Source organism: Salvia miltiorrhiza, chromosome 1 (genome assembly GCF_028751815.1).
Source record: "Salvia miltiorrhiza cultivar Shanhuang (shh) chromosome 1, IMPLAD_Smil_shh, whole genome shotgun sequence".
NCBI classification, from domain to species: domain Eukaryota; kingdom Viridiplantae; phylum Streptophyta; class Magnoliopsida; order Lamiales; family Lamiaceae; genus Salvia; species Salvia miltiorrhiza.
Window position 1 is genome coordinate 14782521 of NC_080387.1, and position 58488 is coordinate 14841008.

The following is a 58488-nucleotide window of genomic DNA, read 5'->3' on the forward strand; positions in this document are numbered from 1 at the left end:
ATTTTCATATACTTTAATGTTAAGTAATTGTCCATTTCCATTTCTTATTGTTCACCCCAAGTCATAACCCCGGTTAACCCGTCATTGGGATAGTGGGATGTGACAGAGTGGTATCAGAGCGGTTCGTTCGCTCTGGCCCTAGAAACCTTATTCTAAAGAGTCGAGTTTAGTTTGATTCTTTATACTTACATGGGTTCATATGGCACCGCTCAACACTCCATTGCATCGTGCTCAATCAAGGAAAGAAGGTAACTGCAGTTTCAACGTTTTAAAGATGTTAATGTTCTAAAATGCTTCATGAATATGTTTATGTGAAGAGCATGTTATGATGAAATGTTGAATGTTTTGCCTTTCATGGCATATTTTCGCAGTCTATGATGTTATGATCAGATGAATGATAGAAAAGTGACATATGTTTTCCCAGAGAACATAGATTGCTATAAGTTGCATGATCACAATTTTTAAAAGAACATAGACTACTAGATTAGTAGGATATCTCTACAATCTAGATTCTTAAGGTAATGATTTAGAAGAATGAAAGAGAACTTAGAACGTCTCAGCTCCCTTAAGAAAATGATGGTTCTTTTGAACTACAAAGAGGAATGAAAAGATATGTATGAGGTAAAGGAAAAGCACAGAATGAAAATACGAGACGAATTCAAGGTAAACGTTGCATCAAAGGTTGAACCATAGTCTCTACGTTCGAATGTTCAAGTGCGACGGAACATCGAATCGACTTTTGCTACACGATAGATTTTAAGAATAGAGTGTTTTGCCTGTGTACGTATGTCTGTGTGTATATATCTTAAGAGAGGTTTGGGGTTTGAGATCAATAGGATAGGGAACCTTAAGATAAGTTTAATTGTCATAATGAACTTATGTTTTGTTATGTATAGTATGTTCATGGCCCTTCAAGTTCGGGACGATGTTTCTCGTGTGACTGGGAGGTGATGATGTTGGACCTGGCCAGTCCACATGATCCAAATCTCAGTAGACGTCTTTTGGGTTGAAAACCCATGTGTTTCAACTTTCGGTTGAAAAGCCAGATGGGTTCATACTCGAGGTCATTTTTGTTCGACCTAGTAGTTAATCATTTCATACCCTCTGGTCATTCTTTTGATTCTCTTGAACAATTTCTACAACACCTTGCTTTGATGTTGTGTTGAGTTTGAGCCTTGCAACTCGTGAGTTGTCATAATAGATCCCCTTGTTTGATAAGACCAAGAAATGTTAGTCTACCGATGTAGTATACTACCCAAATTATGGCTTCGTATAATTGTGTCTCATTGTAATTAGTTGAGATTAGTCTTTGTCCTATAAATGATATCGACCACTCATTACGATAAAAATTCAAAGTTTAAGCTAAGACCGTAATATAGTGTTTGAGTACGAGGACTTAAGTTAATTGGTCTATGATAGTTTTAAGATAAATTCATAGGAAAGTGTTATTCATGTGATAGGTAACAAGAAATGGGTTGATGACTATTTTAGTCTTTGGAAAAAAAGAATACCCCGTAGATGAGCCCTAGGAATGAGGTAGGAGCAAAATGAACCGCCGCAAAAGGACGAGGGAACTTATTCTCAAGTAAATCTCGTGTATATAAATTGGAATTAGGAATCCAATTGATATGAGGAGAGACCCGAATCTATTCTAGATCGGAAAGTTAAAGTACTAAGGAATAAGTCGATACCCTTAGTAATAGTTCTTTGGAAGCACTATGATCAAGAAAAGGCGATGTGGGAACTCGATTCTAGCATGAATGAGAAGTACCCAGAATTATTTTCTGTGGTACAAATTTCGTGACGAAATTTCTTTTAAAGTGGATAGTATGTCATACCCCGACTTTTAATCCCTGATTAAGGGCTTAATTATTAATAATTAGGATTCGGCATCCATTTATAATAAAAACTGGTTTGATTTATCTGATGTGATTTAATCATTATATATGTGTTTTAATGTGCTTAGTTAAAGGAAAATTTTATAAATGTGGTGCATAAGTTTTAATTGGTGAGTTAAGTGTATTTATATGAGCCACATGAATTTTAAATTATGCATGAAGTCATGAATTTTATCTAAATTTGATAGTACATGTAACACCCCGTACTTTTCCCTATGTTGTGAGATAGTGCCTTAACACTATTGAGAGTACTGAGATGTCAGAGAGATTGACTGTCCTATTAAGAAAATAGGAATAATGAGTTGGAAATAGAGTCGAGAAAGAAAGAGTGAAAAACCTTGATAAAAAAAAAATCGGTCGGAGAGACGTCTAGTTTGTCTGTGTTTGCCGACTGCTTTGACGTGATATTATGTGAAATTACGTGACTGATTGATTATGTGAGTTTTGTTACGTATGTCATTGTGAGCAAGTTATTATGATTTTTATTTGATGTCTTTAGCACTTGGAATTTTAATTAAGTTTTCAAAGCAAGTGCAGTTTATTTTTACCGAGAAATCAAAGAATGCCGGTTTATGAAAATTTTTCCAAACAAAATATTTTCAAATTATTTTTTTTCTATGATGAAGAATATTATAATTAAGTGAGTGCACTAATATTAGTGCCATATTTATTTTAAATATTGGTCACAAGAGTTTTGTGTTATAGCATTGCATTAATTAGTAATTAGTCTTTTATGATTTTATTAATGTAGCTTAACACATGATTTATTCTAGACTACACAACCTTACACACACATGATTATGTTAATCTAATAAGCATGTGATTAATTTCCTTAGCCTTACTTGAAGTGGACGTGTGGTATGAAGATGAAGGGAAGGGATTAGTGTATAGGGGGGACAAGTATTAAATGGTGAATAGTGTTTGGTCTCCAATCATCCTTCCTAAGCAAGACAAATTCACTTCATTTCCCTCATTTTCTTCGCCATTCGGCCACTCTCAATTTCTCTCCCTCTCTTCCGATTTTGCTCCAAAAGATCACCATAGATGAATCACCAAAGCTTCCAAGTTCACATCAAGATCAATTCCTCCACCAAATCAACATAAACACCTTTCAATTCTTGAAGATTTCAAGAGGACCGTGGGGTTTGGTTTGAAGAATGAGAAAGGAAAACTTTGATCTTTGTTTAATCTTGGGTAAGTGATTCTTATTTTTATAGATCTAGATTGTATGATGTTATATGTGAGTATATGATCATGATTGAGCAAGAAAAACACCCAACTTATTTCTATGAAATTTTCGAAAATTAGGGGCTTGAAACCTTACGAAATTTTGTTGTTTGTTTTCTTGAATTGGCTTGAGTTATATGATGATTGATGATTATTGAGTTAATATATATGAATATCTTGATGATTAGCCATGAGATATAGATTTTTCCTATTAGGTTAGTTTACCTAAAATTGGGATGTTGAGATCCTATGGATCAATTGATGTATTGATGATGGATTTGAGTTTATGAGATGATTTAGATGATTAATGATGGATGAGATTGAAGCTTGAGATTGAGAGGTGAAAAATGAAAAGTGTTAGTTTGAGGAAGAAGATGACATACATGTGTATCTATATGTGATCTTGTTTTATGATGTTGATTTGTGCTAATTGGTAACCTAGGATGTTAGATCTATGATTTGATCAATAGGTTATACATGATTAGTGATATTTTCAAAAGAGTTTAGTTTAATAAAAATTAGGACTTTTTGCCTATGTGTTATTAAAGTGATTTTGGCTTAAGATATATGTATTTGAGCATGATATTAGTGTATAATTATGTTTGAGTAAGTCTTTTGTTGGCTAAGAAAATTTTTGACTTAGTTTAGTTTGTATGAGTTTTTGAGTTTTCATATTTTGAGAAGTCGATGATTGATAAAATGAGGTCTAATTGCTTTATGACCATTATGTGAAAGTTTGTCATGTTTTATTAAGAGTTTTATGATGATACATGAAGTTTCATTAGAGTTTAGTACATGATAAAAGGGAATCTATATGTGTATAATGATCTATATGATGAATGAGATCGTGTTTGAGTATTTGAGTAATTTTGATCATGAAAATGAGAAGAGAATTTTAATGATGCGTTCATTGAAACGTTTTACTAGAGATTTGAGGTTATGATGTAAGAAGAGAGTCAAGATTTGAGTATGATGAGCATTATATTGTGCTTGAATGTTTGTGAGTGTTATATGTGTTTAAAATGAGCTTTAATGAGTTTACTTGAAGGAATGTTGAGTTGAGTATTTTAAGAGTTTGAGATGAGATTTTGGTGAATTTCGTAGGCCTACTGACCTACTGTGATCGACGGTTTTTTTTTTCAATGTCAAAAAGCTTTGAAATTTTAATACCAAGTCTCTACATGAGTCTTGAGAACATCGGTAAAATTTCAAGTCAATTGGACTTCGTCTATTATTTTTATAAAATACAAAACCGAAACTGCACATTACTACCGAGAGTTTCAGAGAGCAGGGGAAAGAGTCATTCATTTCAGTAGCTTCCTGTGTGATCTAGCTTTCCAAAATTTTATGGTATTAACCTTATTGTGTTAGCTAGATATCCAAAAAATTTGAGCCCAGTTTGACAACATTTACTATTTTTCAAAAATCCAAGTTTTCGATTGCTCAAAACTGCCGAATATGGTAGACTGTAGTAAAACAGTCATGTCTCCTACAATACTTGGAGTTTTTGACTCTACTTTTTTTTATATGAAAATAGACTCGAAGACCTTTCTTTTGGTATGAGTCTCGAGTCCAGGAAGTGTCGAAGTAAGAACAGTTTAGATTTTGAAGTTGAGTCAGTGTAAAAACAGAGCGTGTTTTGATAATGTTTGATTGTGTTTTCTTATATGCCTTATGTGATTGTGTTGTCTATGTGTTGAATGAGATTGGACGAGCCTTATATGAGAGATAAATCGAGACTTAGTACCATGATTTTCTTGAAACTTATCCTTGAACTTAAGGATTTGAGATGAGTGGAGAGTTTATATAGAGATGAGTAAAGAGATAGAATATGAGATAGAGCATGAGTTAAGGCTTTATAAGTATGGATTTTAAAAGGATTAAAATGTTTTAAATCAATTCCTTTTTAATGGAGTTTAAAATGCTTATTTAAGTCATTTATAAATGATTAATGAGAAATGCGTAAAGAAGTTCGTAAATGAATCGCGGCATGAGATTTTCAATTTCCCTAGTAAACTAAGGAGATATTATGAAGGAACAAGCAATGAACGAGACTCTCACCACCGAGTCACTACAACAAATTGGAGAAGGAAAAAGTTCACGCACAAACAAGATATGTACACCACCTCATGATGGAGGTAAAGAAAAAGGAAATGGAAGGAAAGCACTAGAACTAAACTTAAGGTATAACCCAACCCCAAGGCTAGTAGGCTCCAGTTAAGAGAGTGAATGCTTTGGCTAAAGTGCCAGAAGCTACAGCAAGAATAAAGTTGGAACGCCACCACAATGGAAACTTAGAAACCCCCATTAAATAATCATTTGGAAATGAGAAAATGAGTTTACATGGCAGAAGGAGTGCCATTAATCTTTAAGTGAAAGTTACCAAGATGATGAGAAAAGTTTGATATTAGAATTCCCTAGTCAAATCTGAGAAGGTGACTTAGGACGAAGGAAACAATTAAGGTAGTTCACCACTTTACTAAGATGAAGTGGGTGAAAGAATGTTGTTAGGTCCTGCACTGGTCCAACAGATGATTGAGAAAGTCGACCACATCAAGCAAAGAATCAAAAAAAAAAAAAAAAAAAAAAAAAACTCAAGATAGACAAAAGTCTTACGCCGATAAACGCCGATCGGAATTAGAATTTAATGTTGGGGATCGAGTTTTCCTCAAAGTTTCTCCCTCAAAGGGAGTTATACGTTTCAGAAAGAGGGGCAAGTTACGACCCCGTTATATAGGACTTTTTGAGATCCTAGATAAGATAGGCCCTGTAGCCTATAGGTTGGCATTGCCACCCAGTATTGGAGACGTGCACAATGTGTTTCATGTCTCTCAGTTAAGAAAGTATGTGTTTAATCCTAAGCATTTGATTAAGCCAGATAGAGTAGTCCTAGTCAGGACTTAAGTTATGAAGAAAAACCAGTCCAGATACTTGATCGCAAGGTTCAAGTTTTATGAGACAATAATTTTGTTCTCATCATGAAGTGGAACCATCACAGGATGGAAAAGGCCACAAAAGAAATAAATGAAATGAAAGTCAAGTATCCCAAGCTAGAATACCAGATATGTAATTTCGGGGACGAAATTGTTTTTAAGGAGGGAGGAATGTAATACCCCGTTTCCTCAAGCTAAGTCTAGAATAATTTTCGAATTTAAAAGTAAGATGATTCACGCAGGAATGAGAAAAATAATTTACTTTAATTCCAACAAAAGTGATTTACAAAATTATTTGTAAATTTAGTTATTTAAATTCTTATGCATTGCATATTTATTTAAATCAAGTATTGAGCATTGAGTAATTATCAAGATATTTATTTAGCGAACCTTGAGAAAATTCTTCAGTTCCAATGATCCAACCGTGAGAGTTTTTAATTGCCAAATCATTTCTTCAATTTATTCACACCAACGATTTATCTGCCATACCTTTTCTCAGTTGGCCATGCCTTCTCCACTTTACAACACTGAAAAATTAGTTAAATTCCCATCCGTTGGCCATACCTTCTCCACTTTACAACACTGAAAAATTAGTTAAATTCCCATCCACCACCTACTCCCACCCTGTACTTACTCTCTTTCCAGCTTTAAACCATGATGGAAAGTAAATATTTTAGTCATGTTTCCACTCTTCTCCTACGCCAATAATTCACAAGTCACCAACCTCAACATATACTCATTCAGAGTTCAAGTTTAGCCAAGAACAACAGAAAGCAATTCATTCTCCTCACAAATCAAGCAATCAAGCCAATTCAGATTTCAACGGCTCAACTCAAAACTTCTAAAGGTTCATCCATGTACTCCCTTGCCTATTCTACTCAACCAGTTTCGTTTTAGCAATTCGTCAAATTTTCATGAGCATTAAACTGCATAAGATTTCATTGTGTATAAGCATGTTATATGAAAGAAAAAAAAAATGTGAACTTTACTTGATATATGCATACAGTATAAATTTCATGTACTGCATTTACAATGGAACAATAAAAAGAGAAATAGAGAAATGTTATGTATGCTGTATGAATCGAACTTGAGTCTTGAGCTTTGTCGGGTGTGGGCTGTGTGGTTGTAAGTGTCGAGTCTGGCAGGGGAGTAATGGCGGTGGCAGATGCGGTCGGCGGCGGTGGTTCTCCTGCTGCTGTCGGCCGGAGTTTTGAGGGAGAGGCGGCCATGGCAGCCGCTGTGGTCACCGGATATTGAAGGGAAGGGTGTCGGTATGGGGGTCAGTCGGGGGAGGTTTAACCTAGAGCTTCAGGCGGCGACTTCACGCTGTTCTGAGAATTGGAGCGAAAGGAGACTGGATTTGGGAGCCTAGGGTTCGGCGGCGGCGGCTCCACCGTCGTTCTGTCCGGAGAAGGGGAGAGGAGAAACGAGAGGAGATGAGGGGATGGCTGCAACTAACTGCTGCTGTTCGCTGGTCTGTTTCGAGGGACGTCAGGCGGCGGCGGTAGGCCTTGTCGGCTGCTGCGGCCGTCGATTTTGAGAGGGAGGCGGCGGGAGTGACAGGAGTCGAGGGTGATGGTGAGGGTGACAGAGCGGCGCTCGTCGCCGGGATGGTGGCACGCGGCCGTGAAGTCCGAGAGAGAGAGAGGGACTAAGATCTGCAGTTGTGTGTGTGTGTGCGTGTGATTTGGGGGAGGCGAGGGGTGACCAGCCGGCGGCCTTTCGCCGGAGACGGAGCCGCCGCGGCGGAACTTATGGCTGAGAGAGAGAGGGGCGAATCGAGAGAAAGAGAGAGTTGAGAATGAAAAGGGGGGGGGGGGGGGCGTATGTGAAGAAGAAGGGTTTTGAGGCCTTTGGGCTTGAGCATATGGGCCGAAAATTTTAAAGGTTGGGCTTTGTTTTTCTTTGGGTTGGGCCGAGATTTTTGTTTATTTTTGTTTCAGTTGGGCCTTTACTTATTAAATCAGTTGGGCCTTTATTAATTTATTCAATTGGGCTGTGCAGCTTCTTTATTTAAAATGGACTACACTATTTTAATTAATTAGACTTATTAAGTTTGATTAATTATTTTAATTTGCATAATAATATTATATTATTATTATGTGCATATTTTAAGTAAATTACTTATTATATGCTAAGCATGACATGAAATTGCATTTATTTTTGCAATAAAAATATTCATGATTTAATTGGTTTTAATTACAATTCCAATTATTTAAGAAAGTCGAGTAAGAATATTGTTGGTGTTCTTAACTCAAGAGAATTGTTTTCAATTATTTATTCATTAAATTTTGAAAACCCGGCTAAGTGAATCATAGAATGTTAAGCACTACACCATGACTTAAGATTAGATTTAAGGAGACCTATTGAGAATAGATTTCTTGTAGGCTTTGAGCATCAGAAGGATTAGCACTGCTATTCCGATTCAGAGATAAGGTTAAACGACAGGCTTTGCCTATACAGGTGGGCATTACTTTTACTATACGTATATAGAGATCACCTGCGTGTCGTAGGCCTCTTATACGAATATATGCATGAGATGATTTTAACTGTTAATTTCAGTTTATTATTATGCCCAAATGATAAATGACTCTTATGAAATAAAAATGAAATGTTTATGAAATGAAATGAAATGTTTATGAAATGATTGACTGCCAAAAATGTTTATGTTTTTATATGTATCCTATCTGTGTTGGTTCGCCAACTTTAAAGGAAATCCAATTGGGATCCTATGCTAGACAAAGGTCGCTAGCTAGGGTTAACGTGTACACTCATGGAGACCGCGAGTCGCTTGCGACCGGTCTTGGCGTCCGTGGTAAGGAGGCCTCCTTCCCGGCGCGTGATAGAAAGGAACAGATATGGATCATATGAAGGAAAATGATCGACCGATCGACTTTATGAAAATGAAAGAAATGTTTTAGTAAGCGCAGGTCTTTCAAGAAAACCCCTGTGTGTTACTGTTATGGCAGTTCAATTTATATATGTATGCATGTTGTATTTTCGGCTATGCCCACTGAGTATTTTTATACTCAGCCCTGCATGTATTTCTAAATGTGCAGGTTGAGCAGTTGATGGAATGGAATGATGTTGAGCGGGTGTTCCTTTGACATTTCAAGAAATGTAACCTTGAGTATACATCTTCATATGTATATCTCACACGTTTTCCGCTGCAAAACACTTTGATTAGGATAACTTTATGTTATGAAATTGTGACACGTGTTATTGGGTAAACCACCTTAATCAGTTCTCATTTATGTGTATGTTTTATAAGTATCCAAATAATCATATATGATCCTAGCATTTTATCTATGAGTGACATTTTCATATACTTTAATGTTAAGTAATTGTCCATTTCCATTTCTTATTGTTCACCCCAAGTCATAACCCCGGTTAACCCGTCATTGGGATAGTGGGATGTGACATTCTCACAGGAAGGTATATGGACATACGAAAAGGATAAAAAGACTAAAACCCTAGGGTGAACAGACACACGTGAACTGAAAAACAAGGACGCATAAACCTTAGGAAACGTCTACCCTTGAATGAAGATAGACACGAAACTAGAAAACGTGGATGGAAAAACGAAGACACAGAAACCCTAGAAAACATCTACCTGGATAATTGATAATTTCGACCCTTACGAAACCTGGAAAACTGATACCAAATGATATGATGATCACCGGTAACCTCTTGAACTTCACCGGAATGAACAAATAAATACGCGCGGAAGACTTGAAATGAGAAATAAAGTAAAGATAAAGGGTGGAAGTTTGTCCCAAAACCCCTGACCTAATCTACGAAGTTTTCTAGAGAACGTATCTCTAAACCCCAACGATGTGATCGGTGCAGCAACTCGGAGACGTTGAATGACACACGATGAGGGATGATGAACTCGTCGATACGCCGATAAGTTGAATTTGCTTGGGCAAAATTCAGGAAGAACTCGTAGTTCTCAAGAGAGATTAACTCACAAATATCATATATCAAAATTAGTTAGGTTTTTCGTTCACATGTAGCCATATATATAGGCAAACTAAACCCTAATTTAAAGAAGGAAATAACGTAAAAACAAGGAAACTTAAAAACAAGGAAACAAAGAAACTTGATCAGCAAGCTTTGACAACTCGGACGAGAACGCCAGCACTGGAAAACGCCCATCTGGAAACGCCAGCTCTGTAAACGCCCGCTCTGGAAACGCCCGCTCCTCTACTTTGGGAATTCCGCTCTGCTCTGGCAATTCCGCTCCTCTGCTCTGGAAAGTCGGCTTCTCTGCTCTGGCAGCTTCGATTTTGCTGTTTGGGCAGACTTGACTTCTTTGCTCGGGCATAGTCGATTTCTCTGCTCTGGCAGTTCGACTTCTCTGCTCGGGCAGACTTGACTTCTCTGCTCGGGCATAGTCGATTTCTCTGCTCTGGCAGTTTGACTTCTCTGCTCTGGAAAGTCCACTCCTCTGCTCTGCTCTGGCATGTGTGCTCTAGTGAGTTAGCTCTGTTCTGGCGCGAGTTTGGCTTTGTTCGGGCTGCATCATTCTTCGTCGTAGCTCATCCTTCGATCTTTGTTTTTAATCGTTGTATATGTGTTTAGGAGCATGCTAGAATTGATATATGTTAAAATTGTATTTTACCAAGCATGATAAGTTGTATGTTTTGTTGAGCATGGCTGTACTGTGCGTGAAGTTGGAAGGATGCATGTTAAGGTTTTCCTTTGAGTTTTTTGTGTTCTAAGTTGGAAGTTGAGCATGTTAGATTTATTTTGAAGTCTTGAGAATGTTAGAAAATGTATAGGAAGAGATCTGTTGTGTTTTGCTGAGCATGGGTGGTGAGTTTGAACTTTTTGAGTTGCAGCGTGAATTCCAGCTCTGCCGAGCTAGTCAGCTCTGGCGGCGTGAATTCCAGCTCTATCGGGTTGGTCAGCTCTGCCTGGTTGGTTAGCTTTGACGTGTGGATTTCAGCTCTGCCGAGCTTGTCAGCTCTGGCAGTTGAAGTGCTATTGAGTTCAGCTCTGACTGTTGAAGTTCAGCTCTGCAGAGTTAGCTCTGACTGTTGAAGTTCAGCTCTGCAGAGTTAGCTCTGCGAGTGTTCAGCTCTGCCGAGTTAGCTCTGCGAGTGGTCAGCTCTGCGAGTGGTCAGCTCTGCAGAGTCAGCTCTGTGAGTGGTCAGCTCTGCCGAGTCAGCTCTGCAGTGGGAGTTTCAGCTCTGCCGAGTCAGCTCTGCAGAGTGAGTTTCAGTTCTACCGAGTCAGCTTTGCAGAGTGATTTTTCAGCCCTGCTGAGTGCAGCTCTGCCAAGTGGTCAGCTCTGGCTGCCAAGTCAGCGCTGGCAGGGCTACTTGAGTTTGAGTGTTAAGTTATAATTCGCTATGTGAGTTTAAGTTAGTGAGTTTTCTGTTATGATGACCCTTCTTCTCATCGATTCTTCATAACGATGAAGGTCCGTTTAGGAAGTGATGACTAGAGAGAGAGAGTGACATTACCTGTTTGCAGAGACGCAACGAGGTGGGCTTTTCTACGCTAAAATTAAGATGTTTATGCGTTTAAATTATTGATGCATGATGAACTGAAAACCTATTTTCAAGATGTTTACGCATTTTCATTATTGATGTATGATTAACTGAAAACCTATTTTGAAGTTATTGCATTGCCAAATATTTGAGATTTTAGTATGTTATCTATTGTATGATAAATGATATCGGTTCTACGCGAGGTAGAATTAGTGTACACAGTGATCGTGAGTCAGCTTTCAGGTTGGCCGATTGCAGTGCTGCAGAGGGAGGCCTCCCTCTCAGTACATGAGTTAACAGATATGGTACTTACTTGAGAACATAGACTGGCCTGTCAACTTTGAGAAACGAAAATGAGTTTAGCAAACATAAGGCTTTAGATAAATCCCTTATGCTCTGTTTAAAGTATGGCAATGACAATATTTATAGCTTTATAAAGCATGAGATGAGATGTTTGGCATGTGTTCAGTGAGTGCTTTTGTACTCAGCCCTACATATGTTTTTCAAAAATGTGCAGGTTGAGCCGGTGTGATGATGGTGCTGCATTGAGCGGAGTTACAGGGTTGTTAATAAATATGTAACCTGTCTAGAATATGTCTTCATACATATGTCTAGCTACATTTCCGCTGCAAAGTACTTTTGGTACTGTTATGTTGTACTTTAAGTTTAAGAGGATGGTTCCTGTTGATGTATTAACTTGATTAACGTTTTAATTAAGTTTTATGTCTTCTTTCTTAATGCTTTAATTGAGTTTTACGTTGTCTTTCATAGACAGTTTTATTAAGCATTAATGAGTAAATACGACGAGTTTTCTTAAAATGAGTAAGTTTTACGTTTATAAATGACGCCCATTTCTTCCCCTTCTTCTTTAATCCCCATCCCTAGTCGTGGATCACTAGGCCTAACTATCCCTAGTTAGGGCGGGCTGCGACAGAGTGGTATCAGAGCTTTGGCATGCAAGTTAAAGCTCTGAATTAGAAGTCTTGAGTTTAGTCTAGAATGAGTCACTAGGCTAATAGTTATTAACAACCGTGAGCTCAGCGCACCATCACACCAAGCTCAACGAGGTATGTATAATTTCAAAGTTTAGTTGTCATTAAATTTTGAAGAGCATGATGTTGAACCATATGATGAGTTATGATGTTATACTTTGAGCATGATGTTGAGATTATATGATGAGTTATGATGTTATACTTTGAGCATGATGTTGAGGTTGTAGGATGAGTTATGATGTTATACTTTGATGATGCATAGCTTGAGTTTGAGTTATTATGTTGCATGAGTTATGATGTGATGTACTTTAGATGTTTTGTGATGAGAATTATTTGAGCTGTTGTGATGAGTCATGATGATTTAGATGGAGGAATCTAATGTCATTGTTTAGAGAGTGATGAGGAGTAATATATGCGGAGTAGAGGAATGAACGCGAACAAGGAAATCACTAGAGTCAGAGGAACGGACCTCGTCAGAGGAACGGACATCACCAGAGGAATGGCTCTCGCCAGAAGAATGGCTCTCGCCAGAGGAATGATCCTCGCCAGAGGAATGGCTCTTGCCAGAAGAATGGCTCTTGCCAGAGGAATGGCTCTCGCCAGAGAAGTCACCAAAGAACAGAAGGGCGATTTGCCCATGCTCCAGAGCAGAGGAATTGCCCGCCTGTGGTCAAATTTACTATTCTGCCCTTGACCACGCGGGGAGCATTTTTTAGAGGTGAAATTACTATTTTACCCCTAGCATGTAATCTATAAATACCCATGCACCCACACTCTGTAACACACGCTCTCTCTCTTAATACTGCAGCAATTTTCTTCTCAAGCAATTCAACCTTTTCTTTCGCTTCTCACGATCAAACGCTAGGTAAAACTTGTGGTTTAGATTAGGTGTTGATAAAATACTTTATCAGCTAGCGCCGTCTGTGGGAATAATGAGTTAAGGCATGAGTTTTGACCACCTACGCATGCAGATCTACAATCGCGAGCAGATTTGCATGCGCAGGCCCTGATTGATACGTTGTTTCGAATACCCAATTGAATCTGGACCGATAAATCTATTTTTCACTCCGATTCGTCCGCGAATTCATAAGATTCGGGGTTATTTATGGTTATCCTCGCATGTGCATGTTGGGAAGGTGGTTGAGGTTGAAAATTTGGTGTTTATTTACGATTATCTTACATGTTGTCATGATAATTGTGTGCGATTATTGTGTTTTCTCGCATAATTTCTATTTTTATGACGAATCTAACATGTTTCACTAACGATCTTTTGATTGATGCTCTGTTTTTCGTGTTTTGGGTTTTCGTGGTTGATTTATCGGGTAATATTTTTTCTCTACCTGGTTTGAATCTGCATCTACGGGGAAATCTTCGTTGTTCCTGCTGTCTATGCTTAAATCCGTGTCCTGGGTGTATTTCCTAGTACACGGGGGTATTTCTAATAGGGATCTCATAATGGCCTTCGCGCCAGTGTTCGGGACGTCTTATATTACGGATTCCTCTGACAAAGGATGGTCCGATTTGTTTTTATTTGGGTTATTCTCACATTTTTCACATGTAGGTACTATGGATTCTTCTGAGGCTCGCCGCACTCTCGAGAAGGAGTTTGACAGCACTGGGCTCAGCTCTGGTGCCCGCACTGAGATACCAACCTCGCTGCTCAACGGTCTGCCAGCCAGCACTGTTTTCACTACACCGCCGGGTTTCCACAACACTTCCGCTACCCCACTGACGGGTCAGAACATCACTCCCCAGAGATTTGCTCTGGGGGCCCCTGGATCTGAACTGCAAAGTGATGGAGACGTATCCAGGCTGGCTAAGGACAAGATGGATCCTTTGATTATTCAAAGTGGGCCAATCACAAGAGCTAGAGCCAAAAGAATAAAGGAGTCCATGATGCTTTTAGTTGGTGAAATTAAAGCCCAAGTCCAAGACAATTCTACATTGGGCCAAATGGTGAATATTATTCAAGTTGGTGGGCTTGATGCTACTTGAAAGTTTGGGCTCATTAAGCTATCATATTTTGGAGGCCCAAATCAAAGAATAAACTCCACATTTTCGTCCAAATGGGTGCAGCCCACAAAAAGCTCATTTTAAGTTACTTTTGTTATGTTTAATAAGTGACTTTTGATGTCCAAGAGACATACCAAGTGTTTTGGAGTTACATTTTGATAGAGTAAAGGCGTATGAAGATGAAGAAATAAGAAAGAAAATAAAAATACAATATATAAAACTCCTCCTGCGAGGCCCTCAGAGAAAAATATCTCTGCCCTACAGCTATTGCTGTCCCTAAACAATGATCCCAAGATAATTAACCCTAAATCGTAAAGAACTATATATAGACCTAATGACTTGAGGCCCAATTAATAACTTGGAGCCCATGAGTCTTGACCTAAAAACTTAACCCTAAATAATTGAACTACTGCGAAAAAATAAAAGATAACTATGAACTAACAAAAACTAATATAATAAAGATAATCCTAAATCTGCAGACTGCAGCTGATCTAACGCTATCAATTGCCCGCCTGTCGAAACAGCCTTGTCCTCAAGGCGGTTGCTGATTCATATGGTCCCATGGGACTTCCTCCTTCAGCCCGGTATCCTCATAATTCTCTAGGTCCCTGCCCGGGTCATCTTCCATGTCACCGATTAAAACCTGTAGTGTTTTAGGTGGGCAGCGATGCAATGGCCCATATTTCAGGCCGCAGCGAAAACAAGTGCCAGCTGCACGGTGTTTCATGTACTCCTCATTGGAGATGTTGCGAAAATTACGGGGAGGGGCAGACGAAGTGAGGGAGGCAGCCGGGGAAGCGGACGACGTGTGGGAGACAACCGACGATGTGTTCGTCGCTGGTGGGGCTGGCGATGTTGCATGGTCTATCTTTCGAGCAGCCTGTAAAGCGGCTGAATAGCTGAAAATTACACTATCTTGAATCTGGGCTCGCAGATGCTTCTTCAACCCACCCAAGAAAAATCCCAAGTAATGCGCATCCGAGAAATCAGGAATTTGTGAAACCCTATTCTCAAAAGCGGCGATATATTCCTCGAGAGAACCTGTTTGCTTGACTGCAAGCAATGCTTCATAGCCGTTAATTGCGGACTCATCGCCATATCGAATCAGCAACTCCTGACGAAAAGTTACCCAATCGGGATTAGGTATTCTCCTGATCAGCAATTGATACCAAGACATCGATGACCCTGACAAGGCTATCACGGCGAACTCCACCTTCTTCGCCGCAGGTGTCTGGTGCACCAAGAAATACTGCTCTGCACGTGCAAGCCATGCACGAGCATCAGATCCGTCGAAACTGGGCATCTCCATCTTCTGCAACATCGGAGTGGGGGAACTTTCTGACTCCGACAGCGAGGGATCGGGGCCCCGATCAAAGTGATCAATGGATTTCAACTGGGCGAGAATGGCGTCAAGTTTAGAATCTGACGCTGCTTGCTTCGCCGCCGCTGCAGACTGGGCAGCGCGAAGTTCCTCCAGTGCCTTCTCTATCTGCTCCATGCGTTGTTGGTCTCTCGTCATCGTCATCTTTCGATCCGGCAGGTCGGACCAATTTGATAGAGTAAAGGCGTATGAAGATGAAGAAATAAGAAAGAAAATAAAAATACAATATATAAAACTCCTCCTGCGAGGCCCTCAGAGAAAAATATCTCTGCCCTACAGCTATTGCTGTCCCTAAACAATGATCCCAAGATAATTAACCCTAAATCGTAAAGAACTATATATAGACCTAATGACTTGAGGCCCAATTAATAACTTGGAGCCCATGAGTCTTGACCTAAAAACTTAACCCTAAATAATTGAACTACTGCGAAAAAATAAAAGATAACTATGAACTAACAAAAACTAATATAATAAAGATAATCCTAAATCTGCAGACTGCAGCTGATCTAACGCTATCACATTTGTGATTTTATGTGCCTTTTTAATGGTTTTAAGTAGTGGTAAGGGAGTGGGGCTCTCAAGAGACCTTTTTGAGCCTATAAATAGGCATGTAATCACTTGTATTAGAGACACCATTGATATAAACGAAAATTGCTTATGCTTAGTGAGTTGAATTCTCTTTGTTGAGTTTATCACTTGTTTTAGAACTTATCAAGACAGTTGAACAAGGTCTTGTGGCGTTCATCCATACCGAGGTTCTTGGCTGATTATATAGCCAACGAGTCGAGGTTTCTACGCTCTTAGGGGTTGATCAAACTAGATTCTCGATCTAGGGAGTCTAATGCCTATTCACACACATCGGGTTCTTGGGTCATTATATCCAACGGGTCCTTCGTCCACTTCTATCCATATTATTTGGTATCAGAGCAATCTGGTATTGATCCAAACTCTATCTTTTATTTTCTTCATCCTTTCATATATATCTCTTATATTCATCCTCATTGTCCTACAAAAATAGTTGCCAAAAAAAAAAAATCTGCAAAGTTCCAATATCTTTTTGTTTTCCATTGTTGTTACTTCATATAAACTAAAAAAAACAAACGAAAAAAAATATATATATATATATATCCAAAAAAAAATCCAAAATTTCTATTTCACTTCAATTTTCCTTAGGAGTTTCATACACTTGTTCCAAAATATCAATTCTTGCATCCAAGGGCTGAAGTTTGGTGAATTTTACTTGTCTTGTTCTTTCTTGATTTGTTTTAGTTCATTTGAAATTCTTACAAACGAGAATTGAGTTGTAAAAGGCATTGAGTGGTGAGTTTATTTGAGGGGTGGTAAAAGCCTACGAGTGATACACGAGTGTTTGTGTGAGGATATATTTGTGTGATACACGAGTGAATTGTGAGGTCATAGAAAACACAAATCCTATTGAATTTACATTGCAAGCCATGCAACAACAATTTGCAAGGTTTGGAGCTGTTATGGAAAATGTAACAGAACGATTGGAGAGGCTGGAATTTCAAGCACCACCGAGGAATAAGGAGGAAAGAGAGAGCGAAGGAGAAGATGATCGTACATCAACACATCGAAATGAAAGGCGAGGAGGAGGTAGAAGAAGACATCAAAATGAAGTTGATGGTGACTTGGGAAGCATCAAATTGAAGATCCCAACATTCCAAGGAAGGAGTGATCCTGAAGCCTATTTGGAGTGGGAGAGAAAGGTGGAGCTCATCTTTGAGTGTCACAACTACTCCGAGGAAAAGAAGGTTAGACTTGCTGCAATTGAATTCACTGATTATGCAATAGTTTGGTGGGATCAATTGACAACAAATAGAAGGCGCTATCGAGAGAGACCAATTTCCACGTGGGAGGAAATGAAAAGCATAATGCGTAAGAGATTTGTACCTTCTCATTATTTTCGTGAATTGTATCAAAAATTACAATCTATGAATCAAGGTACTAAATCTGTTGATGAGTACTACAAAGAGATGGAGATTGCCATGATTAGGGCAAATGTTGATGAGGATAGAGAGGCAACCATGGCTCGATTCCTATGCGGGCTGAATAAGGAGATTGCAAACATCGTGGACCTACAACACTATGTGGAGCTGGAGGATATGGTTCACATGGCCATGAAAGTGGAGAGGCAATTGAAGAAGAAGGGAACCTTTCAAAGGAATTTTCCAACAAGTTCTCAATCTTCAAAGTCGAAGGAGTGGACTTCGTCTAAGTCAAATTTTGGGGCAGCCTCTAAACCTCAAAATGATGTGTCCAAATTCAAGTCCAACGAAGGCGAAAAGGGCAAAGGTATCTCTAATTCTACATTTTCTACTAGAAATAGAGATATCAAATGTTTTCGATGTCAAGGTGTTGGACATATTGCATCTCAATGTCCAAACAAAAGGGTGATGGTCTTGAAGCCGAATGGAGAAATCGAATCTGAAAGTGAACATGATGATGATGATGAACAATTGGAGGAGATTGTACCGGAACCTGGTGAGCTTTTGGTGGTTCGAAGGGCTCTAAACGTGCAAATCAAACAGGAGGAAGAACAAAGGGAGAACATCTTCCACACAAGATGTTTAGTCCAAGGTAAAGTTTGCATGTTAATTGTTGATGGTGGTAGCTGTACCAATGTTGCAAGTGGCGAGATGGTGGAGAAACTGAACGACATCCTCATCCATATAAGCTACAATGGCTTAATGAATGTGGTGAAATTCGTGTGACCAAACAAGTTCTAATTTCATTTACTATTGGCAATTATAAAGATGAAGTTCTTTGTGATGTGGTGCCAATGCATGCTAGTCACATTCTTTTGGGGAGGCCATGGCAGTTTGATCGAAGGGTGACCTATGATGGATTCTGCAATCACTACACCTTCAAGCACAACAACAAATCCATCATGCTTGTTTCTTTAACACCTCAACAAGTTCAAGAGGACCAGCAGAAATTGTCTCAAGCAAGGAGAGCTCGTGAGGTTGAGGGCAATAAAAGTGAGGTAGTAAAAAAAGAGTCGAGTGAAAAAAAGAGTCGAGAGAAAAACAAGAGTGAGGGAAAAGAAAAACATAATTTTTATGTGAGAACAAAAGAAATAAAGAGTGCAATAGTCGAAGAAAAGAGTGTGTTCATTTTGGTGTACAAAAAGTCATTCTTTAGCACTAACGAACTAACCTCATCTTTGCCTAGTACTTTTGTGTCTCTTTTGCAGGAGTTTGAGGACATCTTTCCCGAGGAAGAACCAAGTGGGTTACCTCCTTTAAGAGGTATTGAGCATCAAATTGACTTTGCTCCCGGGGTTGTTCTACCAAACCGACCAGCTTATCGAGCCAATCCGGAAGAGACTAAAGAGATCCAAAGGCAAGTCCAAGAGTTGTTGGAGAAAGGAAAGATTCGTGAGAGCATGAGTCCATGTGCTGTACCGGTGATTATTGTGCCCAAGAAAGATGGATCGTGGAGAATGTGCACGGATTGTCGAGCAATTAACAAGATCACGGTAAAGTATCGCTATCCTATTCCTAGGCTAGATGATATGCTTGATGAGTTATATGGGGCAATTGTGTTTAGTAAAATTGATTTGAAAAGTGGTTATCACCAAATTCGAATTCGAGAAGGAGATGAATGGAAAACTGCTTTCAAAACAAAGTATGGTTTGTATGAGTGGTTAGTCATGCCTTTTGGATTAACTAATGCACCTAGTACTTTCATGAGATTGATGCATCATGTTTTGAGAAATTTTATTGGAAAATTTGTGGTTGTTTACTTTGATGACATCTTGATCTATAGCAAAAATGTTGAAGAACATCTTGATCATTTGCGTGCTGTTTTAGACACTTTAAGAAAAGAATCATTGTATGCTAATCTTAAAAAGTGTTCTTTTTGCATGGATAAAGTTGTTTTTCTTGGTTTTGTTGTGAGTGCTAATGGAATTGAAATGGAAAAAGAGAAAGTGAAAACTATCTTAGAATGGCCAATTCCTCAAAATGTGGCACAAGTTAGAAGTTTTCATGGTCTCGCTAGTTTCTATAGAAGGTTTGTTAAGGATTTTAGCACGATTGCTACACCTTTGAATGAGATAGTGAAAAAAGATGTTGGTTTTCATTGGGGGGAAAAACAAGAACATGCTTTTAATCTCCTTAAAGAAAAACTAACTTCTGCTCATATTTTTGCATTACCTAACTTTGATAGAATGTTTGAGGTTGAATGTGATGCTTCTGGAGTAGGAGTCGGTGCTGTTTTGTTGCAGGATGGAAAGCCAATTGCTTATTTTAGCGAAAAGTTGAAAGGAGCTCAATTGAACTATCCAACCTACGACAAAGAGTTATATGCTTTGGTGAGAGCTTTGGAAACATGGCAGCATTACTTATGGCCAAGAGAGTTTGTAATTCACACGGATCATGAATCTCTCAATGTTATGAGCATGGGAAACCTCGCGGGTTTTCTTTGGTTACCCCAACTTCTTCATCCCGTGAAGATGGCCTTCAACGTTTAAGTATAAGTTTGTTTTGGTTGAGTTTCTTAACGGCTTCGCTTTAGGAGACTCACTGCTTGCGGGGAACCGGGTCTGACCGGATTGGTCGCTTTTCTTGATGTTGCCTCCCCGGACTTTACTTCGTTCTAATCCTCGGTCTGCAGTGCTTGATGCAAGTCTATTTCGGGCTTGTTTTGGTGGGGGAGCCTCGTGAAGCCTTTGCTTTCCGGGGCCGGTTTGGTGGTTTGATGGAACGATTGAGGTGCTGATCCACCCTTGACCTTTGTCCCTGGGGGAAAGGGTCGGCTTTTCGGTTTGTCGTTCTTCTTTTTCTTTGTTGCTCCGTTGCGTTTTGGTTTGTTTAGTCTGCTTCTGTTTTGTTTCTTGTTTGGCAGGTTTGCTCTGGCACGCTTCTATGCTCTGGCGTCCTTCTCTTCCCTGGTGCGCTTCTCTGCGCTGGCGCGCTTGTCGTCAGAGATTTGGCTTTCTGCTCTGTTCGCACTCATCCGAGTAATGGCTTTCCGCTCTGGCGCGCTTGTTCGCACTCCTCTGCTCTGACGTACTTCTCTGCTCGAGCGCGCCTCTCTGCCCTGTCACGCTTCTCTGCTCTGGCGCGCACTCCGCTGCTCTGGAGCGTCTTCGCTGCTCTGGAGTGACTTCTCTGCTCTGGAGCGACTTCGCTGCTCTGGAGCGATTTCTCTGCTCTGGAGCAACTTCTCTGCTCTGGAGCGACTTCTCTGCTCTGGAGTGACTTCGCTGCTCTGGAGCGACTTCTCTGCTCTGGAAAGACTTCGCTGCTCTGGATCGACTTCGCTGCTCTGTAGCGATTTCTCTGCTCTGGAGCGACTTCGCTGCTCTGGAGAGACTTCGCTGCTCTGGAGCGACTTCTCTGCTCTGGAATGTCTTAGCTGATCTGGATCGACTTCGTTGCTCTGGAGCGACTTCTCTACTCTGGAGCGACTTCGTTGCTCTGGAGCGACTTCGCTGCTCTGGAGCGATTTCGCTGCTCGGGCCCGGCTGTCACCCTCGGCGGCTCCGTTCTTTACTGTCTTGTTTTAGTTTGTTTTTCGCTTTGGGTGTTGTTTTTTCCTCGCTTTGGGGTTTTTCTGACTTTTGCCTTGTTAGCGCTTGTGCTCTCAAGGGTTTTATTTTTTCTTTAATAAAATTTCTATTTCAGCATAAATCTCTCAAATACCTCAAGGGTCAAGGTAAGCTTAGCAAGAGACATGTTAACTGGGTGGAATTCATTGAATCGTTTCCATATGTGATCAAGTACAAAAAAGGGAAGGAAAACATTATGGCTGATGCGTTGTCTCGAAGGTATGCTTTGATCACTACTTTGAGTTCTAAGCTTCTTGGTTTTGAGTCAATTAAGGAATTGTATGCCTATGATTCTGATTTTGGTTCTATATATTTAGCTTGTGAGCATGCTGCATTTGATAAGTTCTATAAGCATGAGGGCTATTTATTTAGAGAAAATAAATTGTGCATTCCTAAGTGTTCCATGCGTGAATTGCTTGTTCGTGAAGCTCATGGGGGTGGGTTAATGGGACATTTTGGTGTTCATAAGACTTTGGAAGTTTTGCATGAACATTTCTTTTGGCCTAAAATGCGTGTTGATGTTGAGAAAATTTGTGGGAGATGCATAACTTGCATGCAAGCTAAATCAAAATCACATCCACATGGTTTGTATAAACCATTACCTATTCCTAGTGCACCTTGGGAGGATATTTCCATGGACTTTGTTTTGGGTTTGCCTAGAACACAAAGGGGTAAGGATTCAATTTTTGTGGTTGTTGATAGATTTTCAAAAATGGCACACTTCATTCCATGTCATAAGAGTGATGATGTTGTTGGATTTGTATACTGAAAGCAAGAACGTTTTATGCTTGTATACAATGATTCCTGTTTTCACTATTTAATCTCCTATCTGATTGGGTTCATGATTGCATATGTATGTTCTTTATCTCTATATAAGTAGATTGTATGGTGTGTTGTAGATCACAGAGGACCATATAATTGGATTCACCTTAAGATATATAATATGATCACAACCGAAATAACTCTAGGACAAGTTATTGGTTTAGTTTGCGGTATAGATGGAAGTAGTTTGTCTTGACTACTTATCTATACTGGTACGTAATGCATATTGATAGGACCACAATGAGATATATTCTTCTATCTGACTTAAGTGAAGAATTAGAGATCTCGGTGACTTATAAGATCTTAATACTAATAAGATGTCAGATATATATGTTGATTTGTCTATCACTTTGACTTACTATGAGCGAGAGTTATATAGTAACTTTAGTACTCTGTATCTTGGGTGATAGCAGTTAATATATGATATCTGATTATCTGTATTGGTACTCGTATCCGTATAGGATAATGACATCCCCTTAAGGAGCTCAATAATGTTTATTGCGCTAAACTCTGCAGGTTGATTAAGTTCAGGCGCGATAATAAGGTTTGAGTGGTACTGCTTAAGGATTACAAAGAGATTAATTAATTTAGGCTGTCAGAGCTCTAATTAATTAATGGATGTCGGATATTTTAAATACGAGGATTTAATAAGTCTAAATACAAGCCCCGACTCATCACCGGTAATAAAGGGGTAAGTCAATATTGGTTCTCTAGTGGAATGAACTAATATTTATAAATTAATTATGGTCTGGGCTGACCATAGATAAATTAATTTATTTGAGGCCCATCTTTATTCCTTGTATTTGGTCCCTGGACTGGCCCAAAGCCTCCCAGCCCAGAGAAAGGCAGAAATCTCCCAACACCCTAAAAACTGGCGCCTCCCCCCTTCTGTATTATTTAATACAGCTGTCAGTTCTCAGGAAAGACACACACTGATAATTATTAAGGTTTGAGAACTGAGAGAGGCGCAGGAGACGTGGGAAGCTTTCTGTCTTGGGTTTTCTCACAGTTCGTTGTCCATCCAACGGTGAGACTAGAGCGGGATACAGTCTAGAAGATCAGAACTGGAGTTGTTCGATACGATCATCAATCATCTGTGCATCCAATTCACAAGTAAGTAAATCCTAACACCTGTGTGCAGCTGTTAAATTCATAGGAGCATGTTAGGATTAATCGTTGTATGATAGATTAATAATAATCCAAGAAACGATCATCGGGCAAACGGAACGTTAATTCAATTTAATATTCCTTCAATTGGTATCAGAGCCTAGGATTAATTTCTTGGCTCTATTATTAATTTATGTACGATTAATAATGTGCGTTGTTTTTACTGTTGTTGTTCTTCGTGGTCTGTTGATTCGTGGAATACGTCGTTTGACGTTGTAATCGTTTTTCACCACGAGAAAATCCGTGGTTAGATTAGTTTTTCAATTGTTTTTTGTTTTTCCGTTGTAATCTGTAAAATTGATGGACGAGACGTCTACGACGACGAATCAACAACGAAAGAAAGGTGGTAGGAGGTGACGTGCCGGATGCGGTGCAGCAGGGGTTGCCGGCGCCGAGGGCAGCGCGCGCACGAGCGCTTGCGCGCCGTGTGTCGCGCGCGCCTGGTCGTGCGCCGTGCACGCTACTGCTGCACAGGCTGCTGCACGCTGGGCGAGGCGAGGCGAGGCGAGGGCTGGGCTGGGCGAGCGACGGGGAAGCAGCCGGCAGGGGCGGTGCGCTCCCGGCGGGCGGCGCGCTGCCGCTGCTGTTGTCGCACGCTGGAGCTGCTGTCGCCGTTTGTTGCTGCTGAGGGAGACGCCGAGGCCGAGCCAGGCGCTGGAGGCCGCGCCGGGCAGCTGCTGCTCGCACAGGGTTCTGCCGCCTAGGGCTACTGCCAGCTGAAGCTGCTGCAGCGCCGGGTGTGCTGCTGTGCGGCGGAGGGCGGCTGTGCAAGGGAGGCGGCGGCAGCTAGGGTTTCCAAACCCTAGCTGCGAATTCCAAACTCTAGGGGGCCCAAACCCTAGTTTTTCCAAAGACGGGCCTATGTGTTCGGGCAAAGTTTAGTTTTTGGGCTTGTTTTATTTATTTTATTTTTCTTTAAAATAGAATAGTTTTGGGATTCCACGAATGGGTCACGAAGAATTTTAATTCTTTTATTACTGTTCTTTGCATGTCGTGGTGTTAATCCTTTTTGCTCTTAACTTGCTTTTGTTCGTCTCTGCTTGTTTATATGTTTTATTAACTGCGCTTAGACAAGCATGATAGTAGGTTTATCGTTTTCTTAAGCATGTTTTTAGAATTCTGCGAGCATGTTTTACATGTTGCGTTCTAGAAAAGCATGATTAGGATTATGTGCTTGAGTATGTTCAAACCTTTTGAAGTTAAAAAGACTAAGCAGTATTAATAATTTTAAGCAATTAAAATTATTTTTAGACCTTCACATGCGGTCTCTAGACAAAGTGATTAGCAATGTGAGTAAACATCCACCCATCGTGGCTTACTTCACATTTGTTTTTCATAAGTTTGTCAGGAGAGGTTTCTATAAAAAATATTTAAACCATTAAAGTAGTGGGAGTTATGCAGTAAACGTACACCCATCGTGGCTTACTTGTATAGTTTTCACAAGTACTTTGGAGAATGGAATTAAATAAGATAACCAAGAAAATTAAATTGAAAGCGACATGGTCCGCGTGAGTATGTTAATTTTGAGAATTTAATTTTCAAGGTTAAATTGTGGTCATTGCTTAGATATCATTTCAAGTACAATGTACAACTCCCTATCGGAGTCCCTTCTTGATAATGATATGGTCTAGTTAAGGTGCCAACTATTAATTTCCTTTGTCAAAAGATTAAGTTGACATGGATGGAAATTAAATGACTAGGTTAATAGTCTGGTTGAGGAGTTTATGTGTAAACGTCCACCCTTCGTGGCTTGCACATGGAATTCTTTGGGCGGTTGGAGGTTTCACTAATATTGTTTTTATCAAAAGGTTACAATATTATTGTTACGAACTATATGCGTTCATGTTCTTACATGTTTAAATTGTTTACTTTCAGATATGTCTATGTCTCCGATAATTAATATTCTAGCAAACAATCCTCTCACCGGTCCTAACTATACCGAATGGAAACGCCACATAATGTATATTCTTGACGCTGATGAGCACAGTTTTATGCTTACCACTCCACGTCCCGCGGCCTTAACTGATCAGTCAACTGATGCGGAACGTGAGGCGCATAGGAGGTGGCACAAGTCAAATAATATGGCCAAGTGCTATATTATGATGACTATGTCGCAAACTTTGCAACTCCAACATCAGGGCATGGACGATGCGACTACGATCATGTTAAATCTCTCTGAGGTTTATGGGGAGTCCGAAAGATCTGCCCGCTTTAACATCATGAGAGAAATCTTAGCATGTGTTATGAGCGAGGGCAGTTTTGTGCACGATCATGTCATGCATATGATAAATTTGTTTGACAGGCTTGATCTGCTAGGAGGGGGTATCGAAGGCGAAGCCAAAGTCGATATCATCCTCAACACTCTCCCCAAATCTTATGAGAACTTTTGTCTCAACGTCGTTATGAGCAAGGTCAACTATACTATCAATGAGTTGTTGAATGCTCTAGTTACGGCGGAGGGAGTCATGGGCACACGAAAAGGGAAAGAGGTTCTTGTCGCTGCCAAGGGATCTACTTCTTCGTCGAAAGGCGGGAAAAAGAAGTGGAAGGTGTCACGCCCCGACTTTCAAAGGAGAACATAAATACCGAAGCATGACTTAAAGAGAAACTCAATAACTAGAAGTGAATGTAAACCGAATTTAACCGAGTAGAGAATGGTCTGAACCCAAAGCGTAAGATAGGATCAATTTACATTAGTAAACTGTACAAGAGTCGTCATGATATACAAAATAGGAAGCGGGTGGAGATACACAAAAGAGTTGTTCCATTAAAGGAACTAGTTATATACAATAGAAAAAAAGATCTTCATCTCAGCACCACACTCCACATCCGCCGCTCAACCTGCAAACATTTTAAAAAGATTTGGCTGAGCACTATTGTACTCAGTGTGCTATTGCCGTTTATAAAACATTTGAAAAGAACCGTAATATAAAATGTTTCATGCTTAACAGTATGCATATGAAGCTTTTAAACATAAATCATACATCATAAGCATACAAAACTTTACTTTCTTTAACTGCCTCTACTATTGGTAAAACTTATAACTGTATGATCGTCGAGGAATTTTCTTCCACATACGATTCCCTTCATCAAAACTGAGGAACCTGGCCAAGTTCTACCCAGTTCTGACTTCCGTGCGCACTACACTCTGGCTAGTACTAGCACAGAGCACGATCGTTAACTCCTTGTTAATTGGCAAAGCCAACTTCATGCCAGTTAATAGCACATACCCAATAGAGAGTAAAACATTGAAGCATGAACATTCACATTTTACTTTCATAAATATCAGAGCTTAGTAACTCAAAAAGTACATTTGAATATAAACACACCTGATATACAAGATGGTTTTGGTCTCGTTATAGAGTGGTTCCACTTGGGTATCTTCTTCAGTTGGGCCTACAATATAAACCTTAGGTTTAGTGTCGATAAACTAAAGCTACAACATTATCATATATAATCTACTCTTCATCATAGGTCTATACTTCAATCCTAGATTCGCAACACTGACTTAATAAATTATAAAGTTTTAGTATATCATGAGTATGCATGCTTTTTACTCAATAGCAACATAATTTCACAACTAAATGCAAAGTACATAATCAACCTTCCGTATTTCACTCAACTTCAAAACATATTATCAATTCATTGAAAATGAATCAGAGAATATGACATATGATTTTGAAAACCTCTAGATGTCTATTTTCTTTTAGCGGAAACTATGAATTAAAATAGTTATTAGGTAATGAGATGTGTACAATTTAGTATAATCTACCAAAAATAGACAGTTTCAGACCATATAATTAGAAATTACTTGAAAAATACTAAATCTCATTAAATAAAGCTGAAATTTAAACCACAAGATCACAACACATTATACTTAATATGGAAGAAGTTTCAGATTAATATAACTATATATGACCTTTCAAATAATTTGTCAAATATTAACCAAAATAACTGTCCAAAAATAACACTCTGCAAACTAACTCATTTAGAAAAATTGTATATTACTATATACATTAAATAAAAATATACAATTTACATTTCCAGAAACCCAAGAATGTCTAGTTACATTAAAAATAAAATGGCACTAAAAAATACCAAAGGAACAGGGGTTTATACACCATGAACTATAACTTAGCAAAATTGTCCGATTTGACCAAGCCTTTTAAGACTACGAGTAAACATATAAGATGAACTCAAATAACTATGAAATTTTACATGAAGGATATACACATAATAAAGTTGATTAAGTAAAATTTTCAAATCAAAAGGACCATTGAAACGTATCGAATCATTAAGTGAAAACCACTGCCGAAACAGGGTATTTTTCACAGTTTTCGCAACAATTTTCCACCTTTTTTTCAAAATACTAATTCTTCACGAAAAAATCTGAAAATTAAAATTCGAACAGTAGAAGCACTATTTTACACACAGAAAAATTAAAATCATTATCCCTCCATATTAGCTATACGAACGAGATCAACAAATCGAATAAAAATTCTGGCCGAAACAGCGAATCATCAGCCCTTAATCCTGTACGCAATTTTTTATACAAAACCATAATTATCATGCCTCTAACATAAGTTTTTCACGAAAAAAAAAAATAATCCTAGATGCACATATAAATTCATTGATTGAAAAGAAAGTATAAGCAAGCATGAACACCTTAATTCTTGTAAAAACCCTTTTTGTTCTTTCAAGACTACTATTATTTCGAAAGTATGGGGAAAAATAAGTTAACTAGAAGAAGTCTTTGTACTTAGAGAATAATTTGTGTAATAACTAAAAATATAAAATAAACGTGAATGGACACTTGTAACTCAAAGGTGAAAATTAAATTATAACATGACACCGCATCATTTTCTAGAATCCTCAGTTTTGCTAAACATGTAAGTTTATCTAATAATTGTAGTCCTACATGTATTTATATATACATATATAAACACACGCACACTACATAATCACACACCACACACACATTACATGCACACGCACACACACATGCATATATAATATAGTAGAGAATTTAATATTATAATATACAAATTTGCATAAATTATAAGTAATAATAATGCATGATTTAACTATTTTTTTTCCCGGCTGCGAATCCACTTATTCTAACCCTAAAGAATTTAATTTCTATACTTACTAAATAAATCTACTGACAATTTCTATAGGGGTATTACAGAAGGGTCCAAAAGACAAGAATGACAACGAAGCAAGTGGGAGTGGCAAAGCCAAAGTGGACGGCCCTAGCGGCGGCGTGAAGAAGCCGACGGGAAAAGGGAAGTGCTTCAAGTGCGGCAAGACTGGGCATTGGAAGAAAGATTGTCCGATGCTCAAGGCAAAGGGACAAGGTACGTCACAAGTTTTAGTAACTGAGACATGTTTAGCTTCGTTTTCTACTCATTCATGGGTAGTGGATACGGGGGCAACTGATCATGTTTGTTACACCTTGCAGGGCTTCAAGCCGACAAGGGAGCTGGAAAGTGATGAGATCACCATCTCCATGGGCAATGCGTCGAAGGTCGCAGCTGTTGCTATTGGAGATTTATCTTTATGTTTTGGTGATGACATTTTAGTTTTGAGAGATATTTTATATGTGCCGGATTTTCGGCGGAACATAATTTTTGTTTCAAAATTGTTTTTGGATGGATATTCTGTTACTTTTGATAGAGGCGTCTCTATCATGAAAAATAACATGACTATTTGTTCTGGAATTTTAAACAACTCTCTCTATACTATTACATGTCCAATTAAAAATTCTGTCCATGTTGCATCTACATCACAAATCTGTCCTAATCCGAATAAGAGGAAGTATTATTCTCATGAACAATATACGCATGTGTGGCACCTAAGGTTAGGCCACATCAATCTAAACAGGATCCAAAGGCTCGTTTCAAATGGAGTCTTGAAAGACTTTCAAGCTGTTCCATTTAGAACCTGCGAATCCTGTATAGAAGGAAAGATGACGGCAAGGCCTTTCAAGGCCAAGGGGAATAGGGCCTCACATGTGTTAGAATTGGTTCACTCTGACTTGTGTGGACCGATGTCCACAAAGGCTCGTGGAGGGTATGAGTATTTCGTCACTTTCATTGACGATTACTCAAGATATGGGTATATTTACCTACTTCAACACAAGTCTGAATGCTTTGAGAAATTCAAAGAATTCAAGGCGGAGATGGAGAAGAGATTGGGTAAATCTATCAAGTCATTGCGGTCTGATCGCGGTGGCGAATACCTCGGGAACGAGTTCTTGCAATACTTGTCAGACTCAGGGATTACATCCCAATTGACTGCACCGGGTACTCCCCAATAGAACGGTGTAGCGGAGAGAAGAAACAGAACTCTTATGGAAATGGTACGATCTATGATGAGCTATGCATCATTGCTTATCTCGTTTTGGGGATATGCCTTGGAAACAACGGTTTATTTGCTGAATCAGGTACCGTCCAAATCGGTTCCTAAAACTCCTATCGAGTTATGGTCAGGGCGTCAGCCCAGCTTGTACCATATAAAGATATGGGGTTGTCCTGCATACGTGCTAGACAAGGAAGCGAAGAAATTGGAGCCTAGATGCGAATTAATGCTGTTTATAGGATATCCTAAGGGAATGAGAGGTGGTTATTTTTATAATCCTAAGGATCAGAAAGTGGTTGTTATCACCAACGCACGATTCTTGGAACAGGATTATATAGATAACCACAAGTCAAAGTCCGAGATTGTCCTTCAAGAAATCGAAGGCAATGGACAGGCGATTCCATCACCCCAGCCAAGTGTGCAAGTGAATGCACCACAGGATACTGCACAAACCATTGTCACAACTGTACCACCACTGCTTCGTCGTAGTGGGAGGGTTGTTGTTCAACCCGATCGATTTATGTTCTTGGGAGAATCTTCGGATCTTCTTCTTGTTGATGAACAAAAGAATGTCGACCCTGATAACTATAGACAAGCGATGAAAGATCTAGATGCAGATTCTTGGTACGACGCCATGGTTTCTGAAATAGAATCCATGACTGCTATGGGAGTATACGAGAAAACTGAACTACCTGATGGCTTTGAAGCTATAGGTAGTAGGTGGGTATACAAGAGAAAGCGAGATTCGGATGGCGAAGTCGCAGCTTTTAAAGCTAGACTGGTGGCGAAAGGCTATACCCAAGAACAGGGTATAGATTATGATGAAACTTTTTCGCCGGTTGTCATGCTTAAGTCTATCCGAATACTCCTTGCCATAGCAGCCCACATGAACCTTGAGATTTGGCAAATGGATGTCAAAACCGCTTTTCTAAACGGTTTCCTTGAAGAAGGAAGGGACATCTATATGCAGCAACCCGAAGGGTTTGTGAAGAAGGGCGAAGAGCATCTTGTTTGGAAGTTGAAGAAGTCCATTTATGGACTTAAGCAAGCTTCGAGGTCATGGAACAAGCGTTTTGACGAAGTGATTAAATCCTATGGATTTACTCGCTGTGAAAATGAGAGTTGCGTGTACCGTTTAGATGCCGATGGTGACGTGGTTTTCCTTGCACTTTATGTAGATGATATCCTCCTCATTGGCAACAATGTTGAGCTATTATCGGACATAAAGAAGTGGTTATCCGAACAGTTTCAAATGAAGGACTTAGGAGATGCAGCGTACATCCTGGGGATCAAGGTTGTCCGTGATCGCCAGAAAAGGATGTTGAGCTTATCTCAAGCGACCTACATTGATACTGTGATTGCTCGTTTTAGCATGCAAAATGCCAAGAAAGGCTTGCTACCTTTCAGACATGGCATTCCTCTGTCTAAGGACATGTGTCCTAAGACGCCTAGTGAGGTTGAGGAGATGAGGAAGAAACCCTATGCTTCCGCCGTAGGTAGCCTCATGTATGAAATGCTTTGCACGAGACCTGATATTTGCTATGTCATTGGCATGGTTACAAGATATCAGTCGAACCCTGGACCAGGACACTGGACTGCGGTAAAGCATATTCTCAAGTACCTGAAGAGGACTCGAGATTATAGGCTAGTTTACCAGTCAGACAGTCTATCTCCTTTGGGTTACACCGATTCGGATTTCCAGGCTGATCGGGATGAGAAGAGATCTACCTCTGGATATGTGTTTACCTTGGGAGGTGGAGCCGTATCATGGAGGAGTGCAAAGCAGAAGTGCATTGCAGACTCCACCATGGAAGCCGAGTATGTAGCTACTTCCGAAGCTGCTAAAGAGGCTGTATAGTTCTGGAACTACCTCTTGGATCTAGGAGTGGTACCTAATTTGCCTAAGAGTATCATAATTTATTGTGATAACTCGGGTGCAGTGGCAAATTCTAAGGAACCCAGGAGCCACAAGGCGACCAAACACATAGAGAGAAAGTACCACATCATACGAGAAATCGTAAGCAGAGGAGATGTGCTAGTTGAGAAGATTAACACTTTGGAGAATTTAGCTGATCCTTTCACGAAGAGCTTACCGCAAAAGGCCTACGAGAAGCATGCTCGAGGAATGGGGCTGCGGTTGATGCCACCCACTTAGAGAAAAACTTTCAGTATAAGTGGGAGAAGAAGTAAAGAGTGAAGTGGATGTTGTAATAGCTAGTATTTAGACACATTGTATACTAAAAGTTTTGCTTTAGTATAAGTGGGAGATTGTTGGATTTGTATACTGAAAGCAAGAACGTTTTATGCTTGTATACAATGATTCCTGTTTTCACTATTTAATCTCCTATCTGATTGGGTTCATGATTGCATATTGTCACAGCCCGACCTAAGCTAGTGAATAGTTAAGTCGGGAAAAAGTGTGACTGAAAACAAAATAAGAAAATAAAAAGAAAAATAGATCTCAATAAAAATCACTAACTTGCTTAAACAATAATTTACCAAAATATTTGGTAATCATAAACAATCTTTTCTAAAACTCAAAAGCAGACAACTCGCAATACATAACGACAAGTTGTCTAAGTATCAGGTGACATAATTCTGTAAGCTATTAGTTTGAAATCTTTGCAACACATCAATAAAGTAAAACGCACTAAGCGTTGCAGCGGAATAGCTTAAGTGGATTACATGTATGAAGACATGGAATCCTGAGCCTAATTTAGTACTTATATATCAAAAGCTTTGCTCTGCTGACATCCATCTGCATCACAGCTTAACCTGCACATTTAGAAAACATATGCAGGGCTGAGTACTAAAAAGGTACTCAATGGTCACATGCCAAAATAACTTGAAAGCTTGCTCTTAGAGCTATATATTGAACTTGCCATCTCAAGCATCACACAAGAGTTTTATTTAAATAACTTGTGCACGCCAAAACTATAAAACTTCCATGTAATTATCATAAACTTCACATTCGTCTGCAGACATACTTCTTTGTACTCTACCATATCTGCAATGATAACTGTGTGCCGAGAAGGTGGCCACCTTCTACGGTCACTGACCGGCCGATGCACTAAACCGGCTCACGGTCCTAGACCGGCCGATACGCTAAACCAGCTCACGGACCTAGACCGGCCGATACGCTAAACCGGCTCACGGTCCTAGGCCGGCCGATATGCTAGATCGGCTCACGGTCCCTTGTGTACACTAATCCTGTCTAACATCTGGATAGAACAGGATCCGAATTCGATTAACTTCTGGTGCCAGATAGGTATCATACAAGCTCATAAAAGTTTTGGCAAGTCAATAACTTTAATATAACTTTATTCATGTAAACATCATGAAATAGTGTGCACTTCAGATTTTGAGTTTAGAAAGCCCACCTGATCGTGGTCTGACGACACAAGTAACTCTGAACTAATGCTTTACTTCTTTTTCCTTGTATTTGACCTTCAGTGTAAAATAACTGACTAATAAATAATGAGAAAATGACAGGGACTTGATTTATAAAGAATGCTTATGTTGGTTTTAAGATGATAGCTCTATTGAAATTATGGTATAAAGACTAGTTGCTATTTAGCAAACTTATCAACAAATACCAACATAGGCTTAAATTGCAATACTCATAACTCTAGCGTTAACCATAACTTTACTCACTCTAATTTAATAAATAGCTATTAATTGGAAATAATATAAATCTATTTTTCTCTTCTTTCAAGAATTTGATTCTATAATAATCTAGTGTCTAATTTATGCATAATTACATAGTGTAATAGCATAATTTAATTATAATGATCCTATAAGTCCAGGCTATTTAATAAATCAAACTAATTATTAGCTAATAGCTAATAATCCTTTAAACACATTTATAGGCTTAAGTTAAAATAACTTAGCTCACTTTAACTAAATTAAGGGGCCAATTAAATTAATAATAGTCCAATAATAAATTAAGGCTAACCAAAGCCACCACTCCATTAATCAATCCAAATACGTATAATAAGAAATGGGCCCAAATTATCAAAACCCATTAGAGTAAGTACAACTAATAAAACCCAAGCTTAAATTTTCTTTACCTCTAGCAGTACGTATAATCTCCTAAATCTGCCATTCTCTCTCTTTTCTCTCTACCGTCTCTCTCTCGCTCTCTCCTCCGGCAGATGTCGCCGGTCCTCCCCGCCTCCGGCGCGGCGAGGCCGGCCCTCTCCTTCCCCCTCCTTGTCTTTCTTCCCTATTTTATTCCCAATTTCTAAAATGTCTAAATCATAAAATCTAATTCTTAGGGTTTCTACCTCCCTTCTTCCCCTCTGAAATTCGTCTCCCCGGCGCGGCCTGCCTCCACCGCTGTCGTCTCTGTCGTGCTGCCGCCCCTCTAACTCAGGTAAGCCCCCTATTTCTCTCTTTTTTCTATCTCTGCCTCTCGATCTCTCTTTCTGCCCTCTGTCTGTATCACAGTCTCTATCTCTTTGTTAGCAGCCACCGCGGACTGGCATAGCGAGGGCAGCACCGGCGGTCGCAGCCGCCAGTCGCGCCTCCGCCGCGGTGGCTCGCGGCTGCTGCCGTTCCCCACCCCTGTTCTATCCCCTTTTTTGTCTCTTTCTATTCTATTTGTTTTTCTGACTTAAACTCTTGATTTCAGAAATCGATGCTCTTTGATGAACATTGCCGGCGGCAGGCGTCACCGGTCCGACGAGGCAGCCTTGGTTATACTGTGGCTGTTCGAATTTCATTCTTTTGTATATACTCAGTTATTAACTCCTCGTAAAACTAGAATTTCTTGTAAAAAAAATATTCTAGATGCTAAAGAAAGTTGGTGTTATTGCTTGGTATATGCTTTAAGGATGTGTAGCTATTGTTTATATCTGTTGTTCTATTCATACTGAATGAATGGGCTGTAAATAAAGAAATACTACCTGCTTGTCAATCGAATTGCTTGTGAAAGATTGTTGGGGATGATAATGGGCGGCGTATGTGATTTGGCAGACTGGAGAATTGGTTTCGGTAGGGATTGAGGGAATATATATATATTTGTTTCAAGTCGGTTTAACAATAGCAGCAGCAGCTGCGTAAAAAGTGATATACTAGATTAGTAAACCTAATAACCTAATTAAAGGCTAATAACTAATCAGCTAAGGTTCGATTAATCCACATACTAACAAACCATTGGCCCAAATAACCACTGTTGGGCTCTTTTATTTTTTATAAAACTCTTGGCCCATTTACTATTGTTGGGCTTTTTCATAAATATTGAAAGTTAGTCCATCTCTTTCAACTTACAGGCTTCTAAAATAATATTAATAATATATATACTTTAGTGAAAATGCTGGGTGTTACATCCTCTCCCCCTTAAAAAAATTTCGTCCTCGAAATTTGCGTACCTAGTTGAACAACTTTAGGTGTTTCTTGTCTTCAAGCTCTCATGTTGCTTTCTGTTGCCCGTAATATCTCCGCAAGAAACACATCAATGCGATTGATTTATTCCTTAAATCCTATGTCTTTCAATTCAAGATAACTTCTGTTCTCTTTTGATAGATCTAGTCTGGCTAAGTATTATCTCATCCTGATGAATTACGTGTTTGAGGTCGAACACGTATTTTCTTAGTTGTGTTACATGGAATACATAATGAGCACTACTGAAACTCGGGGGTAGAGCTACTTTATATGCAACAAGACCTATCTTTTCTAAAATGTTACATGGTTCTTTAGATGTGGGCTTCAATCTTTCTTTCTTATCGAATTTGTGCACTCCTTTAGAATGCAGAGCTTTAAGGAAATCTCTATCCCCCAGTTTCAAAAATTTAACTCAAATCGACGAGTGTCTACATAAAATTTCTATCGATCTTCATCCTTCTTGAATAGTTGTTGAATTTGTTGGATAAGTGTAACCGTTTCTTCAACTGCATCAGATCCCAGCACCTTTTCTTCTACCTACCTCATCTCAATATAGTGAGGACTGACATTTCCTTACATAAAGTGCTTTATAGGTGTCAACAACTGTTGCCCGAAATTAGTATTCTAGGAAAACTCAATGGGTAGCAAAGCTTATTCCCAATTTGTTCCTCGATCTAATACAATAGTTCATATCACATCTTCCAGGGTCTAAATAGTTCTCTCAAAGTGACCATCTATTGTTTGTGAATGAAATATTGTTTCAAAATTTAGCTGAGTTATGAAAACTGAAAGATCATATGAAATCTGGGTTGAGGTGTCAAAAAGGGTTATGAAACTTAGGCTGCAAGAACTGAATTATCCAACACACAAGTTGGAACTAGCAGCAATGATATTATGGAACAAAGTGTAAAATTTAGACAAATCACAAAAGTTTAAAATGCTTATTCGAGCAAAAGATCTAAATATGAGGCAAAAGATAGCTCGAATTAATAAAAGATTATGATTGTGAATAAATTATCATCCACGAAAAGCTAATAAAGTGTGGATGCTTTGAGTAGAAAAATTTAAGTTAACTAAGGAATTCTCCTTACCCATAAAGAAATTAAAATTCTCATCAAGGATTTTAAAAGGTTGGAATTAGAAGTGGTTCTACCACTGCAAACCATAGAAGCTGTAATTGCAATGTTGAAAAATTACGGGTAAGGAATAGAAGGGATTGATAATTACCAAGAAGCTCGATAATTACCAAGAAGCTCAGGGTAAAGCGCTCTTGTTTGAGAAAAGATTATGTATACTCAACAATGAAAAATTTAAGCTCATGTATGCTAGATATTGCATACCCACGAAACACTAAAATATATCAAGATCTCAAACAAAACTTTGGTGGAAAGAAATGGAAATGAAATATAGCTTTGGTTGTAGAAAAATGTTTGGCTTGCCAACAAGTAAAGGCACAACATCGAAAATCCTATGAGAAGTTATAGTCATTAGCTATGTCAACCTTATGAGGCGCATATCAAGATATGTCATAAAACTCTCGACCATATTCAGCCACGTCTTCTCCTCTTACTTTAAATTGCTAAATTACGTATCCTTTTTGCTGACGACGGCTTCTGAAAATATACTCTTCATAAAAGCTTCTATGAACTGGCCCCAAATAAGATTCTCTAATCGCTCGAGGGTATGTATCTTCTGCTTCGTCTCCCACTAAGAATCAGTCGATCCTTGTAGTTGAAATAACATACAAGAAGGCGCTCTTGATCATTGCATCTAAGGAAGCGAAACTCGCGAAACTCTACTATAAACAGGGGAATTTTGACGATAAAAAACTTCTGAAATTCTTCTTTCAAGTTGATGGGGACGAATAGTTCTCTAAAGTATTCACATAGTGAATGGCAGATTTTCATTTCTTCCTTGAGACATCATGCCGAGTAAATACACAAAATCCCCAAAATTGAGCTTTCGTCCCATCAATAAAGCAATCACTGCTAGTTAGCTATAAATCAACTAAGCTATAAAACTAATGCCCAAAAATTAAACCATCTAAGCAATTAAAGCTCAACGGCCTAGTAAATGACCACTTTGATCATTTCATATCATGGAAAAATTTGCCTCCACGAGTTCTCATACAAAAGATGGGAATATACGTTGCAAAAAGGCTCTTAGTACTAATTGTGATGCACTAACTGTATAACGTCACTACTAGTACTAGGTTACAGTGCCACTGACATAACTCGCTACTGCATCATCAAACTGTCTATATCTGCATCCATCCAATGTATAGATATACGTACACATCGTCATCTCAAACATTTTCATTGCTATGCAACAAATGAAAACCCCCCACATATCAAGATACAAGTGTTAAAATATGAACAACACTTTATCCGTTCAAGAAATTCATACTAGTAGAGGATACTCATAAATAGACCATGTTATTCATATTCACTCACTTGTAAACATATAAACTTCTCCACATACTAGTTTCTTGCAAAATTGCAACTCATACTCAAACTTGTTTAAAACCATGATACTTTAAAACTCTGAAAATTCATACCTGGCTAGGCTGGATGAGATGGAGAGCAGAGCTTTTACTATATTACTCATACTAGTCCAAAGATTCAAATTTATACTAGACTCAAATGAATATTTAGGCTCAGAGCAAACGATCAGCTCTGATACCACTTTGTCACAGCCCGACCTAAGCTAGTGAATAGTTAAGTCGGGAAAAAGTGTGACTGAAAACAAAATAAGAAAATAAAAAGAAAAATAGATCTCAATAAAAATCACTAACTTGCTTAAACAATAATTTACCAAAATATTTGGTAATCATAAACAATCTTTTCTAAAACTCAAAAGCAGACAACTCGCAATACATAACGACAAGTTGTCTAAGTATCAGGTGACATAATTCTGTAAGCTATTAGTTTGAAATCTTTGCAACACATCAATAAAGTAAAACGCACTAAGCGTTGCAGCGGAATAGCTTAAGTGGATTACATGTATGAAGACATGGAATCCTGAGCCTAATTTAGTACTTATATATCAAAAGCTTTGCTCTGCTGACATCCATCTGCATCACAGCTTAACCTGCACATTTAGAAAACATATGCAGGGCTGAGTACTAAAAAGGTACTCAATGGTCACATGCCAAAATAACTTGAAAGCTTGCTCTTAGAGCTATATATTGAACTTGCCATCTCAAGCATCACACAAGAGTTTTATTTAAATAACTTGTGCACGCCAAAACTATAAAACTTCCATGTAATTATCATAAACTTCACATTCGTCTGCAGACATACTTCTTTGTACTCTACCATATCTGCAATGATAACTGTGTGCCGAGAAGGTGGCCACCTTCTACGGTCACTGACCGGCCGATGCGCTAAACCGGCTCACGGTCCTAGACCGGCCGATACGCTAAACCAGCTCACGGACCTAGACCGGCCGATACGCTAAACCGGCTCACGGTCCTAGGCCGGCCGATATGCTAGATCGGCTCACGGTCCCTTGTGTACACTAATCCTGTCTAACATCTGGATAGAACAGGATCCGAATTCGATTAACTTCTGGTGCCAGATAGGTATCATACAAGCTCATAAAAGTTTTGGCAAGTCAATAACTTTAATATAACTTTATTCATGTAAACATCATGAAATAGTGTGCACTTCAGATTTTGAGTTTAGAAAGCCCACCTGATCGTGGTCTGACGACACAAGTAACTCTGAACTAATGCTTTACTTCTTTTTCCTTGTATTTGACCTTCAGTGTAAAATAACTGACTAATAAATAATGAGAAAATGACAGGGACTTGATTTATAAAGAATGCTTATGTTGGTTTTAAGATGATAGCTCTATTGAAATTATGGTATAAAGACTAGTTGCTATTTAGCAAACTTATCAACAAATACCAACATAGGCTTAAATTGCAATACTCATAACTCTAGCGTTAACCATAACTTTACTCACTCTAATTTAATAAATAGCTATTAATTGGAAATAATATAAATCTATTTTTCTCTTCTTTCAAGAATTTGATTCTATAATAATCTAGTGTCTAATTTATGCATAATTACATAGTGTAATAGCATAATTTAATTATAATGATCCTATAAGTCCAGGCTATTTAATAAATCAAACTAATTATTAGCTAATAGCTAATAATCCTTTAAACACATTTATAGGCTTAAGTTAAAATAACTTAGCTCACTTTAACTAAATTAAGGGGCCAATTAAATTAATAATAGTCCAATAATAAATTAAGGCTAACCAAAGCCACCACTCCATTAATCAATCCAAATACGTATAATAAGAAATGGGCCCAAATTATCAAAACCCATTAGAGTAAGTACAACTAATAAAACCCAAGCTTAAATTTTCTTTACCTCTAGCAGTACGTATAATCTCCTAAATCTGCCATTCTCTCTCTTTTCTCTCTACCGTCTCTCTCTCGCTCTCTCCTCCGGCAGATGTCGCCGGTCCTCCCCGCCTCCGGCGCGGCGAGGCCGGCCCTCTCCTTCCCCCTCCTTGTCTTTCTTCCCTATTTTATTCCCAATTTCTAAAATGTCTAAATCATAAAATCTAATTCTTAGGGTTTCTACCTCCCTTCTTCCCCTCTGAAATTCGTCTCCCCGGCGCGGCCTGCCTCCACCGCTGTCGTCTCTGTCGTGCTGCCGCCCCTCTAACTCAGGTAAGCCCCCTATTTCTCTCTTTTTTCTATCTCTGCCTCTCGATCTCTCTTTCTGCCCTCTGTCTGTATCACAGTCTCTATCTCTTTGTTAGCAGCCACCGCGGACTGGCATAGCGAGGGCAGCACCGGCGGTCGCAGCCGCCAGTCGCGCCTCCGCCGCGGTGGCTCGCGGCTGCTGCCGTTCCCCACCCCTGTTCTATCCCCTTTTTTGTCTCTTTCTATTCTATTTGTTTTTCTGACTTAAACTCTTGATTTCAGAAATCGATGCTCTTTGATGAACATCGCCGGCGGCAGGCGTCACCGGTCCGACGAGGCAGCCTTGGTTATACTGTGGCTGTTCGAATTTCATTCTTTTGTATATACTCAGTTATTAACTCCTCGTAAAACTAGAATTTCTTGTAAAAAAAATATTCTAGATGCTAAAGAAAGTTGGTGTTATTGCTTGGTATATGCTTTAAGGATGTGTAGCTATTGTTTATATCTGTTGTTCTATTCATACTGAATGAATGGGCTGTAAATAAAGAAATACTACCTGCTTGTCAATCGAATTGCTTGTGAAAGATTGTTGGGGATGATAATGGGCGGCGTATGTGATTTGGCAGACTGGAGAATTGGTTTCGGTAGGGATTGAGGGAATATATATATATTTGTTTCAAGTCGGTTTAACAATAGCAGCAGCAGCTGCGTAAAAAGTGATATACTAGATTAGTAAACCTAATAACCTAATTAAAGGCTAATAACTAATCAGCTAAGGTTCGATTAATCCACATACTAACAAACCATTGGCCCAAATAACCACTGTTGGGCTCTTTTATTTTTTATAAAACTCTTGGCCCATTTACTATTGTTGGGCTTTTTCATAAATATTGAAAGTTAGTCCATCTCTTTCAACTTACAGGCTTCTAAAATAATATTAATAATATATATACTTTAGTGAAAATGCTGGGTGTTACACATATGTATGTTCTTTATCTCTATATAAGTAGATTATATGGTGTGTTGTAGATCACAGAAGACCATATAATTGGATTAACCTTAAGAGATATAATATGATCACAACCGAAATAACTATAGGACAAGTTATTGGTTTAGGTTGCGGTATAGATGAAAGTAGTTTGTCTTGACTACTTATCTATACTGGTACGTAATACGTATTGATAGGACCACAGTGAGATATATTCTTCTATCTGACTTAAGTGAAGAATTAGAGATCTCGGTGACTTATAAGATCTTAATACTAATAAGATGTCAGATATATATGTTGATTTGTCTATCACTTTGACTTACTATGAGCGAGAGTTATATAGTAACTTGAGTACTCTGTATCTTGGGTGATAGCAGTTAATATATGATATCTGATTATCTGTATTGGTACTCGTATCCGTATAGGATAATGACATCCCCTTAAGGAGCTCAATAATGTTTATTGCGCTAAACCCTGCAGGTTGATTAAGTTCAGGCGCGATAATAAGGTTTGAGTGGTACTGCTTAAGGATTACAAAGAGATTAATTAATTTAGGCTGTCAGAGCTCTAATTAATTAATGGATGTCGGATATTTTAAATACGAGGATTTAATAAGTCTAAATACAAGCCCCGACTCATCACCGGTAATAAAGGGGTAAGTCAATATTGGTTCTCTAGTGGAATGAACTAATATTTATAAATTAATTATGGTCTGGGCTGACCATAGATAAATTAATTTATTTGAGGCCCATCTTTATTCCTTGTATTTGGTCCCTGGACTGGCCCAAAGCCTCCCAGCCCAGAGAAAGGCAGAAATCGCCCAACACCCTAAAAACTGGCGCCTCCCCCCTTCTGTATTATTTAATACAGCTGTCAGTTCTCAGGAAAGACACACACTGATAATTATTAGGGTTTGAGAACTGAGAGAGGCGCAGGAGACGTGGGAAGCTTTCTGTCTTGGGTTTTCTCACAGTTCGTTGTCCATCCAATGATGAGACTAGAGCGGGATACAGTCTAGAAGATCAGAACTGGAGTTGTTCGATACGATCATCAATCATCTGTGCATCCAATTCACAAGTAAGTAAATCCTAACACCTGTGTGCAGCTGTTAAATTCATAGGACCATGTTAGGATTAATCGTTGTATGATAGATTAATAATAATCCAAGAAACGATCATCGGGCAAACGGAACGTTAATTCAATTTAATATTCCTTCAGATGCAACTCACATTGCTGATTTGTTTTTCAAAGAAATTGATCGTTTGCATGGAGTTCCAAGAACAATTGTGAGTGATCGTGATGCTAAGTTTGTGAGTCATTTTTGGCGTGTGCTTTGGAATAAATTGGGAACTAAGCTTCTGTTTTCAACTACATGTCATCCTCAAATTGATGGTCAAACTGAAGTAGTTAATAGAACTTTGTCTCAATTACTTAGAATTTTGATTCAAAAGAACTTGAAAACTTGGGAAGATTGCTTATCTATTGCTGAATTTGCTTACAATCGAAGTGTTCATTCTGCTACTAACCTTTCTCCGTTTGAAGTTGTTTATGGTTTTAATCCATTGAGTCCACTTGATCTAATTCCAATACCAATTGAGGAGCGTGCAAGTCTTGACGGGAAAGCCAAAGCTGAAATGGTGAAAAAGTTGCATGAAAAGGTGAGACTCAATATTGAGAAAAGAACGGAGCAATACATCAAGCAAGCCAACAAGGGCCGAAAGCAAGTCATATTTGAGCCGGGAGATTGGGTGTGGCTACATTTGAGAAAGGAGAGATTTCCTTCAAAAAGAAAATCTAAGTTGCAGCCAAGAGGAGATGGACCAATCCAAGTGGTTGCAAGAGTGAATAATAACGCTTACAAACTAGACCTTCCAGGTGAGTATAATGTAAGTGCTACTTTCAATGTCGTTGATTTGTCTCCTTATTTTGGTGAATTAGATTCGAGGACGAATCCACTTGAAGAAGAAGGGAATGATGGAGACGCATCCAGGCTGGCCAAGGACAAGATGGATCCTTTGATTATTCAAAGTGGGCCAATCATAAGAGCTAGAGCCAAAAGAATAAAGGAGTCCATGATGCTTTTAGTTGGTGAAATTAAAGCCCAAGTCCAAGACAATTCTACATTGGGCCAAATGGTGAATATTATTCAAGTTAGTGGGCTTGATGCTACTTGAAAGTTTGGGCTCATTAAGCTATCATATTTTGGAGGCCCAAATCAAAGAATAAACTCCACATTTTCGTCCAAATGGGTGCAGCCCACAAAAAGCTCATTTTAAGTTACTTTTTTTATGTTTAATAAGTGACTTTTGGTGTCCAAGAGACATACCAAGTGTTTTGGAGTTACATTTGTGATTTTATGTGCCTTTTTAATGGTTTTAAGTAGTGGTAAGGGAGTGGGGCTCTCAAGAGACCTTTTTGAGCCTATAAATAGGAATGTAATCACTTGTATTAGAGACACCATTGATATAAACGAAAATTGCTTATGCTTAGTGAGTTGAATTCTCTTTGTTGAGTTTTTCACTTGTTTTAGAACTTATCAAGACACTTGAGCAAGGTCTTGTGGCGTTCACCCATACCGAGGTTCTTGGCTGATTATATAGCCAACGGGTCGAGGTTTCTACGCTCTTAGGGGTTGATCAAACTAGATTCTCGATCTAGGGAGTCCGATGCCTATTCACACACGTCGGGTTCTTGGGTCATTATATCCAACGGATCCTTCGTCCACTTATATCCATATCACAAAGCTTGGTTCCCACATCTGGTGGTGGTGGCCCGCTGAATTTTGTGCTAATAGAGCAAATGATGGCCCTGCTCAATTACGCTGATGTGCGTCAGGCGTTGGGAACGCCGCTTCACCCCTCTGCTGGGAATGCTCAACCCGCAAAGTATTGAAATTCCGCCTCCCGCCGCTTTGGAAGTGAATGACCAAATCGCTAACAAAAAAGCCACGCTACCTAAGGAAACACAGAGGTTCCCTGCTGAGAAGTAACCAGAAAGGAGGCCAGAAGGGAGCCGGGTCATGCTAAGTAGTATTATCATCAGGAAGGAGGGGGTAGACGAGTCTGACAGTCGCTCTATCACTCCCGTGTTTGAGGAGGAGAGACCAAAGGAGAACGCGAAACTAAAAAACCTAGTGTCGCAACTGAAAAACCAGCTCAAAGACCTGGAGGACACCCTGAGAGAGAAGTCTCAGAGGGTCGAAAGGGTGCAGAGGTCAGAGAGATCTCACAGGGCAGAGAAGTCGCACCGGTCAGAGAGGTCACATCAAACCAGAAGGTCAGAGGGACGGGAGCAGGAATACTCCTCTGCAAACAGGAACACAGAAGGTCAGAGAGGTCACATCAAACCACAAGCGCCATCATGCTCATGACTCGCCAAAGGAAATAAGGGAGCACGGGAGGTATAAGGATGATAAGCGGGCCAGAACATCAAGGGTCCACACCACTACCAGCCGGAGCCCATTCTCCGTTGACCTCTTGGCGGACACTCTGCCGAGAAGTTATAAGCCTATTTCATTGGATTACGACGGTACCACTGACCCGGAGATACACCTTAACCGGTTCGAAGGACTGGTTACACTCCACATGTACACGGAAGGCATCAAATGCCGAATATTCTCCACCACTCTGACTGGACCTGCCCAGTTGTGGTTTGGAACGATAGCCCCGAACTCTATTCACTCCTTCGAGGACATGCGGACACGTTTTCTAAGACAATTCGCGAGCTCGCGAAGGGTAGGGAAGTCAGCCATCTCTTTAATGGACATCAAACAAGATCAAAATGAAACACTGCGGAAGTACACTGCCCGGTTCAACCTCGCCGCTCTGGAGGTGCCAGAGGCGGAATCACAGATAAAGAATTGCACCTATGTCCGAGGGTTGAAGCCAGGGCTCTTCTTCGATGAGCTTCAAATCAGACCAGCCAGAGATTTCGATGATATCATGGCAAGGTTACCAGGGTATTTACAGTTGGAGGACGCCCGAATGGCGCGAAAGGCTAAAAATGATAGACATAAGGCTAAAAGGGCAGAAGCTGCACCGGAGCAGAACAATAGGAATCAGGACCGGGCACCTTTGAGAGGGTTGCCCCCGAGGGTTCTTCCACCTCAAACAGAAGTACCACGTCGCCAACAGCGCACTGTAAACGAAGTCAACCGTTTCGACGAATACACCCCCCTGAATGTTGATGACATTGTGTTTGGTGCTACTAATGATAAGCTTGTGAAGGATTTTGTTCAGGCCATGTCTACCACATTCGAAATGAGTATGGTGGGGCAATTGAATTTTTTTCTAGGTTTACAAGTAACACAAACTCCTGAAGGCATTTTCTTTTCTCAAAGCAAGTACTCAAAAAGTCTTGTTCAAAGATTTGGCCTCGAGTCTGCTAAACACATGAGAACTCCCATGGGTTCCACTGACAGATTATGCAAGGACGATGTTGGACGTGATGTTGATCCAACATTATACAGCGGAATGATTGGCAGTTTGCTTTATCTAACCGCAAGTAGACCTGATATTCTGTACAGTGTAGGAGTGTGTGCTAGGTACCAAGCTCAGCCAAAGGAGTCACATTTGAAGGCTGTTAAACGCATCATACGCTATGTTTCTGGAACCTCTGAACTTGGAATGTAGTATTCCAAAGACACTAACTCTAACATTGTCGGATTTAGTGATGCTGATTGGGCAGGTGATGCTGATGACAGAAAAAGTACAAGTGGAGGATGTTATCTTTTGGGAAACAATGTTGTGTCCTGGTCAAGCAAGAAACAAAATTGTGTTTCTCTTTCTACTGCTGAAGCCGAATACATTGCTGCTGGCAGTTGTTGTGCTCAACTTCTTTGGCTCAGACAGATGTTGGACGACTATGGTATGCAAAGTAACATCTTGACTGTTATGTGTGACAACACTAGTGCCATAGAGATTTCTAAGAATCCTGATCAACACTCTCGCACAAAGCACATTGATATTCGTCATCATTTTATAAGAGATCTTGTTGAGAAAAAGCTCATTGTGTTGGAATACATTCCTACTGAAAAACAGCTTGCTGATATTTTTACCAAGGCTTTAGATTTTGAGAGATTCTCCCATCTTAGGAAGTCTCTCGGTTTGTGCTGCATTTAAGTGTTCTTGCATGTGAGGTGTTAGGACTTAGGTTGTCTTTGTTGGATCCTAACATCTGTTTTTGTTCCTTGTGTTTGTTTTTTCTTTTGTTTAGGCATATGCATGTTGGAGCCTGTGTTACTGACAGTGCAGTGTCCATGTTGGTTGTTTTGATGTTGTTCGTTCTAACCGGTTTATGCTGTGTTCTTTTAGCAGATGTTGATTAAAAAAAATTGATGTTATAAGACCGGTAGCACAAGAGTGAGGCTTAATGGTCATAAAACATCTGAAAATAAATGAGATCATCCCTTCTCTCATCTAAGTACTCGGGGCACGGCGTTCGCTGCGACAATGCACTCAGGGAAAATGGATGTTGAGCTTTAAGATCTCAATGTGTTTTGATTAAAAGTATCTTCCTCTGCTGAAAGAATCATAGTCTGTTGTTCCGGATGTTGGATAACATTGACTTCTAATGTTGGACTAACATTTGAAGTAACATTGGCTTTACTGTTTTGTTTCAATAGGCATATCTCTTCTCTTTTCTGGTTCTCTCTCTTTATCTTTTTCCTTGGTGATCTTATCAGTTAATTGGGTTTCTAGGGTTTGTTCTTCTGATGCTTGATCCGCCTCTCCTTGTCTCTTGTGATATGATTTTCGAATTTTGATTTGTTTTTGTGAGAGAGATTTTTATGGGATTTGATTTTATCTCAAGGCTTAGTGGTTGATGTTGGTTGGGGTCTTCTCGTTTGTATTTAAGGGGGTGTTCTGATTCTTCATTATTACCTTTCACTTCACAAACCCTTCTATCGAGATTTGTGCAGTGTCTCCCCTTGAAGCCCAAAAGTCATGGACAAAAACACTGATCTTTCTTCCCTCATCAAGAGTCTGATCCAACACTTCGGATCACCGGAAAGCGCAGCCAAACATCTCTCCGCTCTCCCTCAGATGGCCGAATCAACCGACAAACCCTCGTCTTCTCAAACACCGGTGGAAGTCCCAGAAGAAACCTTTCCTCCAGCTCCTTCTCCAAAAGGTTCTCCGAAGAGAAGCACCACTGAGTCGTCTGTTGGGACTGATGTTGCTCCTGTCTCGCTGCAAATGGTGGAAACTCCCATCAATCCTGAGCCGATCTCCACTGTTCCTCCTCTTGAGATCTTCCATTCAAAAATGGCGCCTTGTCCTGGTTCCTCTGTTAAGGTTGATGAAGAACTCACGAAAGGTAAATCTCCTTTGCAAAACCCTACTGTTCAAGCGTTTTCAGAAAAATCCACAGGACATCCAGCTTTTGGTGTTACTCAACATCAAACTCCTCTTACCACTCCAAGCGAAGAGTCAATTCCGTCTTCAAAAGAGGAATCAGCGCATGCTTCTCAAGATACCTCTTTGGAGAGAATTGGGGAAATTGACAAAGAGGCCCTGCTTGATCTTGCCTCACAACCTGGCTCAGATGTTGATAAAGCTTCTGTTGTTGCTGAAGAAGAATGTGCTGCTGGTGATAAACCCACATCCATGGATGTTGATGACCCTGAAAAGATTCCTGATGTTGATCAGGATGTTGATCCAGAAGAAAGCACAGATGTTATTGATGTTGACACCTTTGTCCCTGACAAGAAAAGCCGGAAATGTATAGCTGGGGTGGCCTCTCTCAGGCGTTCCTCAAGGTCAAAATCCACACGGGTGATCCCATCTACTCTCAATCTTCCTAGCCGAGAAGACAGTGATGTTGGTCCAACATCACAGCCTCCAGTTCTCAAGCCAAAGGTTGAACCTTCTCCCACCTCAAAGAGCGGAAAGGTATCTTCTGCCTCTCACACTACCTCTCATCGCATCAGCTGCTCTGGAAGCTCCTCTGAATCAGAGGTTGAGGAAGTCATACTCCACTCGTTTTTACACTCGTGAAGCAAAGAATGCTCTCAAAGTGTTGGCTGCTAGGAAGTTTCATAATGATAGACGTGCGGATGAGGATTTCTTTACAAAGTATAAGCTTGATATCCTTTTGCAAGATAGGAGTATGTGGGGTACGGTTGTCAATGTTTTTCCCTATGATGCTGAGATTGTTAGAGAGTTCTATGTTAATCTGATGACAGAGGCTTTTGACCCAAAATCTGTTAAGTATGGGAAAGTGTTTGTTAGGGGTAAGGTCTTTGATTTCTCCCCATCTGCCATTAACAAAGCATGTTACACTGCGAATACTAACACTGATGATGTTGAGGTTGATGATGATGAGATGACTAGGGAGTTGACTGGAGGGAAACTTAAGGCATGGACCTCGAAGTTTGCTGCATCCACTTTGTCTTGGAAATATTCTGTACTTCACAAGATTGTAGTTTACAACTGGCTTCCAAGCAAAAACACTACTGCTCTAACCAAGGAACAAGCTGAATTTATCTTTAAAGTTGGTAAGCCATTGGCTTTCAACTTTGGTGAGCAAGTGTTTGCTAACATCTCTCGTGCAGCCTTTAAGTCCACAGGTGGAAGTATGCTTTCTTTTCCAAGCCTCATCTACAATCTCTTGGTTAAGCAAGAATTCCAGGAGAGAGAGGAAGTTGTGCTTGTTGAAGAGAAGAATCTGCTTGAGTTTTCAAAAATCCTCCTCACTCCTGATCGTGTCAAAGATCTCCCCTACAAACCTCCACGTGTTGGTCCTCCTTTGTCTCCTCAGTCTGATGATGATGCTGACTCTGCTGAAGCTGAGATCGACAAGTATGGTGAAGACGAAGATGTTGATCATGCGATTGCTCCTGATGTTGCACTTGATGTTTCCAACATCATTTCTGTCAAAGCCCATCTCACTAAAGAAACATCCACATCTCGTAAAGAAAAGGAACCAGCTGGAGATTCTGAAGTTGAGATTGATCTTGACGTTGCAGAGCTCATCAAGGCCAGAGAGGATCTTCTCAAGCTCAAAAGACAAGTGCAGTTGATGGTGGATCGGACGATCAAGATGGGACAGGACATGCTTGCACGGGTCGACTGTTGTGAACAAGTCTTCGCCAAACTCCTACCTTTTCCTTCTTCAACAAAAAAGGAGGAGTAGTGTTTTCTGCTTTTGTTGGCAGTACAATGTTATTGTTTCTTTGGTGATGTGTTTGATGCGTGGACATCGTGATTTTTTGTGGTGCATGAGCACCTGTTTTTTTGGTAACATAGTTTATGTTATCTTGGTTTTTGATTATCTGTTGGTTCAACATTTATCATATTTTTGATATACCTTCGTATATTGTGTTGGGATCAAATAAAGCAAAGCTTCATTTGATCAACTTGTTTGTGAAAGAATATTAAATTGAATTAATACTCGATTGCCCGATGATCGTTTCTTGGATTATTATTAATTCATCATACAACGATTAAATCCTAACATGCTCCTATGAATTTAACAGCTGCAAATAGGTGTTAGGAAAACTTACTTGAGAATCGGATGCACAAACTGTTGATGATCGCGTCGAAAGAATCTGACTCCAGCTCTGATCTTCTCGACTGTATCCCGCTCAATTCCCAACGTTGGATGGACAACGAGCTATGGAAATTCCCAAGACAGAATGGCCACACACGTTTCCTGCGCCTCCCTCTGCTCTCAAAAACCTAATTTTTATCAGTGTATTTTCGAGAGCTGACAGCTGTATTTAATAATACAGAAAAGAGGAAGAGGCGCCAATCTCTATGTGAGGGCCGAAAATCTGTCTTCTTGGGCTAGGAGACATTGGGCCAGCCCAGGGACCAGATACAAGGAATAAAGATGGGCCTCAAATAAATTAATTTATCTATGGTCAGCCCAGACCGTAATTAATTTATAAATATCAGTTCATTCCACTAGAGAACCGATACTGACTTACCCCTTTATTGCCGGTGATGAGTCGGGGCTTGTATTTAGACTTATTAAATCTCCGTATTTAAAATATCCGACATCCATTAATTAATTAGAGCTCTGACAGCTTAAATTAATTAATCTCTTAATAATTCCTTAAGCAGTACCACTCAAACTTTATTATTACGCCTGAACTTAATCAACCTGCAGGGTTTAGCGTAATAAACCTTATTGAGCTCCTTAAGGGGATGTCATTATCATATACCGGATACGGGTACTAATACAGATAATCAAATATCATATATTAACCGCTATCACCCAAGATACAGAGTACTCGAGTTAGTATATAACTTTCACCCATAGTAAGTCAAAGTGATATACGAATTAATATATATATCTGAATACTTATTAGTATTAATATTTATAAGTCACCGAGATCTTTATTCTTCACTTAAGTCAGATAGAAGAATACATCTCAAACTGTGGTCCTATCAATACGTAATGACGTACCAGTATAGACAAGTAGCCAAGACAAACTACTTCCATCTATACTGCAGCCTAAACCAATAACTTGTCCTAGAGTTATTTCGGCTGTGATCATATTATATCTCTTAAGGTTATTCCAATTATATGGTCTTCTGTGATCTACAACACACCATATAATCTACTTATACAGAGATAAAGAACATGCATATGCAATCATGAACACAATCAGATAGGAGATAAGAATAGTGAAAACATGAATCATTGTATACAAGCATAAAGTTCTTGCTTTCAGTATACAAATCCAACAATCTCCCACTTATACTAAAGCAAAACTTTTAGTATACAATGTGTCTAAATACTAGCTATTACAAAAACTTCACTTCATCTCTCCCACTTATACTGAAAGTTTTTCTCTAAGTGGGTGGCATCAACCGCAATCCCATCCCTCGAGCATGCTTCTCATAGGTCTTTTGCGGTAAGCTTTTCGTGAAAGGATCAGCTAGGTTCTCCAATGTATCAATCTCTTTTCTACTAGCACATCTCCTCTGTTTACGATTTCTCGTATGATGTGGTACTTTCTCTCTATGTGTTTTGACGCCTTGTGGCTCCTGGGTTCCTTAGAATTTGCCACTGAGGAGGATATCATCTACATAAAGTGCAAGGAAAACCACGTCACCATTGGCATCTAAACGGTACACGCAACTTTCGTTCTCACAACGAGTAAATCCATAGGATTTAATGACCTCGTCAAAACGTTTGTTCCATGACCTCGAAGCTTGCTTAAGTCCATAAATGGACTTCTTAAGCTTCCACACAAGATGCTCTTCGCCCTTCTTCACAAACCCTTCAGGTTGCTGCATATAGATGTCCCTTCCTTCTTCAAGGAAGCCGTTTAGGAAAGCGGTCTTGACATCCATTTGCCAAATCTCAAGGTTCATGTGGGCTGTTATGGCAAGGAGTATTCGGATAGACTTGAGCATGGCAACCGGCGAAAAGGTCTCATCATAATCTATACACTGTTCCTGGGTATAACCCTTCGCCACCAGTCTAGCTTTAAAAGCTGCGACTTCGCCATCCGAATCTCTCTTTCTCTTGTATACCCACCTACTACCTATAGCTAAAAAGCCATCTGGTAGTTCGGTCTTCTCGTATACATCCATAGCACCCATGGATTCTATCTCAGAAACCATGGCCTCGTACTAAGAATCTGCATCTTGATCTTTCATCGCTTGTCTATAGTTATCAGGGTCGACATCCTTTTGTTCATCAACAGGAAGTAGATCCGAAGATTCTCCCAAGAACATAAATCGATCGGGTTGAACTACAACCCTCCCACTACGACGAAGCGGTGGTGGTACAGCTGTGACAATGGTTCGTGCAGTGTCTTGTGGTGCATTCACTTGCACACTAGGCTGGGGTAATGGAATCGCCTGTCCATTGCCTTCGATTTCTTGAAGGACAATCTCGGACTTAGACTTGTGATTATCTAGATAATCGTGTTCCAAGAATCGTGCGTTGGTGCTAACAACCACTTTCTGATCCTTCGGATTATAAAAATAACCACCATTCGTTTCCTTAGGGTATCCTATAAACAGCATTAGTTCGCATCTAGGCTCCAATTTCCTCGCTTCCTTGTCTAGCACGTATGCAGGACAACCCCATATCTTTATATGATTCAAGCTGGGCTTACGCCCTGACCATAACTCAATAGGAGTTTTAGGAACCGATTTGGACGGTACCCGATTCAGCAAATAAACCGCTGTTTCCAAGGCATATCCCCAAAACGAAATAGGCAATGATGCATAGCTCATCATAGATCGTACCATTTCCATAAGAGTCATGTTTCTTCTCTCTGCTACACCGTTCTGTTGGGGAGTACCCGGTGCAGTCAATTGGGATGTAATCCCAAAATCTGACAAGTATTGCAAAAACTCGTTCCCGAGGTATTCGCCACCGCGATCAGACCGCAATGACTTGATAGATTTACCCGTTCTCTTCTCCACCTCCGCCTTGAATTCTTTGAATTTCTCAAAGCATTCAGACTTGCGTTGAAGTAGGTAAATATACCCATATCTTGAGTAATTGTCAATGAAAGTGACAAAATACTCATACCCTCCACGAGCTCTAGTGGACATCGGTCCACACAAGTCAGAGTGAATCAATTCTAACACATGTGAGGCCCTATTCCCCTTTGCCTTAAAAGGCCTTGCCGTCATCTTTCCCTCTATACAGGATTCGCAGGTTCTAAATGGAACCGCTTGAAAATCTTTCAAGATTCCATTTGAAACGAGCCTTTGGATCCTATTTAGATTGATGTGGCCTAATCTTAGGTGCCAAGTATGTGTATATTGTTCATGAGAATAATACTTCCTCTTATTAGGATTTGGAAGGATTTGTGATGTAGATGCAACATGGACAGAGTTGTTAATTGGACATGTAATAGTATAGAGAGAGTTGTTCAAAATTCCAGAACAAATAGTCTCGTTATCTCTCATGATAGAAACACCCCTATCAAAAATAACAGAATATCCATTCAAAAACAATTTTGAAACAGAAATTATGTTCCGCCGAAACTCCGGCACATACAAAATATCTCTCAAAACTAAAATGTCATCACCAAAACATAAAGATAAATCTCCAATAGCAACAGCTGCGACCTTCGACGCATTGCCCATGGAGATGGTGATCTCATCACTTGCTAGCTCCCTTGTTGGCTTGAAGCCCTGCAAGGTGTAACAAACATGGTCAGTTGCCCCCGTATCCACTACCCACGAATGAGTAGAAAACGAAGCTAAACATGTTTCAGTTACTAAAACTTGTGACGTACCTTGTCCCTTTGCCTTGAGCACTGGACAATCTTTCTTCCAATGCCCAACCTTGCCGCATTTGAAGCACTTTCCCTTGCCCGTTGGCTTGTTCACGCCGTCGGTAGGGCCATCTACTTTGGCTTTACCGCTCCCACTAGCCTCATGATCATGCTTGCCCTTTGGACCTTTCCACTTCTTTTTCCCGCCTTTCGACGAAGAAGCAGATCCCTTGGCAGCAACAAGGACCTATTTCCCACGGCCCATCACTCCCTCTACCGCAACTAGAGCATTCAACAACTCATTAAGAGTGTAGTTGACTTTGCTCATAACGACATTGAGACGGAAGTGCTCAAAAGTTTTGGGGATAGTATTGAGGATGATATCGACCTTGGCTTCGCCTTCGATACCCCCTCCTAGCAGATCAAGCCTGTCAAACAAATTTGTCATATGCATGACATGATCGTGCACAGGACTGCCCTCGCTCATCAAGTTAAAGCGAGCAGACCTCTCGGACTCCCCATAAACCTCGCTGAGGTTTAACATGATGGTCGCTGCGTCATCCATGACCTGATGCTGGAGTTGCAAATTTTGCGACATAGTCATCATAATATAGCACTTGGCCATATTATTCGACTTGTGCCACCTTTTATGCGCCTCATGTTCCGCATCAGTCGACTCATCAGTTAAGGCCGCGGGACGTGGAGTGGTAAGCACAAAACTGTGCTCATCAGCGTCAAGTATGTACATAATATGGCGTTTCCATTCGGTGTAATTAGGACCGATGAGAGGATTGTTTGCTAGAATGTTAATAATCGGAGACATAGACATATCTGAAAGTAAACAAATAAACATGTAAGGACATGAAGCACATAATTCGTAACAATAATATTGTAACCTTTTGATAAAACAATATTACTGAAACCTCCAACGGCTCAAAGAATCCCATATGCAAGCCACGTTGGGTGGACGTTTACACACGAACTCCTCAACCAGACTATTCACCTAGTCATTTAATTTCCATCCATGTCAACTTAACCTTTTGGCAAAGGAAATTAATAGTTGGCACCTTAACTAGACCATATCATCATCAAGAAGGGACTCCTTTGGGAGTTGTACATTGTACTTGATATGATATCTAAGCAATGACCACATTTTAACCTTGAAAATTAAATTCTCGAAATTAGCATACTCACTCGGACCATGCCGCTTTCAATTTAATTTTCTTGGTTATCTTATTTAATTCCATTCTCCAAAGTACTTGTGAAAATTACACAAGTAAGCCACGTTGGGTGGACGTTTACTGCATAACTCCCACTACTTTAATGGTTTAAATATTTTTTATAGAAACATCTTCTGACAAACTTATGAAAAACAAATATGAAGTAAGCCACGTTGGGTAGACGTTTACTCATATTGCTAATCACTTTGTCTAGAGACCGCATGTGGAGGTCTAAAATAATTTTTAATTACTATAAAAATTATTAAACAGCTTAGTCTTTTTCTTTCAAAAGGTTTGTTCATGCTCAAGCACATAAACCTAAACATGCTTCTCTAGAACGCAACATGTAAATCATGCTCGCAGAATTCTAAAACATATTTAGGAAAACGATAAACCTACTATCATGCTTGTCTAAGCGCAGTTAATAAACAAATATTAACAAGCAAAGACGTGCAAAAGCAGGTAAAGAGCATAAGGGATTAACAACCACGACATGCAAAGAACAGTAATAAAAGAATTAAAATTCTTCGTGACCCATTCGTGGAAACCCAACATCTATTCTATTACAAAATAAAATAGAAAAAGAACAGGCCCAAAACAGAATAAAAAACTCGGCCCGAACACATGGGCCCGTCAAGCTAGGGTTTGGGCCCCCTAGGGTTTGAAACGCAGCTAGGGTTTGAGAAACCCTAGCCGCCGCCGCCGCCTTCCATCACAGCCGCCGCACAGCGCCGCCCGGCAACACGCGGCGACCCGGCGCTGGCAGCAGCCCCTTCCAGCAACCTCCAGCAGCAGCAGCTCCTTGGCGAACTCGGCGGTAGCAGCAGCACCCGACGGCAACAGCAACGGCAGCAGCGGCAGTGCGCCGCCCGCCGGGCGCGCAGGCGCGGCCCCGGGCGCGCACCGCCCCTGCCGGTGGCTTCCAGCCCTCGCCCAGCACCTGCCCACCTCGCCTTCAGCGTCCAGACCGACCAGAGAACAGCAGCGGCCGCGCGGTCGCCGATCTGGGCGCGCTGCGCACGGTGTGCACGCACCCGCGTGCGCGTTGCCCCTCGGCACCCGCAGCCCCTCGCTCCCGGTCACGAACGCCTCGCCTCGCCTCGCCACGCCTCGCCACGGACCAGCAACCTCGGTGACAGCAGCACGCAGCAGCGCAGCCGCCTGACCAGGCGCGCGCAGCGCACGGTGCCGAAGCGCCCGTGCGCGCGCGGCCCTCGGCGCCGCGGCTGCCTGTGCCACACCGTGTCCGTGGCAACCTCCTTACACCTTCCTCGTCGTTGATTCGTCGTCATCCTCGTTTCGTTCCTCAGTTTTACAGATTTACAACGGAAAAACAAATACAATTGAAATCCTAATCTAACCACGGATTTTCTCGTGGTGAAAAACGATTACAACGTCAAACGACGTATTCCACGAATCAACAGACCACGAAGAACAACAGCAGTAAAAACAACGCACATTATTAATCGTACATAAATTAATAATAGAGCCAAGAAATTAATCCTGGGCTCTGATACCAATTGAAGGAATATTAAATTGAATTAATACTCGATTGCCCGATGATCGTTTCTTGGATTATTATTAATTCATCATACAACGATTAAATCCTAACATGCTCCTATGAATTTAACAGCTGCAAATAGGTGTTAGGAAAACTTACTTGAGAATCGGATGCACAAACTGTTGATGATCGCGTCGAAAGAATCTGACTCCAGCTCTGATCTTCTCGACTGTATCCCGCTCAATTCTCAACGTTGGATGGACAACGAGCTATGGAAATTCCCAAGACAGAATGGCCACACACGTTTCCTGCGCCTCCCTCTGCTCTCAAAAACCTAATTTTTATCAGTGTATTTTCCTGAGAGCTGACAGCTGTATTTAATAATACAGAAAAGAGGGGGAGGCGCCAATCTCTATGTGAGGGCCGAAAATCTGTCTTCTTGGGCTAGGAGACAATGGGCCAGCCAGGGACCAATACAAGGAATAAAGATGGGCCTCAAATAAATTAATTTATCTATGGTCAGCCCAGACCATAATTAATTTATAAATATCAGTTCATTCCACTAGAGAACCGATACTGACTTACCTCTTTATTGCCGGTGATGAGTCGGGGCTTGTATTTAGACTTATTAAATCTCCGTATTTAAAATATCCGACATCCATTAATTAATTAGAGCTCTGACAGCTTAAATTAATTAATCTCTTAATAATTCCTTAAGCAGTACCACTCAAACTTTATTATTACGCCTGAACTTAATCAACCTGCAGGGTTTAGCGTAATAAACCTTATTGAGCTCCTTAAGGGGATGTCATTATCCTATACCGGATACGGGTACTAATACAGATAATCAAATATCATATATTAACCGCTATCACCCAAGATACAGAGTACTCGAGTTAGTATATAACTTTCACCCATAGTAAGTCAAAGTGATATACGAATTAATATATATATCTGAATACTTATTAGTATTAAGATTTATAAGTCACCGAGATCTTTATTCTTCACTTAAGTCAGATAGAAGAATACATCTCAAACTGTGGTCCTATCAATACGTAATGACGTACCAGTATAGACAAGTAGCCAAGACAAACTACTTCCATCTATACTGCAGCCTAAACCAATAACTTGTCCTAGAGTTATTTCGGCTGTGATCATATTATATCTCTTAAGGTTATTCCAATTATATGGTCTTCTGTGATCTACAACACACCATATAATCTACTTATACAGAGATAAAGAACATGCATATGCAATCATGAACACAATCAGATAGGAGATAAGAATAGTGAAAACAGGAATCATTGTATACAAGCATAAAGTTCTTGCTTTCAGTATACAAATCCAACAGTTTGTGTAAGGTTTCATCTTCATTTTTTGATCAATGTTGATCGAGAGGTTAAATGCTCTGAATGTTGCTGCTTGTTTTTGTTCATTCTGAGTATGTTGATCGAGAGTTAAATGCTCTGAATGTTGTTGTTTGTTTTCCTTTCTTCTGTTTTACAGGTTCTTTTGTTTCTCAATTCAGGAGGAGTTCTTTACTTTTTATTGGTTGTTCCAAACCGATTGTTGGGTCAACATTCAGTTTGTGTTTCTTAAGGTTGTACCTCAAGTGCTTACTTAAGGTTGTACCTCTTGTTTGTTTCAGGGGGAGTGTTGTTACGACATCTCCTCTGGACTGATTTTGAGGTCCACCTCTTGTTTGATTAAGGGGGAGCTTTTCTTACTCTTCCTTGATCTGAGTTCCTGTAACATAGAATTCTTTTCTGTATATAGTTTTTTCTTTGTTTTTGGTTTTTGTTGCAGGAAGGAAAAGATTAAGGGGGAGATTGTTAGAGTCAATGTTGACTCCGACAATGTTGGGACCAATGTTGATAACATACGTGTTTTCAATGTTGGGTGGAATGTTGATAGCATTCATGGTGTCAATATTTCTGGGTTTTCAACCAACATTCCAGAGTCTGCCTTGACTCCATACTTTGACTCTCCATTAGTAATTGTATATATTTAATCTTTACCTTTCTTTCACGTTTTCTTATTCTTTGGTTGTGAAATAATAGTTTTATGTTTGTTGACCACGTTTCTAATAAGTGGATAGGCGGTTTTGCATGGTTCAAAGTAGTGGGAAGGTTGTTCCTATTTTTCAGGAACCATGATCTCGTAGCCAACATCCCAAGGCTGGTCGACTTGCAGTTATTGAAGATGGATTGCAGCAGTTATAGGAAGGTTCTGGAAGTGGGAAGTGGATGAAACCAACCACGACATGAAGGCCTATAAATGCAGCAAGAAGCTTCAATCATCCTTACGTTTTGGAAGTGCATTATCTGCGACTTAACATTCACTCACAACCAATTCGTCATTTTCCTGCTGCAAACGTGTCACCGGTTCTTCAAGGATTGCTTTGACGAAGTAGACTTAGGCAGCCAATCTGTAAAGTCTATCTTTGTATCGACGGGACGTCGAGGGCAAGAGTTGAAGTGCAAGGCCATTGGAGCGTAGCAGGTTGTTTGCTTTGTCCGATTAACTTTTGTTATTCGGCTGTTTTGGGTTCTGTGTTGTATCAACATTGTAGTACTGAAAGTAGATAGGTTGGTTGATCTTAGGCAGATATTCTGTAAAGATAGATCTCCAAGAAGATCCAAATCTGTATTTTGTATTGTTGATTC

The 58488-nt window shown here is 39.9% G+C and overlaps 1 protein-coding gene and 5 long non-coding RNA genes across 8 annotated transcripts; 3 read left to right on the forward strand and 3 right to left on the reverse strand.

Moving 5' to 3' along the window:
• Positions 1–6706: 6706 nt before the first annotated feature.
• LOC131006689 (uncharacterized) lies at positions 6707–9415 on the forward strand. Its single transcript, XR_009095704.1, has 3 exons — positions 6707–6905; positions 8446–8521; positions 9118–9415. It is a non-coding gene; the product is annotated as an uncharacterized LOC131006689 (long non-coding RNA).
• Positions 9416–32327: 22912 nt separating this feature from the next.
• Positions 32328–34884, reverse strand: LOC131006709 (uncharacterized). 2 transcript variants are annotated; one of them, XR_009095725.1, is made up of 2 exons: positions 34774–34884; positions 32328–32641 (listed from the first exon to the last, which is right to left on the reverse strand). It is a non-coding gene; the product is annotated as an uncharacterized LOC131006709 (long non-coding RNA). The 2 variants fall into 2 exon arrangements; XR_009095726.1 differs by lacking the exon at positions 34774–34884 and adding an exon at positions 33247–33317.
• Positions 34885–38027: 3143 nt separating this feature from the next.
• LOC131006708 (uncharacterized) lies at positions 38028–40584 on the reverse strand. Of its 2 annotated transcripts, none has more exons than XR_009095723.1 (2): positions 40474–40584; positions 38028–38341 (listed from the first exon to the last, which is right to left on the reverse strand). It is a non-coding gene; the product is annotated as an uncharacterized LOC131006708 (long non-coding RNA). The 2 variants fall into 2 exon arrangements; XR_009095724.1 differs by lacking the exon at positions 40474–40584 and adding an exon at positions 38947–39017.
• On the forward strand, positions 39220–40389 carry LOC131006684 (uncharacterized). The gene is made up of 2 exons (XR_009095698.1): positions 39220–39941; positions 40200–40389. It is a non-coding gene; the product is annotated as an uncharacterized LOC131006684 (long non-coding RNA).
• Positions 40585–46850: 6266 nt separating the features above from the next.
• On the forward strand, positions 46851–49041 carry LOC131025281 (uncharacterized). Its single transcript, XM_057955026.1, has 2 exons — positions 46851–47798; positions 47863–49041. The coding sequence occupies exons 1-2, from the start codon at positions 46851–46853 to the stop codon at positions 49039–49041; spliced, it is 2127 nt and encodes a 708-aa protein (XP_057811009.1).
• Positions 49042–52804: 3763 nt separating this feature from the next.
• On the reverse strand, positions 52805–53218 carry LOC131006706 (uncharacterized). Its single transcript, XR_009095721.1, has 2 exons — positions 53123–53218; positions 52805–53018 (listed from the first exon to the last, which is right to left on the reverse strand). It is a non-coding gene; the product is annotated as an uncharacterized LOC131006706 (long non-coding RNA).
• Between the last annotated feature and the right edge of the window lie 5270 nt (positions 53219–58488).

What these genes read in the sequence shown, in the direction of transcription:
- LOC131025281 (XM_057955026.1), top strand. Translation starts at nt 46,851, where the DNA reads ATGGACAAAAACACTGATCTTTCTTCCCTCATCAAGAGTCTGATCCAA. An exon ending in CCACCTCAAAGAGCGGAAAG is followed by an intron (nt 47,799 to 47,862) that starts GTATCTTCTGCC and finishes CCTCTGAATCAG; the next exon opens with AGGTTGAGGAAGTCATACTC.